Source organism: Scomber japonicus, chromosome 3 (genome assembly GCF_027409825.1).
Source record: "Scomber japonicus isolate fScoJap1 chromosome 3, fScoJap1.pri, whole genome shotgun sequence".
Taxonomy (NCBI): Eukaryota; Metazoa; Chordata; class Actinopteri; order Scombriformes; family Scombridae; genus Scomber; species Scomber japonicus.
The window spans coordinates 36,747,826-36,819,914 of record NC_070580.1 but is presented as its reverse complement, the minus strand read 5'-3'; the positions used below and the strand labels follow the sequence as shown (position 1 = coordinate 36,819,914).

General features: G+C 38.5%; 1 protein-coding gene across 2 annotated transcripts; it reads left to right on the top strand.

Moving 5' to 3' along the window:
- The first annotated feature begins 24,985 nt into the window (after positions 1-24,985).
- Positions 24,986-44,260, top strand: fam83c (family with sequence similarity 83 member C). 2 transcript variants are annotated; one of them, XM_053315839.1, is made up of 6 exons: positions 24,986-25,084; positions 25,205-25,813; positions 30,973-31,140; positions 33,695-33,819; positions 40,476-40,700; positions 41,447-44,260. In XM_053315839.1, the coding sequence occupies exons 2-6, from the start codon at positions 25,304-25,306 to the stop codon at positions 42,267-42,269; spliced, it is 1,851 nt and encodes a 616-aa protein (XP_053171814.1). In that variant the 5' UTR covers positions 24,986-25,084; positions 25,205-25,303; the 3' UTR covers positions 42,270-44,260. The 2 variants fall into 2 exon arrangements, with proteins under 2 accessions (XP_053171814.1, XP_053171813.1); XM_053315838.1 differs by lacking the exon at positions 24,986-25,084 and having other exon boundaries at positions 25,117-25,813.
- Positions 44,261-72,089: the final 27,829 nt, after the last annotated feature.

The window sequence follows — 72,089 nt, the reverse complement described above, 5'->3', positions numbered from 1 at the left end:
ATGAATCAGAGTTTGGAGATGTATAAACTGCAGTCACAATATTTACTTTCTGTATTTGTGATTTTAACATTTTTTATTTTTTGTTAACAAATATGTATTCTTTATATAACCTGTAATAATCAATGTTACTTCATTTAAAAATGTAGCTTGACATGAATTTAAGTGGTAAATGATGAACAGAGCAGATTAGTTTTCAGGTGTAGAAAGTAAGCAGCATGTTTTTACTCAGGCTAAATGCCTCGTAAACCTGAAACTTTCACTTCCTGTATCACTGAAATTCATCATTATTATATCATGTTACAGTTATTGAGCCATTATTCTGCTGTTTGCTGTTTGCTTTTTAAATAAAATACAGTATTTCTGTTACAATAATTGGTGTTTGTGTTTGTGAATTAGAAAAGGTGAGAGATAAGGCTTATATAAAACATGTATTAATAACAGTCTGAAACGTTGATTTTAAACATATTTATGACAGTGTGTTATGTGTAGTTGTCATAATTCTCATTTAAAATTCAAATGTGAAAGATGTGAATAATTAGTATCATGTAAAGCTCTACATCAGTGGTCTCCAACCTTTCTCCTGTAGAGCTGCTGTCCTGCATGTTTTAGTTATCTCTCCACTCTAACACAGCTGATTCTAATAATTAACTCGTTATCAAACCTTTTACAAGCTTCAGCTGCTTGATAAGGAGTTAATCATTGGTGGAGTTGGTGACCACTGCTCTGTGGACACAGACAGCGCTGGACATCATGTGACAAACCATTTGAAAGACGTCTCTTCTCTGGATTGTCTGATTCTTTAACTGGAGTCAGCGTCCTTATTGTCAACCAAGGTAACCTCTGCAGTGAAACCACTTCACCTGAACACTGATTACTTTTACTTTTTAAAGTCTCCTTTATGGCGTCAGAATTGGGACTTTAAGATTTAGATATATCTGAGTAGAAATTAATATGAATATGACCGGATTTATAAATGTATATATAATTAATATAAATATATGACCGGATTTATAAATGTATATATAATTAATATAAATATAAAAATGGGACACACAAATAAATGTATATATGTATATAAATATACATACATTTGTTAATATATTGTCGAGATTTGAGAATAAATATGCTTGACTTTGTGTGTGCAGTCTGGCAGTCTGCATTTGTGTATTCATTGTTCGCATTTGTGGATCTATTTTATGCTCTCGTGTCCATGGCGTCATTTTGACACACTTCTACCGTGCTGCAAGATCCACAAACAAATGCATGCCGATTTGAATGTGAACAAGGGCAAAGCCCTCAATTCACGGAATATCCACCAGATGGCAGTGTGCAGGCCGGGCAATGGCATTCCCTAGCAGTTCAAGACAGAGGCTTTGTCCGAGGGTCCGTAAACACACCTCGAGAAAAGTAGCAACAGCGTATGTGTAGAGTGTAGTTCTCCTCTGTTGAGGGAAAGACGGCAGCGCTTGTGAAGTTGTATATTTTGTTATTTTGGCGTTGGCTACGGCCCACGGTAGCCTGTGTTAGCCTGAAGATTAAAGGACCAGCTAAACCAGCTAACGTCTTGGCGTGTGGTTATTAGAGACGTTACAATATTATTTTTGTTTAATAAAGTGCTGTCCGAAAACGTAGGCTACAGTTACGTCTCAGTGCTATTTCCAAGGCCCTTACACTGGTTATACTGGTTACATGGCCCATATTAACAGCAGCAATGCAAAACAACACAATTTACAAGGAGACATAAAACTAAGACAAGCTAAATGTGACACACATATTGACTTGTAGGCTGCCATGCTTCCACTCATGACATTGACCTCCCTCAATTTGGCTAGATTCAATGCCAACAAACAACAACAAAAAACAACAACCACTTCAACGCCAATTGGGGCATTGCTGCCAAGTGAAGAAATTGCCATTTTTGCTCTGTACACCCCACACCAAAGTGTTTTGTTTTTGCTTCCGACATTTCCGACACAGGCTACCGTGGGCCGTAGCCAACGCCAACTACACTAGATTACACTCTACACATACGCTGTTGCTACTTTTCTCGAGGTGTGTTTACGGACCCTCGGACAAAGCCTCTGTCTTGAACTGCTAGGGAATGCCATTGCCCGGCCTGCACACTGCCATCTGGTGGATATTCCGTGAATTGAGGGCTTTGCCCTTGTTCACATTCAAATCGGCATGCATTTGTTTGTGGATCTTGCAGCACGGTAGAAGTGTGTCAAAATGACGCCATGGACACGAGAGCATAAAATAGATCCACAAATGCGAACAATGAATACACAAATGCAGACTGCCAGACTGCACACACAAAGTCAAGCATATTTATTCTCAAATCTCGACAATATATTAACAAATGTATGTATATTTATATACATATATACATTTATTTGTGTGTCCCATTTTTATATTTATATTAATTATATATACATTTATAAATCCGGTCATATATTTATATTAATTATATATACATTTATAAATCCGGTCATATTCATATTAATTTCTACTCAGATATATCTAAATCTTAAAGTCCCAATTCTGACGCCATATGTCACAGTTTGTTCAGATAGGTTAGTGGAGAAAATGATCAGAAACTAAGAGCAGGAGTGTTTAGTTTGATTCTCTGCGCGAGTAAAACCACAAACCAAGATTAACGGACACAAACACATGTTCTTATATACAGTCTATGGTGGGGACATGACCAGGACCATGTCCCCACCTGCAGATTTTTTGGAGAAATGTCACTACTCTTATCCATCAACATATTGAAAAAAACTGTGTTCTGGATTATCAAAATGTATTGTTTGGTTTTCCATTAACCCCACTACCCCAGGCAGACCAATACTACATAATTAATTTAATATTATTTCTAGCCAAAACTCACATCCATAACAGGAAATTCAATAATCAAATACCATGCATTTACCGTCTTGAAGGGGAAATCAGGCAATACATTAATACAATCAGCCAGTCTGAAAACAAAAAAGCCTTAAGAACTCAACAAGTATTTTGTTTGTTTCCATGTTTTTGAACCAATGTGGCCTATCAGACATGTATTCTGTTTTTTTTTATCCTGCACGCTATGTTTTTGTTGTCTTAAGTAACTTTCCAATCAATTTGATATCTGACTTTTGCATGTAACCCCCCCCCCCACTCTTTGTTTGTCGATATCCATTTTGTGAGATAAATTAAAAAAAAAAAAAAAAAAAATACAGTCTATGGTGTAAAGTGACTCAGACATGAAATGAAACTCCTGCATTAATGATCATATATTATCAACTAAAGTATTAAACTTACTTGTTTTATAGAAAATTGGCCTCTGTGACATAAATAAGATAAAATAATCCTTTATTAGTCTCATGATGGGGACATTTACAGAATTAAAGCAGCAAAAATACAAAGAGCATAAATAAAAAAATAAAGAACCATAAATAAGTTGTAAAAACAAGCAATATGAACAATAAGAAATAAAAATAAGAAACAGAGGCCGTATGTTGAGAGGAATATTGGTGTAATGATAATATAACTGAGTTTCATGGTACAATGTGTACTGTGCTGGACATTTCATGAGTTAAGGTTGTTTCCAGAATTGTGTTTATATTAGTTTCTGTTATTAACTTGCTGATTACAGTTATACTACTTTTTCACCAGTAGATGGCGGTAGCAGCCTTGTTATCTGAATGACTGCCGCTGATATCCTTCTTTAAGGGAAGTCTGCTCAGTCACATCAAAGACAGTCACAGTAGCAGCAGCGTTTTGTTGCAGTATGTCTCAGTATAAATAAAATCATCTTGCACCTGGATCACCAGTTTCTGCATTCAGTGTGTAACACGAGTTTGAGTGTAAAAGTTACAGGTTGTGTTAATTCAGGAAGGAAAAATAAAACATGTAGAACAGTGGTGTCAAACATACGGCCCACTGAATAACTTTGCAAAGTATAAATATTACAGAAAAGTAGTAAAGTAGTAAAATGTACCTCTAATGTTATTCTCACTTATTTTTACAGTCAATAACTTAAGATAACTGACTTGATTCAGATATAAGACTAATTCACCTTGGTGGGTTTGGGCACAGTTTATCAGTATCTGTTACCATGGTAACCCCAGATTAACAGACCTGGCTGCAAAAATGTTTGTGCATGTTTGGGACGACTTATCTTTTGTGAACAAGCTTTTTCTGTGATCAATGAAACTAAACTGTGATCCAGGTTCAAACACAGCTGCTCAGGCTGAGATTGTTGAAATTCACTAATTTTGTCTTGAGACATCTCAGGTTGTTCATCTGTTTTGTAAATAGAAGGTTTCTTATAGTAAAGTGATAATACCTGTTATATATAATTATAGGTTTTTGTGCAATGGTTTTACTGGTTTGGCCCACTTGAGATCAAACTTGGACATGTGACCCTTAAACTAAAATGAGGTAAGATATCTATTGATCCCCCTTCAAAAACTGGCAAACAGTAGACACGTAATGGTGAGAGTGATAAAATAAGATAAAATATACAATAAACAACCTCTGTGTAAAATAATCAGAAATGATATAAATCTGTAATGAACACACATGCCTGATAGTATATACAAGTGTGTAATGTTCCTGGGCTTAAACAGTAAGGACAAGGACAGATGTAGAGTGAGTTAACAGAGTGTAGAAACATTAATAACAACACTGAGTCTGCTCAGTTTAAATGTGACAATCTGTTCTTTGTAACTCATGGAAACATTTTTCCAAAGTCTGGAGCTCAACGTATGAAAATGACGTAAAGAAAAAAATCTCTCTCTCTCTCTCTCTCTGTCTCTGTCTCTGTCTCTGTCTCTGTCTCTGTGTGTGTGACTGTAATTTTCAGTCAGTGGAAAAAAACCTCCGACCTTCATCAGGGTCTCAGGACATCAAAGCTCCTCTCTGAAGAGGAAACGGTCGGACTGAGTCATCTCTTTCGTCACATGTCGAGCTGTCAGAGAGCAGATTCTTTGTTTTCATGTTCAGTAAAACACAAAGTCGACAGTGGATCTGTTCTTTCCCACCCATTTATCCTCACATCGCTCAGCCTCTCTGCTCCTCTTCTTTACTTTTCTCCCACCTCTTTGTTGTCTGTCTTCATGCTTTAAAAGGAACAATGTGTAAGATTTAGTGGCATCTAGCAGTGAGTCATGAAACACCCTGAAAGGCCTTCTGTACATCCAGTTTGGTTTGACTGTTCTAGGCTACTGTAGAAACATGGTGGTGCAACATGAACCTATATAGATTTAAAAGGTTCATTCTAACAGAAACAATCAATCAATCTTTATTTGTATAGCGCCAAATCACAACAAAGTCAGTCAAGTCTTCAGGTTTTACTTTTGAAGAGACCCAACATTCCCACATGAGCAACACTTGGCAACAGTGGCAAGAAAAAACTAAATTTTAACAGGAAGAACCCTCAGAACCAGACTCAGAGTGGGAGAACATCTGCCTGGACCGGTTGGAAACACATCAGATCTTAATTTCAGGTGATTATTTATACTTATGATACTTATGAATATCATGTTCTCTATATATAAGTTCAGTCCAGTAGATGCAGCTAATTCTGTCATATATTAAATCACTGGAACTCAAAATAAACAAGTTTATACTACTTAATGTTTCTGTTGACAGGTGACCCAAACTTTATTTATAAGAGCTGAAAGTAGCAGAAAAGATGAATTAGATATGCTGCAGCCTGTGAGACCGTTGAATGTAACTTCATGTCCTCATTAACCTCCTGAGACCTGAGCTTTTGTTTGCCATGAATCTCTCCTAGATATTTGGAATGAGTCGGACCTGATAAGTACAAAAACTAAGCATGATCTTTGAACAGGAAGTAGTTTTTTAATTTAACAATGTCCTCATGTGTGGACAATGGGTTTATTTTACTGTATAACACAATTAATTCACCAGTGTATAAAACAATGTCCTCAAACAAGTACTTCCTGATCATAGCTTGTTGCTGTTGCTAAAATTAGTCAAACTTGTACAGCATATCAAACTACAAACTTTATTAAGCATAAATAAACCAGCTGTTGATTGACTCGGCCAAGGTGCCTGTCATGTGGTTTTTACACTGATTTTTAGGCCGTAATGTGCTTTTGCTACCACTAGGTGGAACAAAAAAAACATGTATGAATGAGGACAACAGGTCAAAGTTCAGCAAGGTCCAGCAAACCCAAAATGTAATGATGCAGGGTCGCAGGAGGTTGAGTCTGTAATTCTGATGTTTTAGTATCATTGACAGAGTTTCAACCTCACAGAATCTGGTATTCTACGGCGCCACAAACTTGTTTCACTGACTAAAACATTTGAAAGGTTAAAGGACTGTTTTAACCTCACTAGCAGCTCAGCTCGAAGGAAACCATGAGGTCGACATTTTATGAGTTTTAGAGAAATGTTTTGACAGCTGCTGATATTTATTACAAACATTCATCCCTCAGGGTGTGAGTGTAAAAATGTTCTCTCTCTTATCTGTCATCAGGTAGAAGCTCAGTCTGCAAAACAAACAGGATTCCCATTAAGAAGCATCGAAGCAGACATTCCCACAACATAGTTTAACCACTTAACATACGCCCCTATATTTTATGTTGTTAGCCTAAACGACATGCCCAAGTTGTGAGCAGCACAGATCCCACATAGTTTGAGACTCAGAGATGTGTCTGGTATCATTGGAAAGGAAACACTCTCAGGATTCTTGTAAAAGTGTCTGTGTGATTCTGTGACTTACTGACAAAGAGTGGCAGAGGTTACAATAATGGGGTTGTTTACTCGCCCATAGGTTTGCCTTTACAATGACATGTGTACAGACATTCAGGGACCTCTCAGCAGGATATAGACACAATGAGGCCACAGCCACAGGTCTTGGCTTCATGCAGTCCACATTTGGAGTCAAAAGACCAAAAGATGAATTTTTCAGAGTTATTTTTCAACAGGTATGTCCATGCGTTTTCCTCAGGTCCTTTTTGGAGACTCCAAATGGACACTTGGTTACCAAAGCTGTATAACCACAATCAAACACCTATAACTTCACAACCCCTTTGCCTACAATCAAAATCTTGGTCTCTAATGAAAGCTGACGCCATATTATTATTATTATTATTATTATTATTATTATTATTATTATTATTACATATAACCATATTTCTTTTGTTTGGCCATATCTATCTATCTATCTATCTGTTTATTTTGGTATAAGTCATATGTCAAGTCGAAGAAGAACCAACCGTGTACCAAAATGCCGAGTGCGTAATGATATATGGTTCAACTCTTTTACGCACCGGGCGCACGCCGGTTACGCTTGGAGTTTGTTTATGGACAGTCAAACATAATAGCTTAGTGTCATACACCGTTGGAAACCTCTGACTATTGGCTAAAAGGTTATCAACTTCATTTCACCAAATATTTCCATTGGCTAGAACAGCTGTCAATCAAAGCCATGTCGTCATTGTTGTCGGTCACATGTCCTCATTGGCTTTGGAGACATGTACTGCCTAATCCTAAACACCGATTGGCTGGTGAGTGGTGTCGAAGCAGGAGAGGCTCACGGTCGTAAACATCTAGTCACGTGTACTCTGAGATGGACGTGCAGGTCAGGAAATGACGTAAACGGACCGTATGTAGTTTGTTATTTGTGTTATTACGTTACGTGTTGGACTAAATCCATGTTGACATATTGAGGAAAGTATTTCGGTTTTATGGAAACGGATTTCATATTTCACAAGAATGGATACTTGGCGAGCTGTACAGAAAGTCCTGAGTCATAAGATGATCGTTGTGGATAAAGGGAAGACTTTGAAGGTATGTAGCATTATAGCTGTTAGCTTACTTTAGCTGAGTGGCTAGCCGAGCTAATCACTAATACTATTACGGCTGTGAGCAACCATATAAGTCGTGAGTGGTCTTGAATGAATCAGGAGAATCTAAGCTTTCCAACAATGTACGGCATGAATATACATGTTTAAGGGTTGGTGTTTAAAACATCCAGAAGAACGTGTGGCTACCTCCTAACATCCGTCCCGTCCCTTTAACGGAACAGCGTGTTTTAAGAGGTTAACATCGTACTGGTTTCAGGTTCACAGTCATTTTTACTTTTATTGTGTTTCTATTCTGTGTGTTTCGGCTCTAAAGTGGTGAAAGAAGGACAGTTAGTGAGTTAACTGGCCGACTGTTGTATCCATTCATAAAGAAACCAGTTTTTCCAAAGTGTGTCTGTGTGTGTGTGTGTGTGTGTGTGTATGTGTGTATGGATCCTGGTGTGTGACATTAAATATGGGTGTTTTGATCTGATAGGCCTCCCAGTTCTTCCTGCTTTTAACCAAGATCAAGTTTAATACCATCAGAGCACCAACAAATGTTCTTCTACTGAATACACACACACACACACACACACACACACACACACACACACACACACACTCTAACATTAATCATCTAGTTGTTTATACACATGACACGATGATGTCTCTGGCTGACTAACTGGTGTCATACGGAGACAGAGAAGACTGCGAGAGGTTAAATCTTCTGTGTGACCCAGATGTCAGCAGCTGGCTGTCACACTGGGAGCCTCCATAATGAAACCTGGTTAGGGACCCAGTTTAGATCCTGACACATTAACGGAGAAAGCATCTCCTACTGGGACAAAAGCTTTTTAGCTCTGAATGCAAACTTAGTGAAGTCACAGCAGACATGACTTCTCAGCCACAGTAACAGTGTCACAGTGTGGAGGGAAATGATCCAGGCTGAAATATCTCGACATTTGTTGGATGAATAGGGACAAACTTTTATACGGATATTCATGTTCTTCAGAGGATGAATCCTACAGACTGGTGATCTCCCGACTTCTTCTGTCGCCACCATCTGGTCAAAATGTATTTCTATAACAGCTTTCATTCAGGTTCATGTTGCTTCACAGTTGATTGACAAGCTGATAATAAGACAAGTGACAACATGAAGAAAAGGAATAAAAATTATGAGAATAAATTAAAAGACAAAAAATGAGACCAATGCACGCATGATAAATAAGGATAATAAAATATTTAGAAAATTTTAAATAAATTAAATAAGAAAACAAAGATGAATAAATAAATAAAAATAAGAGAGAATAAAAGACAAAGTTTATTAAATGTTAGAGTAAAACATTTTAAAACATCAAAACAATAAAATAGATGCTTTAACTTGTGTGAACCTGAGTTATCTCACACTTCAGCTGTTAATAAATAAGAACATTTCTGCTTCAGTTCACACACTGGTAAGACGCACACACACACACACACACACACACAAAGGTATCACTCTCTCTGAAAACAGAAAGCAGCCGTTGGTGTTCTGCTGAGAAAACTGTTGGCAGACTTTCTGTTTCTGAGCCTGCAGGAACAAACATCCTGCAGGTGACATAATATGTTTCTGTCTCCCTGCACATGATTTCCTCTCCGTCTTTCTGTTTTATCTTCTTTAGTTTTTCAAAACATCCTCTTCTTCTTCGTCTGCCTGAATCTGTTATTACATGCTGCATTCTTCAGTTTTTTTAAGTTTAAGGTTTCATCAAAAAAAGAAAAGTCCAAATTTTCTGATTCTAGCTTCTTAAATGTGAATATAAAGTTCATATCTTAATAAAGACAGTCAAAGCAGTTTTCTAACAGACCAAACAACTGATTGATTGATCGATAAAATTATCAGCAGACATATCTATAAAGACAATAATCGTTAATTGCAGCCCTATTAATGTTCTCTCCTACATGCATCCATTTGTAGCCATTTAATGACAGTGGGTCCATCATAGGTTTCCATCAGCTTTGGTACAGATATGCATGTTCCCTAGCATGACTGCAGTCTTGTTACTACTGGCGTTTGCTCTGCAGCATGTTTAAACCCTGCAGCAGGTGTTCATGTTCATGCCCTCCCTGCAGGCCTTCTCCTCAGCTCAACCTGCCAACCTTCACACCCAGAGTACGTCTTCAGAGACAAACTTCTTTCTGTGTCATTAAGCAGCTCTCTCAAGCATCAGGCTGCTGAAAAACTGATTTATTCTACTTAATACTTTCTTTTTTAAATATTATTTAACGTGTATTCAGATTTAAAGAAAATGCTTATTGTGTGTGCATGCTTACATCACATCATCAGCAGGTGTGCAGGTGTTCTGACATAATTTAGATTTCCACATGAATCACTGCTCAGTGTAGATGTCAAAACCTAAAAAGAAAAAAAAAACTAATTGAAAAAGTTTTTATTGCTCTCAGAGCCCCGACTCACACTGAGATCTGTCCTTACAGGCTCTGAGCTAGTTGGAACATTTTCATCTGCAATCAATCAATTTTTGTCAGCAAGAGAGAATTGAGCTGATTGTGCTGCATTTAACTTTTAAGCAGTGTGGACAAAGACGGGCAGCATGAGGTGCATGAAGACAAGACAAGGTACCAAAAACCAAAACTGTACTGAGATATTGCAAAGATAAAGAAAAAACTGCAAAGATAAAATAGTGCAAAACATAAAAAAACAAAAAACAAAAAGACTGTCCAGAGACAAACTGTCCCAGAACGTCTCTCCTCTCACAGACTCGCTCTACCTGAACTCCTCTGTAAGATAGTCGTCGTAAATTGTTTTGTAACCTTCTTCAATAAAGTTTTATTAACCCTCCTGTTGTCCTTGAGTCAAGGAAGGAAGGAAGGAAGGAAGGGAGGGAGGAAGGAAGAAGGAAGGAAGGAAGGAAGGAAGGAAGGAAGGAAGGAAGGGAGGAAGGAAGGAAGGGAGGAAGGAAGGAAGGAAGGGAGGAAGGAAGGGAGGGAGGGAGGAAGGAAGGGAGGGAGGAAGGAAGGATGGAAGGGAGGAATGAAAGAAGGAAGCAAAGGAGGAAGGAAGGATGGAAAGAAGGGCAGAGGAAAGAAGGAAGCAAAGGAGGAAGGAAGGATGGAAAGAAAGGCAGAGGAAAGAAGGAAGCAAAGGAGGAAGGAAGGATGGAAAGAAGGGCAGAGGAAAGAAGGAAGGGAGGAAGGTAGGGGGGATGAAAGAAAGAGAGAAGGAGTGAGGGAGGAAGGGATGAGGGAAGGAAAGAGGAAGGAAGGAAGGAAGGAAGGAACAGTAAAAACAAACAGGGTCAATTTGACCCGGGAGGACGACACGAGGGTTAATATTCTTTATATTAATATTCTTAATATTATTTCAGGAGGAGTCATGGGTGTTGTTTTCCACACAGCCTCAGTTAGCAGCTCCATTACAGCTCTGTCCATGAAGCTGCTCTGAATCAACCATCTGCTGAATGACATTATAAAATATTATATAACTTTGTCTAAAATACAGTTTTTATATGACATGACAGCTGTGGAGCAGTGTTTCCTCACAGTGTAAAGACTGCTTTAATATTCTAATGATGTTCACACTGACTGGTGCACCGTGTGTTCATAAAGCAGCTCATGACTCAGTCCCTGAACGCAGCATCATTTTTTCCACACAACTCAGTTTTCATGTTTTCTGCTCAGCTGCAGTTTGAGTATTAATGCCGTCCTCTGTTTATTATATTCTCTTCTTCTTGTTTAGTTTTCTTCCTCGCTGATTTTTGTCCACAGTTTAAACTGGGAGTGAGATCCAATAGTTCAGTTTCCTTCCATTAATTCATTTCTTCATCGTCATCATCACACATTATATAACTTTTACAGCTCAGCCTCCATCAGTCGCAGTAAAGTACAGAAATACGCTTCACTGAATGTAAACCAGCTGCTCCACAAACACGTTGTTACATAAAGATGGGTTGTCTATATATTTACCGCTAGATTGAAGAATGAATGATGGAATATGACACTAAAAAAAACATTAAACTTCAAATTACTAAATCGATAACGTCACTAAACTAACGACTAAATGACCAAATAACTTTAACTAGGTTAGCGTAATGAGATATTTCCCTCTACATGAATAAAACACATTAAAGCAGAGTCCACACCTCCATCCACAGAGGATTATTCTAAAGTTAATTTTGTTTATTTATTTATTTTTTAGACTTATGTTTCAGCTTATGAGAGAGATGCAACACTGATTTTTGTCCTCTTGGGTCAATTTTGACTGTTGTAAGTATAAATATTCTCCCAATTCTGTGTTTAGCCTTTTTAGCCAACTTCATTCCAACTTATTACCAGTGTTTATAAAAAAGGTACAAATAATCACCCAATTCAACAGAAGTATTGATGACTATACCTGCAAACAATGTAGTATGAAACCATCCATGTGATTTTCAGGCAGAAAGAAATCTATATTTCTGATATTAAAACATTTTTAAAAGGGTCAAATTTGACCCGAGGACAACAGCAGGGTTCAAACTCAAATATTTCTATTCACTGTCTAACTGAATGTTTGGAGTTGGTTCATCAAGATAAACAGCAGGTGGCGCTAATTTTCCAATCAGTGCCATTAAACCGATGCAGAAGAAGAAACAACACGATGACATCATTAAAAGAGTCAAAGCTCAGATGATGGAAAACAAGATGGAAACATGACGTTGTTAGTTTCATATGTTTGGGAGATGTTTCAGTCACATGATTCGTCTGTTTACATCACTCTTTATTACATTCTCCACCTCAGACATGTGCTAAAACTTATTTTTAATGCTCCATTATGCACAAATGGAAAATAACAAATAATTACAGGTGGATGGAAACATTAATGTGACGCTCATGAATTTAGACACATTTTGCTGAGTCGGTCTCTTTTAAGTTTCTGGATGACTCAACAAAGGATCTTCTGTGAGGCTTTATTATAATTTCAACCTTTAATTTTGGCCTTTGCTTTTGTCTAAGAGAACAAATTGTCTTTTGACAATATTTAGTCTCCCACTCAGCGGTATGAACTGTAACCTTTCATCAGCTGTGGGTGGAGAGAGACTGTGAACGTCTGTCTGTGCTCAAACACAAGAAAAGACTTCAGCTCCAAACTAAAGACATCACAGAGGAGTTCATTTGGAACATCTCAGTTTATATTTATTCATGTGGAAGATGCTTTTGTCCACGAATGAGATTCAATACAAGGTTTAAATGAAACTCATAACCTCGCCCGAACTGTTACGAGTTAATAGCCTCCCCACCGGTCCAGTTCAGTTAAGCTAAACATTAGTATTAGTTAGCCGACCATTAAGTAGATTGAAAAGGTTTTGCAGTATGAATGTGTTTATAAATGAACACATGAAATCTACTGGAGCATTAACCCTCCTGTTGTCCTTGAGTCAAGGGAGGGAGGAAGGAAGGAAAGAAGGGAGGAAGAAGGAAGGAAAGGAGGAAAGAAGGGATAGAGGAAGAAGGAAGGAAGGAAGGACAGAGGAAAGAAGGAAGGAAGGACAGAGGAAAGAAGGAAGGAAAGGAGGAAGGAAGGGAGGAAAGAAGGAAGGAGGGATGGAGGAAGGAAGGCTAGAAGGGAGGAAGGAAAGGAGGAAGATGGAAAGAAAGAGAGAAGGAGGGAGGAAGGAAGGAATGGATAGAGAGAGGAAGGAAGGAAGGAAGGAAGGAAGGAAGGAAGGAAGGACAGAGGAAAGAAGGAAGGAAAGGAGGAAGGAAGGGAGGAAAGAAGGAAGGAGGGATGGAAGAAGGAAGGATAGAAGGGAGGAAGGAAAGGAGGAAGATGGAAAGAAAGAGAGAAGGAGGGAGGAAGGAAGGAATGGATAGAGGAAGGAAGGAAGGAAGGGAGGAAGAAGGAAGGAAGGATGGAAGGAAGGAAGGAAAGAAGGAGGGAGGGAGGAAGGACAGACAGAAGGAAGGAAAGAAGGAACAGTCAAAACAGACGGGGTCAATTTGACCCGGGAGGACGACAGGAAGTTTAAACCAGATAGACAGGATTTAATATATCAGGAAAGGAGTTTGCTGGTTGAATCGAACCATGGAGCGATCCATTCAGTAGATATTCCCCTAGATAAGTCAAATTTTCGACCTCATGGTGGCGCTAGAGGAAAAGTCAGAGGATCACCAAACTCAGCAGGATTCATCCTCTGGGGAACATGAACGTCTGCACCAAATTTCATGTTAATGCATTTAGTATTAGTTGTTGTGGTATTGTACTCTAAAAATGGGAGAACAACTTTATATCTAACTGTAGATTGCTGTCCAGTTTCTTATAAATTACTCTTTACTCTTTACTCTCTTTTTTATAAATCTGTGCTGCCTTCACAGTCTGTAAATGTTTCCTGTTTCCAGCCGACAAAACACAGAGATCAGTGTGTCTCATGTTCACACTTCTCCCAGTCTGAGTCGACTGCCAACACGCAGAGTCGGCTGGTCATTATGTAACAGAGTCTATTGACTTCACAATGACGTCCCAGTGTTTGTTGTTGTGCTAAGGTGTGCACAGATCCTACATACCATAACACACACACACACACACACACACACACTCACACACTCACACACAGACACTCACACACACACACACACACACACACTCACACTCACACACACACACATACACACACAAACACACACTCACACTCACACACACACACACACTCACTCACTCACTCACTCACACACCCCCCCACACACACACACACACAAACACACACATACACACACAAACACAGGTACACACACAAACACAGACACACTCACACACACACACACACACTCACACACACTCACACTCACACACACACACACAGACACACACACACACACAAACACACACACTCTTGTCCGGAACTTGTACACAATGTACTCATTTATCAGCAGAATAGAGTTACACACAGAGAGACTGAACAGGAGGCTGTGTGTGTGTGTGTGTGTGTGTACATGTCTTACTATCTCTGTGGGAACCATGTTTTAAAAACAACGTTGTGAGGACGTTTTGATCTTCACAACTTCGAAGTGCTGTTTAAGGCTTCAGACTTGGTTTTAGGTGAATGTCAAAATTGGCTTTAGGCATGTAGCTGTGATGGTTAAGGTCAGGGTAAGAAGCCAGGGAATGCATTATTTCAACAAGTGTCCTCACAAGGATATAAAGCTGTGTGTGTGTGTGTGTGTGTGTGTGTGTGTGTGTGTGTGTGTGTGTGTGTGTGTGTGTGTGTGTGTGTGTGTGTGTGTGTGTGTGTGTGTGTGTGTGTGTGTGTGTGTGTGTGTGTGTGTGTGTGTGTGTGTAAGACAGGTTTTACCTGATCTGTCAGGTAACACCGGAGGATGATCCTCTGCTGGCAGTTCGTCTCACACACATTTGCATTGCAGCACTTGTAAGAACACAAACTCTCTTGAACCTGTTAAAGTTTGTCCAGTTTGTTTACAAGCACATGCAGCATCCTGGTCTAATATTCAGGATTTGTGAACTGCGTCATCATTTTGAGTCACTTTGACCCAGAAACACATAAACACACTTACACCACCAATAAACTACGTGATGTTTTTACTCTTTGGGTTTCATGTAGATTTAATAAATGAGATACAACATGTCAATTAGTGAGAGTCTATGAGCTTTTCCAGTCTAATGCTAAGCTAAAATAACTGTCTGCTGTCCTGTCCTAAAAGACGTCCACCAATCTGAACCAAAGCCAGAAAAACCATTTAAAACAACACAAGAGAAAAAACAAAAAAACAAAAAAAACAACACAAAACGTACCAAATCATATTATTCCAGTTCACCTCTTTGTTCATCCTTCCTATACCTGTCCAAAATGTTATTTTTAAAGATTAGTTTAAACTTGAATTTACATGAATTCACTTTGTGCTCATCACACAGGGAGCGTCTCTGAGCTGTTTGCCTGCAGCTGCTCCACAGAAACAGAAAACATGCTGATGCAGCAGCTTCTCTACTGAGTTTAAAACAGAGTGACAGAGGCACCCGGTGGAAGAAAAGACTGGAGCTGCTCCAAAATTATCCAAAAAACATCCTTAATATGCTAAATTTATATTAAAACTCTGTGTATATCTATGCACGTGCAGACTGTTATGTGGAGCAGCTGTTTAACTGTTGTTTGGGGATTTAGGTGATTTTTTAGTTATTTAGGAACAATATGAAGTCTGAGAAATGTCAGATTGCAAATACCTGATGAAGCACGTCCGAATGCACCTGACACACCTCATATTCAGTCTTATATAACCTCAGCTGATGTACGAAGCACATTTAACAAAGTTTAAAAACAACTGATGAGTTTATAGTTATAGCTGCTGAAGGTAGAGCTCATTTAAACTGCCAAACTGGTTTTGATGCTATAAATCATGCTCATATGTGCACATCTTAAAGGACTGATCACACATTTTCAAGTCTTAAACCAGCAGTCAGGTGTCAATGTGAACAGTATCTTTACTGTTTTCCTCTCTGTAATCATTCCCCCTTTTCATACTGACTATTAAAAGATCTCCTTCAAATGTGCTTTCAATGTAAAGTGATAGAGGATTAAATCCACGGTGTTTCCACACAGTCATTATAAACTCTCTGATCAGCTTCTATTGAGCTTCATCAGTGTGAGTTACTATAGTTATTATAGTTACTATGGTAACAGTGTGAGTTAGTCATATCAAGTGATATCTGACACATTTACAGTCTGTTTATCATCAGATTCCCTCTTAGTGTTTCCTGTTGAGCTGTGGACTTAGTCCTGGAAGTCCATCCATTTACAATGGAAGTCCATCACTTCCATTGTAAACATGATGAAGGGTCTAATGCTCAGTATGAACAGGAGGAATCACTACAGCAAGAAAAACACACTTCATGTTCATTTGGGCTTCTGACTGTTGGTTTAAGACACACTTGAAAAACTGTGAACTTGTCCTTTAAACTGGAAGCTGACACTCAAATAATCTGTTTCTGGCAGACAGTAACTGTATTTGATAATCTGTATTTTGCTTGAAAAAAATTCAAATGTCATGTTTTTTGGCCAAATCACTCAGCTCTCACTGAGCATTACACGAAAACCTTGCATGGATTTACCTTCTTCAGCGAATCCACTTGAAATTGATTGAATTTGTCATAACTGTCTTTGGTGTTGCATGTGGGTGTGACCAGGCAACATCTGACAGAGGCAAAGCTTATCTTCAAATGATCTTTAAGCACTTATATAAGACTGCTGTGTATTCATGCAACCTTTTTCTGTGCAGCCGAAAGAAGGAGAACAATGCAGTTTGATGCCAGTTCACCTGTCAAACTATGCAGGAATGAAGTGACTCAAACACTTGACTCTGAAAACTCTGAGTTACAGCTGCAGCTCTTACTAAAGCTGCTCCTGGGTTCATTTAAAGAGGGGACGAATAATTAAAGAGCAGAGGCTTCAGATTGAACTGTTTTATCACACTTTTAGGCAGAGCACATCTGTAACATATAGCATTTATTTTATGATAATCAACATCAGCTTATCTGTACTTTTGTGCATAAAAGACTTTAGAGGTAACACAACACGTCTCTTCCTTTGATCTTCATCCAAATCAAGCAACCTCCGAACTGACAGATTTGTTAAGGAAATAAATCCTTCTTATCTTTACTGCTTTTCTTTGCTGTCAGTAACTGAGCTGTTACTGTTATAGCTTCACAGGAAAACCTTATTAAACCTGTACCGACATGGCCGATCTTATGTAATAGTTTTTATTGACTGATCCGATAAATAAGAGGTTTTTCCTCTTTCACAGCGTTATTAAACTTGTTTTATTGACTTTGTGCTCGAGTGATAGATTTATACAACAGGACACATTTAATCTCTGCATGTTTTCTTTGTATTGTTCTGGTCTTTACGTTAATCTGCTGGCTTTTCGATTCAGATTTGTCATCATTTATCCAGACATGAGATTAAGGCTGGGGTCAGCAGTTAGGTTTAGTTTATTCCTGTTAATTCATTTAAGGATAAAATAGATTTATAAGACAAATAAGAAAAAAAACCCTGCTCCTGTCGAGCTACTGTCCTGCATGTTTTAGTAATCTCTCAACTGTAGCACACCTGAGTCTAATAGTTAACTTTTTGGATGACAACGGAGGTATAAGATATGCCACTTTGATACACACACAGTACTTGTTAGTAGATCAGTTCATTGTTGGATATAAACAAATTGTTGATAATAAGAAAAATAAAGAAAATCCTATAAATTAGTACAACAATGAGCTCTGGTCTTTCAGATGACAGGAAACAAAAAGAATACATTGAAAATAAAAATAAAATAACTTTGAAGGCAAACTGTTTTTATGTGCTAATTGAAAATTGGTTATTAAGACCACCAGGACTGAAATGTACATTCATGGTAAAGTTGCAGGGAGGCAGTAAACAATAATCTGCACTGCCGCTGTGCTGCCCTCAGGATAAACCTGCCCTCACCTGTATCATAGTATTCTTAGCATTTCTGCCTCAGGCCTTTCTTTGTAGTCACTCTCTGCTTTCCCAATCCTCCCTCTCTCTTTCTCTCTTTCTTTCTTCCTAACATGTTTGTCCTGTGTGCTCGTTCTTCTGACTGTTGTACACTCATTTATATAAGCCTGGAAGTTGTTTTCCATTATGAGTCTGTGTCACTGTGACTTGATGAAGGGACTTCCCCTCATCATGACAGCTGACTCACCTCGAACATGTGATGTGTGAATATGAGACCTGCAAACAGGACGCTATGCCTCATAAAGTCACTCACAGTTATTTATTTTCTGCCAGATGAATCAGCTGTTTCTAAATCAGCTGCTGATGTTTCTCAAATAGTAGAAATGCAACCAAAATCCATAACACATTATATGTTTTTGACTAGAAGTTGGTGACTGGGAGGAGTTCAGTTGATTCTCCCCATGAAAGAAATGTACCAGTCGTGTTCTGTGTTTGTTTGAATAGAGTTAGTTTGAATGAGCAGAGTAAGTCAACAATGGAAAGAGCTTCACTGACAGAAAGGTTAAAGAAGAAGATGTTAACATACGCAGTGCAGTGCTGACAGATGCGTAAAAGTGTAAAACAAAGGTACTAAACAAAACCTGAAGAACCACTTCCACTCACTGTCTTACAAATATGACACTGAAATATTTTAATGAGTTCAGGGAATTTAACTTTTCAATGACATTGAAGTTTGGAACAAATAATAAAAATGATAATAACTTAATTTGTTTATGTTTATTATATACACCAAGTCTTCACATTAAAAGGACATAAAAGGAGCATAAAGCAATGTGATGCCTTCTGTTGTCCTCGGGTCAATTTTGACCAGCGTTAACTCAACGATGAGGTATAGTTTCATATCAATGAGGCCCATTGAACATAATTTCCCTCCAAAAAAATGTATTAAACTGTGGAAACAAGTTGGCTCAAAAGGTCTTACACAGAATAAGGTGGTAATTTAAACCTTATACTTCATATTATACAACAGTCAAACCAAACCGGGTCAATTTTGACCTGGGAGGACAAGAGTTACACAGTCAACAGGAAGCCAACAGGAGGGTTAGCATCATTTAAAAACACATAGTAAAAGCAGCTTAAAAAATATAATATCTACAATATATAAAATCAAGTAAAATACAACATTTTAAAAGACGTTCAGTAGTGCATCAGTGTGAAGATGATTGATAGAAAAACTAGTTAAAGTCAATAATGAATTAAGTTAATAATGGAGTTAGCCACGTAGCTTGGTCCTAGCCCGTTAAAGGTTGTGTATGTGAGGAGGAAATCTAAAACTGGACTGATGTGTTCTCTCCTCTTGGTTCTGGTTAATAGCTGAGCTGCAGAGTTTTGAATGATCTCAAGTCTCTCAGTAAAAAGTGCATCACAGTAATCGAGTCGGCTTGAGATAAAGGCATGAATCAGTCTTTCTGCTTTAATGCTCGTACTTTTGCACTTTATGTTTCTAAGGTGAAAAATAAAAAGTGTGTCAATCCAGTCACTTTGAATAGATGTTTTATTCATATGAACTCATTCTGTGCCACTTAAATTAAGCTGTGACCTACTATTTCAGTATGCAGACACAATGCCAACTAAAGGTTTGGCAGCAGCTTCACATTACTTTATCATAAGTAGATCACAATTGATTTAGTATAAGTTGTCCATCCAGTGCGACTACTTTCTCTCCTTCCACCTACCTCATGACTTAGATAGACAATATGTGAACCAAATGCTTTTACAATGACTGTCACCCTTTGCTCTGCACACAGCCGATTTAGTTATTCAAACCGATGATGTCAAACAGGACTTGTGGTCTGAGCGTCTACACCTCACCCTGCTGGATAAACATTAAGTCACACATTCACATGAAGCCCTCACGGATGTTTACGACCGTCACGGACATAAAGTGCCTTCCTGTTCCACTTCTTGCTTATTAAGAGTAAAGTAATCTCTTTGTCGAACCTCTTCTTTGTTATCTTTTGCAGGACGTTTGTATTGTTAAGAAATTGTTTTAAGTGTGAGGACTTAATGTGAACACTCCCCATTAACACAGAAAAACCATTTAGGACAGACTAGATCAGATATCTGCTCCATTCAACTGTTAATTTTGTCATGTGGCCCGAGGGAACGGAGCCAGAGATGATGAATCCTTCTCAGTCTCCTTCAAATGCTCTCTGTTTCTGACATTAATACAGGAAATTAACTGCAGATTATACAGCAACACTTTACTTTATAGGTCCCAGGCTTTTCTAATAATTTCCTTGAAAGGAACTGGACCTGTAGCTGCAAATTCAAAGGAAAACACAATTTGGTACTACTGTAAATATAGTGAAACTCGAGGCAGTGCTTGCTAAATTGATCTTAGTTACTGTCGCTACACCTGATTGTGACAGGTTTACCAACCTTTGTAGTAATTTTTTAAACAATAGTGTTACGAAGTGGTTTTAAAGGTAAAAGTGACTCACAGTTTGAGTACTTCTACAGTTTGGATCAACCAAGCAGAAACCTGCAGGGCTGCAAAAATGAAGTCAACATGGAACTTGAGGCTGGCTCCAAAAGCAAGTCAGTCCCTATAGATGTTAAAATGTCTAACTTTAAAGCATAAACATGTTTAAAGCCTGCTACAAAAGTTAGTGTTAGTCTCTAAAGCTAATTTCCCCATCTGTAACTGTCTCGGAGACAGATTTCATCTTTTATTTTGAAAGTTAAGGTCATAGGTCAGTGTTTGGGGAGGTGTGCTGCATTATGGGTGAGAAGAGATGTAAACGGAGAACGACAACGTGGCTACAAAGAAGACATACAGCCAGAAAGTAATTTGCATGGTTCAAGAGGCGCACACGGTAACTGTTTGCTTTGTTTTGTGGTTTCAATTGTCATATTTGTGTGGCATTTGTGGGAATTCTTTATAAAAACATTTAGTGTGCCTTTTATTGCCATGCTTGGGCCTGTGTAATGAGAGAAACTTGAGACTGTGGATGATAGAGAGAGATATTTTTTGACTTGTTGTGTTTTGTGTTATTTTTATAGTTTTCACGGTGTCTTGAGAAGATAAGAGATAAGAATAAAAACAACTGGAGACATCAGTATGAGACGTGGCCTTATTCATTGGACCAGTGCACTTATACCATCCATGACAATTGTTCTGAGGTTAAATCTTTGTAAAACTCACCCGTGTTCAGCAGTTGGTTTTACCATAAGACCCTTTAAGGAGTTGGTTGTATTATTGGTTTTAAGCCTGGTTTTCACTAGCGAACGCATTATCACCAATATGGTCACTTCTGGCTCCAAAAATCCAAGAAGGCAACAGTAAAAATATAAACTAAAGGCTCCAGAATGGGAGTCCACAACACAATGAGTGACATCATGGTGGCTATGTCCATTTTTACACACAATGGGGTCAACGTGAAACTCTTCTGGTTAAATCATCATCAGACTACCTGTTAATATCTGGTTCTTTAGTAAAGGGTTGAAGCTACAAGACTGTGGATGTAATGATTTTGGGGTAGAAGTTAACTACAGCTCAGCAAGAAACAGACAATCATCAACCTTAAAGTTTGGTCCAGTGTGCTGCTAATGGTGAGCAGTACACTACTACTAGCAACAACATTTAGTTTTTGTTTACATTGTGTTAACTTTAACTGGGGCAATCCATTATGCTCATATTGACAGATGTGCATCCAGAATGACCGGCACAAAGAAAGAGCCGGCCCATTTAAATACTTTAAATACTTCTCTTTGCTCAAAACCAGAGTTTAAAGCTCTCAGACACCATGTGTGTGCTGTTTTAAATTAATATAATACCTTATTCAACATATTATACACATTTCCTCCTGGGTAATTTATCAAGCTCACATATCTTGTCTTTCTTTAATCTCTATTAAAACACAATGTCAGTCACACAGTAATGGTGCACTGCCTGAATGAAGCTGTCACAACAGCCTTCATCACCTCCCTTTTATGTTTTACTCTGATGTTATCTGCAGAGAGAAACATTGTGACCTGCATTTGACATCAGTGTTACGTACTCAAGTCAGTTTGTTCTCTTTTTTTGGTTTCCAGAGATCAACTCTTCTGTACATTGTTGGTGTATTCAGTAATAAATGCAAGTGGTACCAACACAATTAAACCTGAGAATGTCCTGGTTCTTAACACTGTGGGTTCAAATCCGTTGGTGACCCCGGTTGCATATTTATCCTCCCGCTCCGACTCTCCTAACTCTCTTGTGCATTGTATTGTACTGTAAAGCTCACATGGGAATTAATCATTTCCAGAAGTGGGGGCCAGGATGTTGGAACAAAAGCTCTGGAAGTCTTTAATGCGCTCCTGCTGAATGGATCAGCTCGCCTCAGACACGCTAGTCACTGTTATGTGATTAGCTGTTAGCTGAGCTAGCGGTGTAGCAGTGTTGGTTCCACTGCTTTGGTTCAGACTGAAATATCTCTAGTATTGGATGGGTCATCTGATTTTGGTGATGCTCACACTTTCCTTTAGTGCCACCATCAGGTCAAACTTTAATCTCATATACCTGAAAAACTAATAACATTCACGTTACATACTTTGTATTTAGGGCTAATTAGCAAATGTTGGCATGCTAGCACACCAAACTAAGGTGGTGAACATGATAAATATTATACCGTTACATATATTATTTGATGGATTCTTGGGTGATTAATCTTGAGTTAAACAAGATCCTAATAAACAAACATACCTGCTAAACTTCAGCATGTTAGCTTTGTCATAGATTAGACGGACAATCATTCACGCACACATTCACACCTACGGGCAATTTAGAGTCACCAATTAACCTAACCTGCATGCTTGTTTTTGGGGTCTGTGGGAGGAAGCTGGAGAACCCAGGAGAACCCACACAGACACGGGGAGAACATGCAAACTCCACACAGAAGGGCCTCAGCTGGCCGGCAGGTTTGGACCCAGAAAGGTTTTTTAATTCAAATTTGGCAGAGTGGTTAACAACACACTTTCCTGTGTATGTCAAACTCAGAACACATATTTATTCTTACTTTACACGGACTTTAATAGAAAAGCAGTCACATACTACAGATACTACAACAATACATAATACATGTGAATATTCTTCCGCTGAATTGCATGTTCAAAATATCAAAATGTTGTTACTTTTGTTGTTTTGTTTTTGTGTTTTGTTTGTTTGAGATCCTTTAGACTCATTTGAAAGGTTATTTAATGACTGAATGAAGGTATGATTTACCTGATAATGCTCATCAGCTGGACTCTGACCACTCTAACATTATTATATGAGATGTTTAGTATGTATGAGGTGGAAGGGAAAGGGGCCAGGACAGCAGTGAGCTTTTAGGTGAATTGTGGTTGTAGTCTACATGTAACTCAGTACTGCAGAGACAGAGGCAGAGAGTCCGTCTCAGGGGACGACAGCGAGGGTTTCCATTTCACAGATCATGTGAGCCGAGAGAGACGGCGACAAAGATGTCAGTATTTCCCATCAGAGGTGTTTGTTTCCCAAAATGTTGCCACCCAGGCCTGAACACTTTAAGGGTCATTAGAAAATGTTTTATTATAATCTATGCAAATAGGTGTTGCAGGAAGGTAGAAATGATTAGTTGACTTTCAACCTTTCATATCAGGTAATAATTATTATAATAAAAATTTCTGCCACTTGAACTTTGAAATATGAGACTAATTATGTATCATATACAGTATATAATGTGTAGTAAAACCCTGATAACAAACCTGTATTCCTCAGTACTGGTTTCTGCTCTGTCTTTATTTTTATTACATTACATTACTTTTAATGTGTACCGAGACTTCTGTGACTTTACACTTTTAATAAACGTACTTATGTCATAAAATGTAGAGAAAGTCCAACCAACAGTCCAAAAAACAAATGTATTTAATTTTGTACCATATATTACGTTCTAACAGCTGAGAGTCTGGAACAAGCAGATATTATATTATGTTATTAAATATCCAAATAGTTGCAGATCAGTAAATGTTTTGATTAGCGAAATAATTTATTGGATAATTGTTGCTCTACTTTGAAACCTGTTGAACCAGTTTTGATTCTTTGTTAAACACAAAGAATAATAATAACTCATTACTAAACTGGGTCAGTGGTTTCTTTTCATTCAAACCTCAAAACTCACTTTCATCACACGGCTGGATTTATTCAGTTTTATGGGTTTTCCTTCTTTTTTAATCCTTCGTGTTTTTCATTTAGCATTTTTATTCTTTTAATGTTGTTATTTTAATGTGATTGTATGTGAAGCACTTTGCGACCTTGTTTTGATCAATTATATAAATAAAGACATTATAAAATGTATTATTAGATAATTAAATGATCAGTTGTAGTAATGCTCCTTTGATATGAATTGTTCAAATGTGGCATTCAAACAGGTTCAAGTTTACATGATAGTAAACTGATCAGTAATCACATTATATTGAAACAAATGAACGATTTTCAAAATGATTAATCAAGAAAATAATCGGCAAGTAATTAATCGATAATGAAAACAATCCAATTAGCTGCATGGAGCTTTAGTTTTAAATCCTTAACCGGAAGCAGCAGACCTGTTGTGAGCTGGTTGGCATGGTAACGGAGATATAAGGTGGGGGTGGGGTAAAGTGGGGGTGGAGCCACGCCACGTTGGAGACCAATGACGGGACAGGTAGCAACAGGTGAGCAGGAAACACACACACACACACAGAGACACACATACACACACACACACACTCAGTGACAGGACGGGAACTGGAGAGCAGAGGACCATTTCACTGTCGCGGAGGAAACTGCTGCTGCTGGTCTGGATTATAAACAATATTCCCAGTAGAAGTACTCCAGTGTGTATTTATTATAGTATATTATAATATATTGTAGTTTATTGTAGTAATCAGTGTGTGTTATTTGCTGTAATGTTTCAGCTGCACCTGTATCGAGGTTTTAAGTTTCATTAAGCCTCGTTAGGGGACAGCTGGACGTGTTTTAGTGGCTCTGACTGTAATCCTGCTGAGCGGAGCACCATGATCAGCTCGGAGGGCCTGAGGCCGTCCACGAACGGTAGGAAGCCGCTGGGGAAGCTCGCCTCCCGGGTGGAGGAGGTGAAGAACCCGTGGCGGCAGGTCTCCACGCTGGAGCTCAGCCACAACGAGGCGGCGCGGCTGGCCACGGACGCGCTGCTGGAGCACGGAGAGAAGGAGTACCGGCGGGTGCTGTCCGAGGAGCGGGAGCTCAACTTCCTCTCCCCGCTGGAGATCCGCTACATCACCCAGCATGCGGCCAAGACCTGCGGCCCCGAGAGTAACGGCACCGGCCTCAACGACCGGGACTTCGGGGACGGGGACGCCGTGTCCGAGCTCACCTCCGGGACTTACTTCCCGATGATGTCCGACGAGGAGCCGCCGATGCTGGAGCTCGGCTGGCCGGACGCCCCGGTGAGATACGGGCCGTCTGAGACTCAGATCTACTTCCAGAGAGACAAGTCTCACAATGTCAAAGACCTGATCAGATCCCTCATCAACAAGGCCAAAAAGGTAAGAAAACACTCATGAACATTACAGCAACCAGTTTGTGCACAAAAAGTAATTAAATGTATTTTAAAGTAGAATAAAGTCGCATAAAATAAATGTTTAATGTTCAGATGCATGCTGAGAGGTTTGACCTGCAGCTACACATCTGTACTAATTGATGAAATAATTATAGTGGTGATTCATTACTTAGGCAGAAGTACCAGTACCTGAATGTAAAAATACTCCATTACAAGCACAAGTCTGCTGAAGTCAGGAGTACAGGAGTAATGTCTCGTTGGTGGAGCTGTTTACGTCTCACTGACATGACAAGGAGACACACACAGACCCACATGTTTACTTTGTGAGAGGTCACAAGACAAAAAAGGTTCAATATTTTACAGTGTGTTGTATTTAATAAGCTCAGTATACATGCAGCTAATCTTGATCTGCAAAGGTATGAGTGACTGTAGCTGCCATATAAGAATGAAATGAAGGAGGACAGTTTAAAGTCACATACATTATCACAGTGAATCAGTGGTAGAATATAGGTCAAGCATCTGGGGTCATAGTAGTGCACGTCTTATCATTCACTATAGGTGTGGCTATATGAGCATTATACATGAGGCTATTTAAACTAAACACACTAAAAGGTTTTAATGTTTTAGTCCAATTTTAAAAGAGTTCAATAGTCTGTCTAGTGTTATTCATCAATCACGATGACAGTACTGGACAGAAATAGTAAGATTCAAGTCTGTTTTTCTTCTCCTTCCTGCAGTTGTTCTCTGTGCAGTGTGTTTTCACATGTTTCTGCTATAGGAGGAAAGTTACTCTGAGCTCACCTCCTGATTCCTCCTGTTCATACTGACCATTAGATCCTTCATAATGTTTACAATGGAAGTGATGGAGGACTAAATCCACAGTCCTCCTTCTGTGGAAACATGGATTTAAAAGTTGATCTGAAGCTAATATGAAGCTTCAGAGTCCGAATGAGTCAAATCTTCATCTTCTATGTTTCAACGTTACAGTGTTTTTAGTATCAAAGTCTTTTTGTTACTATACTTCCACCACAGAGAAACAGGAAACACTAAGAGGAGATATGATGCTAAAAAGACTGTAAATGTGTCAGATATCACTTGATATGACTAACTCACACTGTTACCATAGTAACTATAATAACTATAGTAACTCACACTGATGAAGCTCAATAGAAGCTGATCAGAGACTTTTAAATGACTGTGTGGACTCACTGTGGATCTTTAATAGTCAGTATAAACAGAGTGAATGATTACAGAGAGGAAAACATCTTTACTGTTCATATTGACACCTGACTGCTGCTTTAAGACATGAATACTGAACCTGTCCTTTAAGATGTGGACGTATGAACATGATTTATAGCATCAAAACCAGTCTGGCAGCCAGTCATGGTCCAGTGTGAAACTTCAAACCTCCAGCACACACTCACTGAAAATCAATTCATCAATCAACTTTTATTTCATAGAGGTTGGTGTAAAGATAACGACACAGACATAAGAACAGACTTTTCCTTTGAATCTGAATACATGTTAAATTCAATAAAATTTAGAAAAAGCAGAATGAATCAGTTTCTCAGCAGCCTGATGCATGAGAGAGCTGCTTAATGATATGGAAAGAAGTTTGTCTCTGAAGACATACTGTGGGTGTGAAGGTTGGCAGGTAGAGCTGAGGAGAAGGCCTGCAGGGAGGGCATGAACATGAACTCCTGCTGCAGGGTTTAAACATGCTGCAGAACAAACGCCAGTAGTAACAAGACTGCAGTCATGCTAGTGCTACGATGCTAACATGCTGATATTTAATATGCAATGAGTATTTCCATGTGATGCTACTTTCTACATCTCAGAGGGAACTTAGAGGTACTTTCTACTCCACTACATTTATTTAACAGCTTTAGTTACTTTTCAGATGCAGATTTGACACAATGGAAAATATAACAAGCTTTTAAAATACAACACATTGTTAAAGATGAAACCAGTCAGCAGTGTGTAGTCAGCTCACATTTCAGATGTCTATGAGTTGTTAACAGCTCCACCAAATACTGATTCTTCCCTCTAAACTTCTCACATGCTTTCATTTCAATAAATGTTCAAATGATCCAATATTTCAGCCAAAATCAAAGATTAGAGAAAAAGTCCAAAAGCTGAAAACACATTTGTGTATCAGAACTCATCATACTGCAGTACTTTTCCTGTCATAGAGTGTTTAACATGGACTATTTTACTGTGTTGGTACTTTTACTGCAGTATAGATCTGACATCTGAGTTTTTTTCATCACTGGTCTTCAAACATTTATTGAGTTTATTCTTAATAAACAAAAACATGATCAGACGTGTTTTTGTTTTTCATTGATCTCGTCTGACTGAGTTCATTCCTCTCTCTGCTGGTTTGCTTGCTAACACACGCAGCCAGCCGTCCTGTTTGATCAGCTCTTATCTCCCTCCGAGCCCCGAGGCCGACCGCCCGTCTCTCAGCAGCTGACCTACGATCGGAAAAAGTTTGACTCCAGTTATGGCGGCTGTGACGGCGAGGCAGTAAAATAACAGACAAAACAGAAGAGTGTGTAATCATTAACTGGTTCTGTTTCAATGTATTACTAGTTATCAGAACTGAGCAGTCAAATAAGAAGACTCTGTTGACAGTAACAATAAAAAACAAGCATACAGTAAATTAGAGGAATTTAAACCAGTTTAATCCTTATATTATAACGAGCTTGGATGAGCAGTGTCTCTCAGACATTGACCTCTTTGTGGCTCATTTCTGCACAGTCAGCAGCTCTGAGATCAAATGACTGGAAGCAGGTCGTCAGCTGGTGGTTAGCACAGCCGGACATTTGTTTATTTCACTTCTCTCAAATTCAGATTAGAACAATAAATGAGCTTCAACTCTGTCTGTGTATTATACTGAAAAGTGCTCCTGACATTTCCCCCCCCCCATGTGTTAATTTAGAGAAACTGATCCTTTAGCAGCTTCAAAAACAAATAAAAGCTCTTTAAAGTCAATTCTCAAAGAAACTGGGAGCCGGTGCAGAGAAGAGTGTAGTTATTATCTCTCTCTTCTTTGTGTTTGTTAATAGTTTGGATGATTTGCAGTGAGGATGTTTTAATTGATTGAAGTTCAGTAAAGAAGTCATCATACAAAACATAATCTGAAGAGCTTTCAGTTATTTGAAGAGTGTTACTCATGTTCATGCACACAGTGTATGTGCCTGTGGGAATGAACATGTCTGCCTGTGTGTGTGTGTGTGTTTGTGCACACACTCACGTACACATGAATACACTCTTGCTGTGTGTAACACATATTAGACTTTCATGTCATTGCAGGTAGGCCTGCCATGATTACTACTTTTATTAGCTATATTTTCTCAGAAATAATTGTGATGAACGATATTATTGTCATTTTAAGATCAGTTATTACCACTGATATAATGATGATATGATAGTATAATAATGTAGGGGGGGGTGCCTGTTTTGTCCGACCAACAGCCACACATATTTAATTTACAGATGATGTAAAAAGGGGAAAGAAGCTGAAAACTGAAAAAAGTATTCTCCAAATCATGGCTGATGAATTATCTGCCATCTATTGCTTGGTTGTTTATTTTCAGGTTATCTTTCTCACCAGCTGATTGGCTCCGGTTTGTTTTGTTTGTTTTGTTTGTTTTCCACAGTGAGCCATGAGGGGCAAAGGATGCATTTATGGATCAGTGATAAATAATGATTGACAAGATGAGAGATTCAAACATACTGAAATGACATTTGCAGCATTTTTTACCAAAAGTCAGACTGAATTCTCCTGAAAATGTCAAATGGTGTAACCACAAAAGAATGATATATAATAAGTATTTTATCCATCTACAGTGTGTTTAAGTGGACTTATACTAATAATTACTAAATGTTTCCTGATCTCCATGGTTACCAGATGAAATGTAATATTTAGAACAATAGTATTCCATTAGCTTTATTTAATATAAAAGTTATAATGTAAGATCATGCCAAACTAGCTGATATGGTGTTAGGTAGGTAGGAAGGAAGGAAGGAAGGAAGGAAGGAAGGAAGGATGTAAGATCATGCCAAACTAGTTGATATGGTGTAAGGTAGGAAGGAAGGAAGGAAGGAAGGATGTAAGATCATGCCACACTAGTTGATATGGTGTTCGGTAGGAAGGAAGGAAGGAAGGAAGGAAGGAAGGAAGGATGTAAGATCATGCCAAACTAGTTGATATGGTGTAAGGTAGGAAGGAAGGAAGGAAGGAAGGAAGGATGTAAGATCATGCCAAACTAGTTGATATGGTGTTAGTTAGGAAGGAAGGAAGGAAGGAAGGAAGGAAGGAAGGAAGGAAGGAAGGAAGGATGTAAGATCATGCCAAACTAGTTGATATGGTGTTAGGTAGGAAGGAAGGAAGGAAGGAAGGAAGGAAGGAAGGAAGGTGTTTTATTGACTATTTACTGTTTTTAAGCAAGTTTCAATTATTTGGTACAAAGTTTTTATGGTTACACCACTTAGACATTTTGACCATAATCCTCTAATATATTCTCTCTAAATGGATTAAAAGCAGAAATTTGATGCTGAGTCCACAAAAAAAGAATGTGTGAAGTTATTCATACGTTTATTTTCACTACCATGACAACCACTAAATGATCAGCTGTCCATTACGAGGATGTAGAGTAAAACTCTTTGGTTTTTATTGTAACACTGATACTTACTTACTGATACTAACAACTAAAAAGTGTCAAACAGTCATGTAGGCATCATTTAAGTTTGAAATAAAACATTTTAAGAGAAGTCTGTCAAAATGTTCTCCTGTCATGCTGCAGAAAAAGAGCAAGAGGCAAAATGAATCACACAGGATGGATACTCCTGATGTCAACAGGACAGGCTGTAATTTAACTAGTTAAATACTGACTTTTTGTTTTATTTTGTTATTAAACTGTTTATTTGAAGAAAAAGTAGGTTATACATGTTGCTCTTAATTTAGTTTACATCATCAAGTCTTATCGTCAAACCAGTATTTTCACATTTTAACCATTTTAAATTTGACTAAACCACATGGACACAAACAAACCTCATTGATCCTGATAAGCAGTATGAAGTAGATGAAGCTGTGTATCTGCCAGATGAAGAAGTCCTCTTCATGTCTCCTCGCCGCTGCAGGTGATCGCGCTGGTGATGGACGTGTTTACGGATGTGGACCTGCTGTGTGACCTGATGGAGGCGTCCAGCAAACGCAAAGTGCCCGTCTACATCCTGCTGGACGAGAAGAACCTCAGCTACTTCACAGAGATGTGCTCCATGCTCGATATTCACAACTCGCACCTGAGTGTAAGTCTCACACACGCTCCAGTTTGACCAGTTTAAACATTTAGTGAACCTGAAACCAGACAGTCTCCACCCTCACTGAGTTATTATTACAGCTCAAACACTGAAGACCTGCTGAGTCTCTGCTTTTACAGCTTCAGGCTGAAAGTTGGAGTAAAGTGCAAAAGTTCACAGAAGGAAGATCCTATAAATGACATGATGGTTTCCTTTTTATGAATGCATACAGGCCATCAGTGTCGGTTTGATGGTCACTTTAGTTCAGACTGAGATTCCTGAGATTCCTGAGTGTTTTCAGACAGACGTTCATGTTCTCCAGAGGATCAATCATCCTGACTTTAGTGACTTCATCATCTTTATGTTACATTCTTATGTAACATTCAACCTAATATTGCACCACTTTGTGCAATACTATTTGTTACTTATTTATTTATTTATCTGTTACATAATTTTTACACAAGTGCAATATCATTTCACAAGTTCTTATTTGTGTACTTGTTGTCGTCCATCTCTATTTTTAACTTTATTTTAAGCGTATGTTGAAATGATGAGAATGTTGACGTGTTTTATATGTTATATTTAGTACCTCACAGATCTGTTACTATGAAATCACTCCTTATTTTTCATATAAAATAGCTGTTTTCATTATCAATGAATCTGCCAGTTGTTTTCTCAGTGCGCCTATCGTTTGTTTGTTCCATTTAAATATCAGAAAATTACAGAAAACTTTTCACAAAGTCCAAAACGCAAACTCAGCAGTTAATCGTCTCTACACTTGACTTCCAGAAGTCACACTGGAGCATGAAAGACTCTAGTTTAACACAGCGTGACTTTATATATACAGTGTGTGTGTGTGTGTGTGTGTGTGTGTGTGTGTGTGTGTCTGTGTGTCTGTGTGTCTGTGTGTGTGTCTGTGTGTGTGTGTGTGTGTGTGTGTGTGTGTGTGTTAGGGTGGGACATATAAAGGATCTTCTTGTTTGCTTGTTCTATCATGTGCCTTGGCGAGTGTCATTTTAACCTTTTGCAGACAGCAGAGTAGCAGCATTGTTATGCAGACTGAGTGAATTTATATGGACTTATAGGGCGTTTTACCTAACTGATGAATCTGCTGAGTATTTTCTCTATGAATCGTTTTGTCTATAAACTTGGGGCGTGCATCTCTCCAATATAAGACGGTCTGATACGTATCTAGATACATGGAGTATGATGTGATTCAGGGACGATTCATTTTAACATGGAACGATTCGGTAAGATTTGATGGGATATGATGTAATCTGATACAGTTCCTTGTTTAAAGTAGACACTCATCTTACATTATAAATCAACATAAATCAATCAAGTATCGTTATTACTTTTGACATAAATGAGTTCAGACCCATGTCATTAGTGCCACGGGTGCTTATTATTCTTCCGCCGAATTTCGGTGCGTAACTCATCCCACAGCTTCTAGAAAACCCGACAATATATACATCAAAACGAGCTCGATCAGGAAAGAGGTGCTGTGACTTTAGGTGTTGAAATTCCCCAAAAGCCGGGCATAATTCTCCATTGGAAATGAATGGGAGTCACCTAGCTCTCTCATACCTGCACGTAGAAATGTGATTCAGACTTTAAAACGGAGGAAAACTTGTACTCTCTCCAATTCACCAAACTGTTTTTACATAACATGTAAACTTTTCAAACTATGAGCAGTCAAACGAGGAGTGGAAATCACTTTTTGGTCAAAGTTAGAGTGGAAGCGGCAGTTAGCTGGAGTGTGAGAAGCAGTAAAAAATAACCTTCATTTTTATTTTTAACTCGAGCTCACGGCCAAACCGTAAAAAGGAGACAAATAATTTTTTGTCAAAATGTAGACATAGGTGTTGGGATTCATAAAATGTGACTATGACAGGCAGGGTCTGCACAAAATTTAAACGGGGGGGGGGCCGAGACCAGCAGCAATACCTGCTTCATGCTACATTTAGACTGATCCAAAGGTCTGTGTATCGATGCACTTGTGTCTTTTTCTGTCTGAATCCCGATTCATATCAGTGATTTGTTACACCCCTACTGTAAGCCATCTGACAACTGTGAAAAATTACAATATTTTACAGCACCAGGTGTCATCTTCAAATGTCTTATTGTTTCTGACGCACAGATCAAAACCTAAAAATATTAAATGAACTGTTTTTAAGACCAAGACAAGTCACAACGTCCTGGAGCCATCGTTGATATTATTCTGCTCTGAATGTTGATGTTGAGTTTGGCACAGGCGTCTTTGCTCATTCTGTAATCTGCAAGTTACAATTATTTTCATCATCAATTAAAACATAGTGATCATTCGTAGATATCAGGATGTCCAAGTGTTCTTGAACGCACCTCTCATAGCAACAGGTGACAGTGTGTGTTGTTTTATTATAATTTACAGCTTGTATTCCTTCATGATGTGTCTCACACTTCTTCTAACAGTGAAATGTGTGTGTGTGTGTGTGTGTGTGTGTGTGTGTGTGTGTGTGTGTGTGTGTGTGTGTGTGTGTGTGTGTGTGTGTGTGTGTGTGTGTGTGTGTGTGTGTGTGTTTAGAACATGCGTATTCGCAGCGTATGCGGAGACACATACTGCACCAAGAGCGGCAAGAAGTTCACCGGTCAAGTCCTGGAGAAGTTTATGATCATCGACTGTGAAGAGGTCATCGCCGGGTCGTACAGGTGAGGACACACACACACACACACACACACACACACACACACACACACACACACACACACACACTTAACAATCATTAAGCGTGTAGTTGACCCTCTCATTTGTTCCCCTTACTTTACCTTATTTGTCCTCCAGTCATGCTCAGATAACATTATTTGCAGACGTTTGAAGGATTGACTTTAAAAACATTATGACACATTCTTTAGAGGTTGTTCTGGAGAGATTCTGGAGATCTTGAATAATAGAAATCCTTCATTCAAACTCTTCAAAGTATCAACAACAATCCACAACAGAAACTGAACTACAAACTGTGGATGTAAAGTTTGACAGATGTGGACATATATAGCAATCAGGGAAGGGTTCATGAAAGCTATTTTGGTGCATTCTGGGAAATGTAGGATCCAGTGTTGTTGAACTAAATGTCAGCTGAAAACTTATTTATTTAATCTGGCTTTTAATTATTATCACTTTAACATGTCTTTTACTAAATGTGTTGTTTTACTAATTGTTAGAAATGGTTATTTTATTTTTATATTTGTATATTTGCTGTTTTATTGAATCATATTTTTATTTTTCTCTATATCACTTTGAGTTCCATCCTTTGTATAAAAAGTGCTGTAAAAGTAAATTATCATACGTTCATCTGCTCTGGCCTCTGCTGCATGAATGTCAGTGCTTCTTAAACCTTTAATGTTCTTTAAAATTAACTATTTTAATTTGAATTATCCACCAACGCAGTAAACAGCCTCAGACAGAGCCCTATGTGAAGCATTTAAGGGGAGAATTCCCACTAAATTGCATCATGGGTAATATAGGCACCAGCTATTAACAAGGAAGAGGAAGCTTCAGTTTTGCAGCTCTTCGTCAGCGTCGTGCTCAGAAACAAAAGAAGTTCACAGACTGATGATCTTTAAGAAAGGTTGAGAAAGCACAGAAGTAAAGAGACACAGGAGGAGTCAATGCAACGAGTGTGAACATAGAAATAGGTGCGTGATAGCAACGGTGGATTGCTCACATTTAATAGCCTGACATTTAGTTTGCATCCCGGCTGATAAGCAGCAGTAACAGGACAGGAGGAAAAGCTTTGTAACAATGCCGGCGTTGTGCTGCTGCATCTGAAACTGTTATGAGAATAGCTGAGTAATAGATGTAATTACAGCTACACACACGAGCGAGTATGAGGTAGACGCTCCGAACACCAGGGCTTGTTTAGTGAGTGTGGAGTTCAGTTTACTCTACAAATGTCTCTTCTTTCTGCTTTTCTTGCATTTTGACTTCCAGCTTTTTGCATTACTCATGTTACTTTTAGGGCTCACAGAAATAATTATTCATTTTTTCTCAATTAATTAGTAATAGTTAAAATGATCCCATCATAATGTCCTAGGGCCTAAAGTAAGGTCATCAGGTGTCATTGTTTTGTCCAACCAATGAAAAAAGTATGAATATGATTTACAACAAAGTTACGATGAGGAAAAGCTGAAACTTTCAATAAAACAAAACAAATAACAAAATACGCTTTCATATATAGAGAGCTTATGTTTATTCCATCATTGGAGAAAAGAATTAAAGAAAGCACTTCCTGTTTTCTTGTGTGCATAATTGTGTGTATTTAAACTCTGAGACCGCTCCCCAAAAACCATTTAGAGCTTTAAAAACCAGTACAAGAAGCTTTAAATCTATTGTGAAAGATACTGGGAGCCAATGAAGTGTAGCTAAAACCCATAGTCTGTATAAAAGAAATGGACGTAACATCCGTGACGTCACCCATTGGTTTGTGGACTGCTGCTCGGAAGCCAATAGTATCGAATCTAGGCAGCGCCATCTTGAAAATTTCAGGTGCATGCTGGGAAAAAAAGAACACGGATTCTACTTATATGGGCATGAGGCAGAGTCATGGACGGAAGTATGGGCGGGACTAATGGCGGAGCGGGGAGGCTGCGATTGGTTGCGAGGGCTGGATCTCAATGACATTGGTCAATCACAACGTAGCCACGTAGCCTGCTATATCGTCAAATATAAAATCAGAGAGGCCAAAATGTCCCAAATGAACATCATACTGCATTGAAGAAGACCATAAACACATTTTGAAAACGTTTACTGAGGTTAGAAATCAAGTGAGAAGTTGGTGAATTCTCCATTGACTTGTATAGAGACGGTCGCCCCCTGGTGGCCTTTTGATAGAATGCAGCTCTAAGTTACTTCCGCATTGGCTTCTTTTCAGAGGATAGGTACTCCCCGCCTGCTAAAACCAGAGTAATATGCTCACTCTTCTTTGTCTAGCAGCAAAAAATGTTAATTAACTAGTTAGAAATCTTTAAAATTGCGTTTACTCCTCTCCTGTCTTCTTTACAAATCCAGATGAGTTTTTAAGAACTTTTCTCCTCCTTCACTGTAAAGTCCGTTCTCAGTCCTCAAGTTTAAACATCACACGTGTGTAAGTTGCCTCCCGGACCACGATTGGCTCTAAACTGACTGTGATGTCATAAATCCTGTTCATAGGTACACGTGTTAAACTTTGTTAAACTGACATTCAAGGTGAGCACAGAGTAAACTTTCCTTCTTCAGCAAAGGAATGTGAAAACTAACTCTGCACAGAGAAGAGAGCAACATGCAGCCGAAGGAACAAGAAGAAAAACATGTTTTTGACAGGAGGGAGACTTTAAACAACATAATGTTTAGATTTTGACCTTAAAGAGGACATATTCTGCACATCTCCAGCTCTATATTAATATTGTGAGTCTCTACTGGAATATCTTTACATGATTTCCAGTTAAAAACTCCTTATTTATCTTCTACTGGTCCTTTATGCAGCCGCTCAGTTCAGCCTCTGTCTATTAACAGGCTGTTTTAGTCTATTTGAAAGGTATACTGTACTATGCAGGATTTTCCTACATCCCACTGGGAATGTGTGGTGGTGTATGTATCCAGACTGTGCTCTCCTGCAGGGTTGTGAGGAGGAGTTAGTGTGCTTTACAAAACAACAACACTTTATTCATCTGATTCACGGCTTTGTTCTCCCTCTCTTCATTCACTCTCACACCTCAAGTTCCGGGAATGTGACCGCGTTTAACATTCAACATCAGAACAGGATAGAACAGAAAATCACAAAGGGCAAAGTAAAGTCAATAATCACCAAACAATCCAGTTGATGGACTGATGGTTGCAGGTCTAGTTTCAGTACTTTAACATCGGTGTTATATCTCGCTGTGTTGATCTGAAGAAGAATGCTCGTAGCTTTCTTCTGTTAACTGCGGTTGACTCACTTTCTTTGGATGTTTGCACTTCAGTGTGTACACACACATGATGTATAAATGTGAGTGTAATGCACCAGTGGAGGCAAACAGTGCTGAAGGGAGTGTTGATAATGACAGCTTTATTTTTCCACTTCACACTGCAAACTGCTGTCCAGCCTCATTAATGTGAGACCTTACAAAGCACATTTACTGTTTGACATCTTAATTATGGCTCTCTAATTACCGATGCGTCTCTCGGGCTGTGTTCACACCTGGCATTAAAATGTGTCCAGGGTGATTTGATTACAAGTGGGCAGCACTAAGTAGAGGTGTGAATGTAGCAGTGCAGTGTTTGCACAGTTCAGGCTATTTGTCAATTAATAAATGTCACAACTCCTCCCGTGTTCCTGTGTCTTGGTTCCCACCTGCTGATTAAACTAAGGTTGGTGAGGAACAATGGGTTAGACTAACCAGATGAAGGCTCTTTAAAAGTGGACCAGCTGTTCTCATTTCATTGACAATCTCAGCTGCTCCTGACTGCCGAGTCTCTCCTGAGTTTTGCTCTCCTCAGCATCACATGATTTCTTTGCAAACAGAAATGATACACATAAATGATTTGCAGATCAAAGAGTGAAGTGAGATCCTTGCTGTGTTTCTGCAGTCAAGGCATCATTTCTACTTTAACCTCATTTCCTTTGTGACAGAAAAAGCCTTCAGAAACTGCTGCAGGCTTAAAAGAGACGAACACTTTTAGTGCTGACTGACTGGAATAAAGTCATTAGCCAACGTTAAGGCTACAAACAACCTGTAGTGCAACTCTGTCTCGTCCTTGACTATAAGATGACCCACAAATTTGTCCAGTAAAAAAATCATCTTATAGTCAGGTGGGTATGGTAATGTGCTGCATGTGGCTGCTATTTACCGGCTTAATGTCAGACTTTATTGTTGAGTAATGAGTTTACAATTACAAGATCAACACAATGTCACAATAATCATCGACTTATCGTATTAATTATCAACATCATCATGTCTACTGTATATATGGACTAATCGTATGATACATGGACATGACCTTTGACCTTTGATTAGCTAAGAGGCTATTCATGTCACATTAGCTAAGTGAGTAGTGTCTGTGTTTTTACACAAGAGTAGCACCCACTCTCCAACCCCCCCTCACATTATACTATTATATTATCATTATATCAGTGATATAAAATGGTCCAACATTTTGGTTATATTGACAGGCCTATCAACCAGCATCTTATTTATGACTACATGTAAAACCAATGAGATCATCATACCCAAATATTTAATACCAAATATTTGTGTATTTGTACAATCAGTCATGTGATTGAAGTGAGTCACCAGCTTCCCTCTGGTTTCCTCCCAAAGTCCCTTCATGTCCCCCTCTTCCCTCTGTGCATGAAGGTGGTTTTCTGATTATCATATCTTCTCTTTACCGCTCCGAAGCTTCTTAAAGTGAGTGTTTTTTAGTCGTAGATTAAGGGAGGTTTCAGGTGTGGAGTAACCTGTATGGGTTGGGTCAGGCATGCTCGCTTTGACTGTGGAATGAAGGGTGAGGTCTGGAGAGCTGCCAGATGGCTCAGTAAAGGCAAATGTTGTCTTATCGCCACAACACGCCTCTTTCTCTCTCACCTCTGCTATCCTCAAACTTCCTCTTAACTCTAAAGTTCCTTAGCTGGTTCACACTTTGATACCTGATGATTACGTATTCCAATCGATTTGAAACAGATAAACTTATTTGAAAAGCAAATACCAGTGATTTATTGATAGTAGTACAGTTGGTAGATACACTGTTGATTTAATGTATATCTTCACACATTCAACACAACACTGACTCTATCTGGCTTTTAAGCTGCTAAATGCTCCACTATGTTCGCGGGCTAGTCTAAAGCTAACTGTGTCTGTTTGCCATTTGGTGCTGAGCAGGTTGTGTACAGCAGCTTTTCCTCTGAAAACAACCAAAACAGTAAAGTTGCAGCCTCACAGCTAAAAGCTCTGTAAACCTCTTTTTATAGTAGCTATGTAGTGAGTTTCAGCTCACTGACAGAGAAGACATATTATAGAGATATATGTTATAGATACTTTAAGCTGCAGAGTCACTGATAATTCTCTATAGGTTCATCACTACAAGTCACAAACACATTACACAATACAGGAATTTCACTTTGGGTTAAATCTGTCAAAGCAGTGAGTGATGACAGAGGAGAGCTGTCCTGCAGGTTCCTCAGTCATCCTGCTGCTGTTTAACACTCTCACAGCTCAGCAAGCTGCAAACGGCTTTGGGACTATTTAAATATAATTGTTAAATACATGAATATTAAATATGCCTGCATGTGGTTTAGTCTCTGCAGAGATTATTAAAGGCTCTTCATGATGCTTGAAAACACTGTGAGGGTTAGAGTCATGGTCTTTATGAGGTTTTGCCATGGAAGGAGTTTTTAACAGGAAATCATGCAAATGTATTCCAATAGAGCCCCAGAATATAAATATAGAGATGGAAATGTGCAGAATATGTTTCCTTTCTGTGGATTTGTAAACCCCCTTGTCCTTCCTCTAAATATGAAATATGTGGTTTCTTCCTTTGCTCATTTTGGTTTTGGACAGCCCGTGTCCCAGAGCTGCTGGTAAAGACACCACAGTCAGTACATCTCGTATTTTCCTCTTCCTCTGAGTTCTCTGCCCAGGCATGAATGCATTACCTCTGCTGCTCAGCCAGCCACACGTCTGCAGCGTTGGTGCACCTGTTATCTGGTCGATAAGCTGATGAGTCACCTGGCTGACTCAACACTGTCCAGGAAATTGTTAACACTTCATCCAGGCTGATCTGCACTGTTATCAGCTGCAGGTCATTTACACATCAGTTACACAGTCTAAATCACAATGTTGTGAATATTGTGTTTTTATTACTTTAGTTTTATTTGTTTTTGACCTTTTTTATGAAGAAGAAGCACAACACAAAACATTTAGAAAGTCACATTATCCCTCCCTGTTTACCACTGGGAGTTAACACTATGAAGTTGTCAAGCTTCATTTGAATATGGTGTGATTTGTGAACTGATAGACTGTAAATGTGGCAGATAAGCAGTTAATATGACTAACTCAGATGGCTGAAGCTTCATATTAGCTCCAGATCAACTTTTAAAAACATTTTTTTACACAGAAGGAGGACTGTGGATTTAGTCCTCCCTCACTTCCATTATAAGTGCATGATGAAGGGATCTTATAATAGTCAGTATGAACAGGAGGAATCATTACAGCAAGAAAAACCTGTTTTTTATCATCATTTGAGCTCCTGACTGTTGTTTTAAGACTGACTTGTAAAAATGTGAACTTGTGCTTGAAGGGCCTAAAAATGCTGCTTTTCCAGTTTCATACCCTATTCTGTCTTCTCTCTTCTCTAGTTTCACCTGGCTGTCAGCTCAGGTCCACAGCAACATGGTGATGCATTTCTCAGGTCGCATTGCCGACAGCTTCGACCGGGAGTTCCGCTGTCTGTACGCCGACTCGGAGATCATCGACTGTTTTTACAACCCAGAGGAGGAGGGGATGCCCTACTTCCCGCCGTACCAGGCCGTGATGGGGCCCGGTATGGGCATGGGCATGGGGCTGGATTTAGTCTCTGACAGGTACTGAGAGGGAGAAGTCTTGTTGCTAAGATGTTCAAAGATTACTGCTCTTTCGATTTTTTGTATATTAGCCTTTTTTGTTACATTCAATCTTTAATTTTCTTGAGTTAATGAGCTCACACAATGCTCATTATGTCTATCACTGCCAAATCTGCTAAATCTGTGTCGGGTGTGACAAATCCCTTGCTAACAAGATGAATGTGTGAATGCAGACTTCTGGTTAGCTCTTTGCTAACATGAATGGGGATACAATTATTTATTCATGCAGCTTTTCAAGACATTCCAAATGTTATCAGACTGAATGGATTCAATTCTGATATTGACAATTTATCCACTGTTTTACAGCTGCAGCAGTAGTTACAGAGTAGACTAATGCTAGGACGTAAACGTGTTGACAGTGTTCTTGTTATTACTCTGGCTGCCAGAAGGGGGAGACAAAAGTCACATCGCAGCTTTAAGACACAAAATGTCTGAAACTCAAGTGAAAAAGTAAATACTGTTTCTGTTAAATTCAGTATCATATACAGTGTGCTACTGTTAGCCTGCAGTCAGGCTCCAGAAATAACTGCTGTATATTCCTAGAACGTCTCTTTTATATTTTGGCATTTGCTGTATTGTTTGTAGTGTTAGTAATTATATAAATGACCTCCAGTATTTTCTGTCTTGAGTTTGTCTGAGTGTGTCTGTATCTAAATTCACAATTTCTTAACTGTGTTTGTTGGTCTTTCTCTCTCTCCATCCTGCAGGCAAAGGGAAAAGGTGTGCTCTGAACACTCCAGCAGCTCAAGTGACAGCGTTTCCAGTGTGAAGGCTGCACCAGGAATGACCTCCAACACGGTGTACAAGGTCCAGCAGGGTCACGACATGACCGAGTCCAACGGTAACTCCCACCTCAGCCCTGACAGGAGAGGTGGAGAAAGAGGAGGACAAACCCAGACCCCTCAGGGTCAGGTCACTCCAACACCACGAGTCCCCTCCGGCAAAGGATCCAATCACAGTTCAGGTCCTGAGCGACCATCACAGACCTACGGCCAACCGATGGGCATCGAGTGGAGCAAGCCAAACCCAGGAGACATCATCAGGACCAATATAGGCGGCACCTCCTCCAAGTTCCAGGCGTTGGGGTTGTACGACCACAAACCGAGCAAGTTCAACAGCGCTGGACTCTCCCCCAGCACCCCCAGCCCAAACCCCAAGACCCCGACCCCCTCCCCGGCCAACGACAGCAAACTCACCCCCAGGCAGAGGACTTCCTCCAACCAGTTCCTCAACAAACTCCAGGAGCGCTTCTTGCCCTCCTCCAACAAAGACAAAGATAAAGACACCTTCAACTTCCGGAGGCCACCCTCCCCTCACAGCTCCTCGCCCTGGGGGGGCCCAGACCTCTGTCCCACTGAGCCAGAGAGCCAGCAGAGCCCGCCACCACCGGTCTCCCCGCCTATGCTCATCAACCGACATGACCAGAAGCGAATGACGCTGGGTCACAGCAAGCTGGACCTGGTGAACCAATACAACAAGATGAAATCCAGACAGGTGTACAGCCGCTTTGAGCTGAAGAGCTCTAATTAAGTGACAAGCTCAGATTGATGTCATCTGTAAACTCTCTAAATTTGTCTCTTTTTACATGTTTATAGTAAAAATATGGAGAACCAAGTGTCCTTGGTTGTTTTTATAAAGTCAAATCAACGGGCAGTCCTTCGTCTGTTTTCCTCCGTGATTCTTGATATCGACTCTGTCATCATGTGAGGAGCCATTATAAGTACAGTCAGGTTGTGACTCTTTGTGGAGTCACAGTTTACAAAAAAATTGTACATTTACAAATGTATTAATTGAAACTGATCTGACTTTAGGCACACGCTAGCTTCCACAGTCATCATTCGTAGAAAAGAAAAACAAGGTTGTTACTAAAAGTCTCAAATGTTTTACATAAATCCGTGTCCTAACGCACATCTGTTTTAACATGGCAGTTGAACTGAGTGATGAAGCATGACGACAGATCGCCCTCAGGTTAAAGAAGTAATCATAGAATAATCTTGAAGTTGAATTGAAATTTCACTTTTTGAGTAAGGAAATATAAATGATGATACTGCAGCTACTGTGCAGATCTTATATTATTTTTTAAAAAGGATAAAAATTGTCACTTATGTGAGACACAATGTCAAAAGTGTTGATACCAAGAGGTTTTTCCTTCTTTTTCAAACAGCCAATGTAACGCTGGTTATGTACTATTAGCGATATCTGACGACCGTGCCTTTAAACGTACACAATTAGCGAGAGTCTGTTATGCTGTTACGTGATCCCGCAGCCTAGCTTGCTAACGTTAGTGCTGATTCCCGCTTTGCTTTTAGCAACTGAGTCAGCAGCTGCTCCTCATTCATCACACATGGTACAGAGAGAAGCTAACGGGAAGCTAATCAGTCTTTTGTCAACTTCGTCTCCTCCTGTAGAAATTACGTTTATATACGGCTGAATTGAACAATCCAACAACACAAACAGAAAAAGTCCAGAAGTGAAAGTCTTGAAATGTTTTTAAATCAAATATATGTGTAAAAACATGACCCCAATGTAAAGAACACTTCTTCATCCCCAAGTTTGTTTCTTTCATTTAATACTTTTTTTTTTTTTTTAGATTACAATGTTTCTGTAACACTCCTGTATAATACTGTATATGTGCCTTAATCATCCTGCCTTCAGGTTTACACATTTTAGACCCACAGTAATATCTGCAGTGACTTTAAAATAAGTGTTAATTAAAAGGTACACATGTGCCTATTATAAGCGTCTGATGCTACAGGGAGCACATCTCGCTGTAGACAGTAACAGTGGAAGCAGTGCAATGATTTCCTGGTGCTGTATCTCATTACAATTCTAGGAAATCAGGTGTAAATGTAGAAAGTGAAGGGCTTTTTGAGGCGAGGCAGGTGGGAAATATTCTCAGCAGATTAACTGTTTACACACTGCAGTAGCTTTCATACCCATAGATACGTTTATTATTATTATTAATAATATTAAGTTCCTCATTAGACTTTTTTTTTAAAGATTTTTTTCAAAAACGTAAATTTGTACATAGTGTTAATTAACCTCTATTAGATACTGTTAATAATCTTTGTATTATTGACTGTCTTTGTGATGAATTGTGCTGATGAACAGTAGTTTTTCATCGCTCGGCACTACAGGGCTTTAAAACTAATTCCTCCTCAGCATTGAGAGGAAATGAAAACCTGAGCAATAACGATTGACAGTGATCAATTATTTTGATATATGTGTTTTCATTTTGCGTGCGTTTTTGTTTACTGCTTACTCCAGAACCAGTTTGGTTTGTTAGTATTTTCTTTCTGTCTAAGGACTTTATGTACTATATGTAAATGCAGTATATTGTATAAAGCACATGAACTGACTGTCAGGATTTTGGGTTGTTTTTAAGGAAACATTTGTTTATATAATTTTATTTGTTTTATTTTACAGTGTCTTTATTTACTGGAGAATGTGAACTTCTGTATTTCAGTTGGTCTTAATTTGTAAGATGAACTTGAAAATTTAATAAAAGCAAAAAGCTGAAGTTGAAAGCTGTTACGTGCAGATGTTTTGTCACCTTTTAAAATCATTGAAACGTTTTGAGTCTCACAAGGTTGAAGAGATTAACTTTAATGCACAGAGAATAGTGTGGCAGTAATGCAAATGATTACAATACAGAAAAAGATATGAATGGGATCATATTCATTATCTGCTGAGATACATATAAAAACACATGCAATGTTGTCTTTCCTTCATTGAAGCAAATATAAAAAATGTGACAAAGTAGCATAGATTGAAATTTGGGGAAAGAATCGTTTCAACAGGTTTTCTATAAGAAAAATCAATAAATTACAGAACTCAACTTTACTCACCATGTATTCAATGCTGCTGCTGCTGGTGCACTTCCTATTTCCTGTTGCTCAGTAGATAACATTGGATATTTACTGGTTAAAAGAAAGAAAAAAGGGCTGAATCCAAACATGCAAAACAGCAAACTTGAGGTACTTATGCACACAAGAGCATTTAATGAAACTTCTGTATTAGCTTAATGGTTTGTTCATGACAGATTAAAAAGCAACCAGTTTCTGGGCAGGTCACAGTATCTCAGCTTAACCCTCTTATAGGTTCACTTCCACAACTTCCTAATTGGCTATTTGGGGCAAGAGGTGTGAGACAATGAGTTTCATAAGTCAGGTTTCCATCCAAGTATAGTGAACATTTTAAACAAGTTTCCAGAATATGAGGAAAAGCATGTTTCTGTGAATAAGGAGACAGACATCAGGTGGCGCTAATTCTCCAAACCACTTCAGAGAAAGAGGACAAGAGATTTTTTAAAAGTATGTATTTCTTTAATTTTATTAGCATTACAGTCTCATCCCTCCACACAGATCAGAGGGCTGTTGCACAAAACCTAGATAGCGGATTAAGTCAGTATTTTATCCTGGCTGAATTTAGCCGGGACTCGACCAGGCTAACAGCCAGGCTTAGTTAATCCTGTTGTATTCATTCAGTCAGCTGTCACTCTGATCGGAAATACATGTGTCTCACTGTTATTCTATGGTGTCATGGATTGTTTTATTAGCATGCAGTGAAGAAACCTATTGTCATTAATTCAATGATTTATATATAATTTTTTTAAATATATAAAATATACTTCTATAATACCTATTTCATGTGATAGTTATTATCTGACTATTGTATGAAAACCGCTTTTCACATTGCTGTCAGAAGTTTGATGAATACCCTACATCTATTATTGCAGATTTTGAGATGATTAGAAATGGTTGATGATGATGCAAAGGTGATTTCAATGGAGTCAGTAATGAGAGCTGTGATGCTCCTGTGGGTTCATGTGTGGGAGTGGTTAACTTCTGTTTCCCTTGCAGGAGAAGGTTGATTGCAGTGATTTAAGGCACCTGGGCCTGGAGACTCCTTCTCCATTCAAGGATAGACTGTGCAAGAGCTCAGACCTCCTGGTTAACCTTCTCTGCTCAGGTCCCATCCTTGGTTTGGTTTTTGGTTTTCAGAATTGCAGTTTTGGTTGTAGTTATTTTGATTTTCACACCTTACAACACATACACCCATATTCACTCATCCATCACATACATTACTGATGTTCACACTTCATAATTTAATCTAATTTGGTGCAACTTTAATTTGGTTTATTCTGGATTAAATAAATACCTTTTTGTTAATCTACTGCCATGGCATGTCTCCCTTTTGTTGTGGCCACTTGAGCCAGGTCATAACAGGAAATATATAAAGTCCCATTCACCTGTGTCCATTGTCACAATGGCATGCCCATTTCTGAACGATAGACTCGATGATGAGGCATTCATAGTTAGGGCTTGCCGCCGTGAAAGAGTCTTTTGGGACAGGTCGGACCCCCTAACATTTCCTGATAAGTACTTATATGAGAGATACAGATTTTCCAGTGATGGGATCCGTTATCTCTGCAGACTGCTGGGACCGAAAATAACCCACCACATGGCTCATAGCCACGTTCTCACCGTCCCACAGATGGTTTGTAAGTGGCATGTATTTATATTAAACAGACACTTTGTTCATTATTCGGATTCAACGGAACTTCACAAAGTTCCTCCCGACAGATCTTCTCATCTAATTAAATTTGAACAAGTGATGCAAAGACCATCTTGTGGTTTCTATGAGGTCAGTGGGGACGAGGATGTTTAGAGATCACCTTTCCCCGCTGAGCCTCTGTATGTTTTCCTGTCAGGAAATCCAGCCCAAAGGCTCGGTCACAGGCCATGAGCTATGAACAATGTGACAGAATAAAACTACAAGGACAGAAATATGAACAATGGAGCATTCAAGAAACATCGCACAAATAAAGTCCCAAAACTAGGCTGGAAAATGATATCACCAAATCCTGGAATAAAACATCTATTTATGTGAAAGAAGCAAACACAAAATGAAAGTCTCTGTGGATCATCACCATCTAGGTTATTGTGCATGTTCAATTCTGTTCTTAGGCTCAATTTATGCCATGAATACAAGACATTACTGAAACTCATTTAAAGGGGTTAAAATGTGAAAAAATAAAAAACTTTGTACCAAATAATTCAACTTGCTTAAAAACTCTAAATTCTCAATAAAACACCATATCAACTAGTTTGGCATGATCTTACATGATAATATGATTTTATATTAAATACAGCTAATGGAATACTATTGTTCTAAATATTACATTTAATCTGGAGAATCATGTCAATCAGGAACCATTTACATTTTTAAATGAAGTCATTATTAGTATAAGTCTACTAAAATACACTGTAGCTGATAAAATATTGAATAATTATCATTCTTTTGTGGTTACACCATTTGACATTTTCAGGAGCATTCCGTCTTACTTTTGGTTTAAAAAAAATGGTGAAAACGTCATTTCAAATTTTCAATAAAATCAACAAAAATACAAAATGTACATTTTAACAAACCTGATGCTGCTTTTAAAACTATTTTTTTTTTTAACATATTTTTATTATTTTCATCTTGCCACACACTCATTGACACAAACTAACCACATTGTGGCCTGCTAACCAATCACCAATTACCAATCAACAAAAGTCATCTCATCACTTGTCAAGCTATGAAACTGACAAATAAAACAGTCAATCATGAGACTTATTTTACTGGAAAACAAATTTTATTTAATTGGATTGGTTAACGCTGCTGTCGGGTGGAAATCTATTAACTCCATATTTTGTTTTGGACATATAGGTTAACTAACTATCAACATGAAAAGAATGGGTCGAGTTTTGTGTCATTTTCTGTGGAACCTGACAAAAATAGCATAAATGACCTGATAGGTCATTTGTGTTATTGATCTAAGAAGACGAGGTATGACACAGGTGCCCTGCATCAGCCTCATTAGCTCTGCTCTGCTCCCTGTGTCCTCAGCCAATTGGATCCTTACCTGTTCCCCTTTCCTGTCACCTGTTCACAATCTCCTCATTAACACAACTGGTCCTTGTTCAGTTTTATCTGCTTGTCCTGTATTCTATTGTAATCAGTCAGTTTATGAAGAAGTTTCTTCAGATTTTCTCTGACTCTGTTGATCACTGAAAGGATGTAAAGGAGAAATAAAATCAGCTGTAGCCTGCAGAATATCTTTCGATATCTCGAATATCTCAGGATGACTTTAGGAGTCTGAGGCTGTCCGAAATCTCTCTTTAATTCACTGATTCAGTGCTCGCTGTATAATAAACACTGAATAGTTAATTCAGCAGCAAGTCAAGATTTCTTCTTTCTAACTAATCATCATTTTGTGTCATCACATCAGCTGTAGAGTCATGTGACGGTAGCTTTTCACATCTTTAAAATGTGGAGCATTTCATTGGGGTTTGTTAGCAGAAAGTAGAGTACATATGATGGACTTTACTTTTTTCATTCCGCCGTGTGCATCGGTTGACTGTGTGTTTTTAGGAGTAGTGCTCTGTAAATCATTACCCAGCGCCTCTCTGGGGAGGAATCTTCCAAAACAATAACACTATAAACCAAAGAACTGAATGTGAATACCTATTTAGCCCTTTTTCCCCTCCTTTTTCCCCATGGAGCCTTGGTTACAGGATGCCATGTTGTTTTTGTTGCGTAGTCGTGGTTGCAGCTTTACAGGTTGTCTCTTCTCTTAGTTATTTTATGAGGAAGAGGCGTACCAGGTTTTCTGTCTTTACTGCATCTGTTTCATTGCACTTCAGACAAACTGGGTGTGACAGTCAGTGGATTTAACTGAACTCATTGCTTTAAAAATAGATTTACAGTATCATTGTTCATAAAGTCCTGGCACAGTTAAGGGTTTTATTCCCACAAACAAAATATTGTGATTCACTCATAATCTTCTCCATACTTATTATTCTTCTGCCAAATTTCGGTGTGTAACTCATCCCGCAGCTTCTAGAAAACCCCGACAATATGTACATCAAAACGAGCAGCTCGATCGAGAAAGAGGTGCTATGACTTTTGGTGTTGAAATTCCATTTTTTCCCCAAAGTTATTCCCAAAAAACGGGCAAAATTTTCCACTGAAAATGAATGGTAATTTTTTTTTTTAAAACACAAAATTTCACCTTTTTTCTGAGTCACCTAGCTCTCTCATACCTGCACGTAGAAATGTGATTCAAACTTTAAAACGGCTCTCTCCAAAACACCAAGCTGTTTTTACATAACATGTAAACTTTTCAAACTATGAGCAGTCAAACGAGGAGTGGAAATCACTTTTTCGTCAAAGTTAGAGTGGAAGCGGCAGTTAGATTGAGTGTGAGAAGCAGTTAAAAATAACCTTAATTTTTATTTTTAACTCAAGCTCACGGCCAAACTGTAAAAAGGAGACAAATAATTTTTGGTCAAAATGTAAACATAGGTGTTGGGATTCATAAAATGTGACTTTGACAGGCGGGATCTGCACAAAATTTAAACGGGGGGGGGGGCTGAGACCAGCAGCAATACCTGTCTTGGCCCTAATGTAATCGTCTTTTTTTGTCAAAAGAATCTCACTCTGTGTTCACACTGAGCTTACTCGCTCATTTTAAGGAATATCTGAATAAAATAAACACTGTCAGAATCTGCCGGCTTCTGAGTCTCTCACGGTGTTTTCGGTTTTTGGACAGGAGTTACGGTTTTCTCACAGTTTGCAATTGTTCAGGACCTTGTCAGAAGCCAAATTCTGGGGGCATTTTGAGAATTTTCAAGCAGATTCTCACAAATCGCCGTAGCAACCGCAGGGCCTTAGCTGACCTTAGCAACCTGTCGCTGGGCAGAAACTGAGCTACCTTTTTGTGATTGGCTAATTCCTCCTGTCTGTTTTGCCAGTTAACTGAGCTAGCGGCCGAGCTAGTATTGACTATCTATCTATCTATCTATCTATCCAATATTTATACTGTACTCTTATTGCTCAAATGCAGGCAGGTATGGTGTATGTCTTTGTCTGTGTGTGTGTTTGTACACACTGTGTTGTGTGCTAACAGGGTATGTGTGAAGCGTAAAGTGTTGTAGTGTAGTGGTTAGAGTTAGTGCATGTTGCTACTGCATTGTGCTCTGTGTGCTACTCTCTGCTTACATCTACTGTTACACTTGATACTGACTAGTAAGATGTACTTAATACTGTGACAGTAGAAGTTACTTAGTGGTAGTCAAATTCTCGAAACCAGAATATGATCAGTGTGACTTTTGAACACTGGAAATAAATCGTGTACTCGTCCCGGCAGTAGCCCTGTGGCACTCAAAATTTCCCTGGAATTTTCTAGTGTTGTATTCATGTTTCACTCGTCTGCTTGGAGCTGATGGTCTTAGAGAGTTATTGATCCACTTGAGTTAACCGTGACTCACAAAAACTATAAAGTCTGCTGTCTGGAGGTGGTTTGTAGGGCAGACAAGGTAACAAAAGCTTCCCTGGTCATGTTTCAGACTAGAAAACTGTTGCTGGCTTTTGTGACAGTCGACTATAGAAGGGAACTCTGTGTTGCTCAGACATCCACACAACATCCACACAACCAACCACACTCACCTCTGTGGCAATACTGATGTCTTCAGTATTGCTCTACAATGTAAAAAACAAACAAAAACAAAACCCTTGATTGAGTCAGTCTGTGCAAACATTTGACTGCTGCTGTATACAACGTGTCAAATATTAAATACAGTTAATGGAAATAAATTTAGAGGAAAATCACAAGCCATGTGTGTATGTGGGTATTAGAGGACGTCAGACAGAAGAAGAGGTAAAATATATATACCTAAGCCTATAGGCTAATCTAGTCCTCATTTCATTCCTAAAAGTCAGTGTATTCAGAGAAGTTAGTGAGATAAAGTCAACATTAAGTGTCAACATTACAGGACTTCCTGCTTTGATGCAGCAGCAGCATTTCCTGTGGCCACATGAGGATCTAATTGTTGTGCATCTTGATTTTATCTTCAGGATGCAGCGCTCTTCCTGCTGCTCAGAGCTATTTTCTGCTGACTGAGTGTGTACACACAGTATCAGAGCTGGAGTGTGTTTGTGAGTGCATATACAGTACTGTATGTTAAAGAGTGTGTGTGTGTGTGTTTGTATTTTGAACCCTGTGTGTCCCGTGACTCCTGTTTTGTTTTGTTTTTAACGTACAGCGTGTGCGTGTGTGTGTGTGTGTGTGTGTGTGTGTGTGTGTGTGTGTGTGTGTGGCAGGAAATCCGGTGTATTGTCCTCCAAGCATTCTGGGACACATTTAAACATGTTAAGCATTTTGAAGTGGTCCAACCCTGCTTTTTAGAGGGGACATATTCTGTACATTTTCGTATTTATATTCAGCCCCTCAGTTCAGCCTCAGTCTGAAACAGGCCGCTTTAGCTCCTGTCTTCCTGTCCTGATTGGCTGGTTTCAGGAAGCTTCCAGACATCAGAGTTCACAAAAGGCTTTATACAATCTCTCTCCTTCTGTTTTCAGTCTCTGTGTGTTAGTGTTTTGCGCCAATTTCACAACATTGAGTGAATTTCTTCATACCGAGGGTTTAACGCTGGAATGTCACCTGAGGCAGAAGCAGAGTTTTAGTGACGACGCACACATACAGACACACACAGATCTTCTACTGTCTCCGTTTCCTGCCTGAACTAGATCTTTGACCCTCACTGCTGCCTGACCTTAACCTGTTTTTATTTACAGACTCATGTCTGAAGTCGAACTATTTTAGGCCTTATGAACATTCTTTGGGTCCTCAACAACACGTGAGCAGACACTTGTAAGATAAAACATTACCAAACAAATTAGAAGTTAAAATACCATGCACTCATTATTAGCCTTAACCCTAACCCCCTAACATGCAAACAGTTACAGAGTTGGTGGAGAGCAGCAGTTCCTCCTTGTATGCCCCATAAGTCTGTTAATAGGTTGAACTGATAACATGACTCATCAGAAATGTTTCTAAAGCTTCCAGTGTTCCCAGGAGCACAGTGGCATTAATAATTGTGAAAGGAAAGAAGTTTAGAACCACCAGCCATCGATGGCCAAACTGAGTATCAAAGTGAGTGTCAAATTAGACAATTATAGAGTCATAAACTAAAATATGCACATGATATAGTATAATCTTTTCTCAACAAACTGTCATCACCTTGTGAAGCTTTCACCATGAAGATTGACAGCTTTACAGAACATTATTTCTATCACATTACACTCTGGACATAAGGAAAACACTCACTACAAAGTGTCAGACTTCACTGATGCTGTTGTGGCTGAATCTCTGCAGCCAGGATCCAACATGTCCTGAAATCAGAAGAATGAAGAATGCATGGAGTCTTAGCAGCAGATTATTCAACCTGGTGTCACAATTGAACAATCGCGTAACTTTAGTTTTTCTTCGCATCTGTCAATTTATTCTCTTACGGTCTCTAGCTTATCTTAGGAAAGCACTTTTTGTATTCAATGAATCAAATTAGAAATAAAATGAACAACCTACACTTTCAGATAGTAAAGATGGGCCAAAACAAACCCTGCCTCACAAAATCCGCCCACAGGTTTGTTTTTAAGTATAGACAGAAACAGAAACAAAAGAGCTCAACGTCATACGCAAAATTCCACTTGGGCGTATTCGATTCAGGACGCAGCCGACTGTGGTTCTCCTTTTGTTGCAATGGAACGTATTGCATCTAACTGTGAGGGATCAAAGCCAGACAGTGTCTGTTTGAGGCTTTGGTAACACAACAGGTTTAAAGCAAACAGTGTCAGTCATCAGGATGGAGAAACAGAGACACAGAATGAGGATTGTAAAATATACAAATCAACCCAGTTTTAACACCTATCATACAGTAATGAAGCTCAACGTGCTTTACAACAAAAGAAATTACATACACCAAGTGCCTCACATGAAGTGAATATGAAAGGAATATAAAACAATGTTAAAAAAGAATGGAATATAATATGGTATATAAAAATAGTACTTAGACCTGTCAGTAGACACCAAAGCGTCTGAGAAGCAGTGTGTGGAAGTAAGGAAAAATGACACAAATTAAAGCCAGAATAAATAAATATGTTTTCAGATGTCATTCAAAAATGACAGTACCCTTTATTAAATTGTGTGTGCGGTCCAGCAGGTGCAGACAGCAGTATTTAAATGAGGGTTTTGTGTCTTAATGCTAATATTTGGCAGTTGGTACCAAACAATATTATTTTGTATTAATTAGAACCAAACAATACATTTACATTTACATTACTTGCTGGTAGCGCTACAGGAAAAGTCAAGTGATCATCAAGTCATAAGGATTTGTTCTCTGTGAGGCATGAGCGTCTGCACCTAATTTAATGTCGATCCATCTAATGCATCAATTCATTTCTGCATGTAACAACACTGCAACCTCTTAGCAAAAACTGCAAACTTTGTAAGGATACTAATAAACTAAACTAAATTAAACTAAAATTTAAATTAAACACTTTAAGTCTTTCACTGGTGCTAAAAGTAAGTTTGACTTCTTTTCATATTCATAACACCTCTGGTTCTGTTACTGTCTTTGAGAATTATTGCACCAAATACAAAACGTGAGGCTGAAATACACTCAAGTAACAATGGGACCAGTGAGCTCTGTAAAATGTTCAAAATACTTGAATATCAATTACGAAATATAATTGCAGATCTGTTTTTATCATGATATTGCCTTGCTGTCTTTTGGTGAGGTAAATATTTGATTTTAGCTCTAACATTGGACCTTGGACGCGCTGTATCTAAGGCTGATCACCCTGGACTTTATACATTCTGACTAACATGGTTCAGTCTGTTGGTTGTTCTGAGATTTTAACTTTTATTTGCACCTTGTGAATCTCTCTCCTGCGTTCTCAGAGCCTCACAGACTTTTTAAACATGGGATCTGGATACTCACAAGAAGATTATGAGAGGCTCGCTCTTGACTTTTATGAATCCGCTTCAGGCAGCACATGCATCCTACCTGATGTCGGCATAGATGAGTCCCTGCTGAAATACTCTGGTCTGGACTCCAGTGCTGCACTACAGGCCTACTCTAATGAGCTGGTCAACAGTGTGCCAGGCTTTGTCGAGAGGCTGGGATCTAGTTTGGGAGGTTTAGATTCAATCCCAAATGCCGTTGGGCTTGGAGCATTGGTGATATCGTTGATTATGGAGATCTGCATGAAGAGCTCCACAGAACCACCTGAAGATTCATACAGCATGTTCAAACGTGTATTTGGTGAAGAGAAAGCCTCAAGTGTTCGGAACAGGATGTCAGAGTCTGTGAAGCGCTACCGTGCATTCATGAACAATAACCAGCGTGTGCGGAAAGAACTAGAAAGACTAGAGGTGCAGCTGAGCCAGGATCTCACCAACCTCAAAAACTCCTTGCTGCATGACAATCAGATGAGCTCCAGAGGATTCAAAATCTGGGTCAATGGAGCTGCCTTCCACGTCCAGATGATGATCCATGAGGCATGGCTGAAAGATCAGGCTGGTGAACATTCATCAGACTATGTTGAGTCAATTAAAATCACCATCGATATGTATGTGGATGACCTTGACAACTTGCTAAAGAAATACAAAACTTACCACACCAGTATAACTTCGATCTATGTTGTCAGTTGTTATGATCCTTATTGTGCCATGGTGCGTGAAGATACATGTAATCTTGAAAATACTGAAACAAAATGTACAATATCATTTCGTGAAAAGGGAGGTTGTTCAGATTCTGATGTGCTTCAGGGTTATGTTAAAAATGTTTTCTCAAAACATAAACCAATCACAAGCCTTAGGAATTATTTTTCAAATATCAAGAACAACATAGACTCCCACATCAACCAACACGTGTTCCCTCTGAAGTTAACAACCTAAGATATGTATGAAAAATATTAACTCTGATCAACCAACATGATGTGTTCACTCTGCTATCAACAACCTAAGATCCTTCTCTCCTTTTAGTTTAGTTCTTGATATTTCAGCTCATTGACCTCAGTTTTTCCAGTGTGTCTAAAAACTTTCAGATGTCCATATGAACTATGAAAAAAGATTTCAAAGATATGTTTTCATTGTAAGTGATGGGGGCAAGAATCCACAGTGTGTCCATACAGTCAGTGCAATGAAGGAGGACTGTGGATTTAGTCCTCCATCACTTCCATTGTAAGTGCATGGTGAAGGGATCTAATGGTCAGTATGAACAGGAGGAATCATTACAGCAAGAAGAGCAGGTTTACATGTTGTTTTTGGAACATGATTGCTGTTGTTGTGTCTAAATCACTGTTACTGTGTGTTTAAGGCTGATTAATGAAGAGAAACAATTTTTGTCAGAAACTGATCAATACTTTGTGTGCGATGATTGCTTTGAGTGGAAAATGTACTAATTTTTATAGGGAAAAACAACACATAGTATCTTGTCAGTGATCAATAATGATGATAAAATACTGTATTGCCTGTAAACATTGTAATCCAGTGTCTAGACCTGGGGGGACACAGGCTTCTCATTTGCTGCCCCCACTCTCTGGAAGTCACCCAAATCTCTCTGTGTTTGTATTAACTTCATCAAATTCATATCTCTTCTAAAGACTCTTTTAAATTCACTTTTAATGTTTGATTGTTTTGTTTTCTTTTATTTGTTTTTTCTTCCCTACATTTCTTTTATTCTGTATGGTTTTATTGTTTTTAATTTGTCTTTGATTCTGTAAAGTGTCTTTGCGTTTTGTTAAAAGCGTTCTATAAAATAAATGCATTATTTGTAGTATTGGTTCGTAATGAGAAAACAGCAGGATTTTCAGAGTGCTTAAATTACAAACCAGAATAAACAAATCTGTCCAGTGACTATGCAATAAACTGTGGAAATTATATGCTAACATTACTTTGTTTTCATGCTTATGTATTTTTATATCATATCAATTACAAAATATACTTGCAGATCTGCTTTCTACGTGTTGCAGTGTCTCTGTCGTTTGTTGAGTAAACATTTAATTTTAGCTCTAATAGTGGACCTTGGACACAGTGGGACATCAGGGATGGATCAACAAGTACATCCACCTTCACAGAGGCCTCATTGGTTCCTGGTGTCATCGTTCTGGCTATATATGACTCTGGATTATATCTTTATACACTGTATTACCTGGGGCTCAGTCTGGACGCATTTCATTGTTTTCAGCGTGACAGGTCAAATTTGGTATCATGGGGTCTGGATGCTCACAAAATGCACCAGCATATGAGGATGCGGTTGCCTTAGCGTATCAAAGAGCTTTAGGCACATGTGTCATGCCTGATGTCGGCATAGATGAGTCCCTGCTGAAATTCTCTGGTGTGAACTCCAACGCTGAGCTGCAGACCTACTCTAATGAACTGGTCAACAGTGTGCCAGGCTTCGTTAGCAGACTGGGAGCTGGTTTTGGAACATTGACTTCAGTTCCAAATGCTGTTGGATTTGGAGCGTTGGTCATTTCCCTGATTTTAGAGATCCTCATCAAGAGCTCCACACAAACAAAAGATGATTCATACAGCATGCTCCAACGTGTTTTTGGTGAAGAAAAAGCCTCAGGTGTTCGGGACACAATGTCAGAATCTGTGACACGATATCGCACATTCATAAACGATAACCAGCGTTTGCTTGTGGAAATCCGGAGACTAGAAGCCCTGCTGAGCATCCATCTCACCAAACTCAAAAACTCTTTGCTGGATGACAATCAGATGAGCTCCAGAGGATTCAAAATGTGGGTAAATGGAGCTTCCTTCCACGTCCAGATGAGGATCCATGAGGCACGGCTGAACATTCAGGCTGGAAGAGATGCATCAGACTACATTGATTCAATTCAGATTACCATCAGTTTGTATTTGCAGGACCTTGAACGTTTGCTGGAGAAATACAAGACTTACAAGATTAGTAAAACTGAGTTTCAGACAAGTGGTAGATGCTACTTACCTTCTGGTCCTGGATTTGGTTATTGTGATTCAAATCATTGTTTAATTAAGAATATTGAAAAAAATTGTGAAGTATATGCAACTCCAAAACCCTGTAATGGGTGTGATATGACAAAGGCTTATGTAAATCTTGTCTTCTCAAAATATGAACCAATCACAAGCTTGAGGAATCATTTTTCAAACATCAACAACAACATAAATGCTCTAATTCACCAACAAGATGCATTCCTTGTGCCATCAATAGCTTAAGATCACTCCCCCCACTACTTATAGATTGGAGTAGTCTTTGTGACAAGTTCCCCCATCACTTACACTGTAAATGCATTATGAAGGGATTCTCTAATGGTCAGTATGATCAGGAAGAATGGCAAGAAATAAACAAACAAAGCTATTTCAGTGTTCACTGCCTTTTTAGGACAGAAATAAAAAACGGAACCCCATCATTTACATATCACTACTCAACATAATTTCTTGCCCATCACTGTGTTATATATGTATAAGGAAAATACTGTACAAAGTTCTTCATCTTTTATTATTGTGTTATTGTTGTTGTGTTTGTTAGTGATTTGTTAACTGAGATGATCAAGTGAGACGATTTCTCAAGAATTCATTTTAAAAGAAAAGATTGACTGAAAGTATCATTTAAAAGATGTAAGGAATGATTTCTTAATTTATCTTCATGTTCTCATTCACGGGTATGTTTGATCTAATTTTGAATTGTTTGTATTGAAGATATCAAGCTGTGTAAGTAATGTGATTATGGCTCTTTTTCTTTGCTGTTTGTGATGGTTATTATCTAATGATGTTCTCCTGACTCAGATGCATTTCTTAGTTTTGCTCTTACTGAAAATATTCAAAGATTTTAACAGTAATGCTTTAAACCTCAAATTAAAATTTTTATGAATTTTAGTTTGTGTGAAGTAATATGTTTTCTTCTTTTTGTTCCTGAAACATAACTCAGTCAGTTTCAGGCACTTATTCACAGGCAGCCTGCATGTAAACACTGTCAGAAGCAACTTTTACCTGCAGTGAAATACATCAGAGTGCTGCCACCTTGTGGTTTAAGTGTCCGTCTACATGACACAGCCGAGCGTCTGCAGCACAACTCTTTGGCTGTTATCAATCAATTAAAAGTCTCAAAAGCATCGACTATGAGGAAACACACACTGTGCATTAAACTACTGCCCAAAATCCATTCAACAGCTCCAGCTTATCCAAAATGCAGCCACCATATCTTGACTAGAACCATAAAGTTTGACCATATCACTAACTTCATTGACTACCTGTCCATTATAAAATTAAATGTACCAAAAGAGGGACTTTGGCACTAAATAGACTATAACATGAAAGGCATTTACTTGATTTGACTCATTTGGACATTTGAAGCTTTATATTAGCTTCAGGTCCATTTTAAGGGCATTTTTGCGCAGAAGGAGGACAGAGGATTTAGTCCTCATTCACTTACATTCAAAGATTGTAAGAACATTATGAAGGGATCTTCAATGTGTATTTTGGAATCTTATTGTTTTTGTGTTTTAAACTGCCCAAATAACATACTTTAAGTTATGTTTATAATTTTCAGAAAAAAAACAACAGGTGTACATAGCCTCTTATCAGTGATCTATAGTGTTTAATAAACCTTGTACTGCCTGTACACACAACAGTCCAGTGTACATTATGAGGATCAGCAGGAGTGCTAATGTTATAAACCAGAATAAGTTCATCTGTCTTGTGCAGCGGCCAACATCTTTGTTGTTTTCCTGCTAACATATTTTTAAAATTATTATTATCATGCGAACGTCACATTATCGTTTTCTTGCCAATGTTACTTTTTCTTTATTTTGCTAATGTTATTTGTGTGAGGGGAGGCTTTATGGTTTTAATCCATGATGCTTACCTACTTTTTTTATTACCTAGGGAGCAACCTTGAGCAGGTTTATTTCTTAATACTGAAAACATCTATATATGTTATCATGACATTATGACCACATGTTTTCTGATCCCCTGATTCACACACATTACAAAATATACTTGCAGATCTGGTTTATACATGTTATAGTCTCTCTGTCTTTTGCTGAGGTAAATATTTAATAATAGCTCCAATAGTGGACCTTGAACATCAGGGACCAGTCAGCAAGTACACCCACCTTTACAAAGGCCTCATTGGCTCCTGGTTTCATCGTTCTGGCTACATGTCTCTGGACTTTATACACACTGTATTACCTGGGGCTCAGTCTGTTGGACGCATTTAATTTTTTTCCAGTGCGACAGATCCAAGTTTGGTATCATGGGGTCTGGATGCTCACAATATCCACCAGCATATGAGGATGCAGTTGCACTTGTTGTCTATCAAAGGGCTTTAGGCACATGTGTCATACCTGATGTCGGCATAGATGAGTCCCTGCTGAAATTCTCTGGTGTGAACTCCAACGCTGAGCTGCAGAACTACTCTAATCAATTGCTCAACAGTGTGCCAGGCTTCGTTAGCAGACTGGGAGCTGGTTTTGGAACATTGACTTCAGTCCCAAATGCTGTTGGATTTGGAGCGTTGGTCATTTCCCTGGTTTTAGAGATCTTCATCAAGAGCTCCACACAAACAAAAGATGATTCATACAGCATGCTCCAACGTGTTTTTGGTGAAGAAAAAGCCTCAGGTGTTCGGGACACAATGTCAGAATCTGTGACACGATATCGTACATTCATAAACGATAACCAGCGTTTGCTCGTGGAAATCCGGAGACTAGAAGCCCTGCTGAGCATCCATCTCACCAGCCTTAAAAACTCCTTGCTGCATGACAATCAGATGAGCTCCAGAGGGTTCAAAATGTGGGTAAACGGAGCTTCCTTCCACGTCCAGATGAGGATCCATGAGGCACGGCTGAACATTCAGGCTGGAAGAGATGCATCAGACTACATTGATTCAATAAAAATTACCATCAGTTTGTATTTGCAGGACCTTGAACGTTTGCTGGAGAAATACAAGACTTACAGGATTAGTAAAACTCAGCTTGAGGCAGACAGTGACTGCTCCTGTCCTGGGCTGGGAGCTAGCTGTTATTGTGATCCTAGAAATTGTTTTATTAGGAATACTGAGAAAAACTGTGAAATATATTCAATTCAAAACGCCTGTAATGGATGTGGTATGGTAAAGGCTTATACGAACCATGTTTTCTCTAAATATGAACCAATCTCAAGCTTGAGGAATCATTTTTCAAACATCAACAACAACATTAATGTTCTAATATACCAACAAGATGTGTTCATTCTGCCATCAATAGCTTAAGATCACTTTCCACCCACAGGAATTAATTTTAAAAGAAAAGATTGAAAGTGTAATTTAAGAGATTGTAAGGAAACTTATTTAATTTACTTACATCTGTTTTTGAATTGTTTGTATTGAATATGGTGCTGTAAGTAATGTGATGATGGCTCTGTTTTGCTGTTTGTGATGGTTATTATCTAATGATGTTCTCCTGACTCAGATGTATTTCTTGTTTTTGCTCTTGCAGAAATTATTAAAAGATTCCCAACAGAAATATTTTAAGGCTCAAATTAAAAATTCTATAAAATGTAATTTGTGTTTTTTGTTCACCTGCAGTGAACTGCATCAGAGTGCTGCCACCTTGTGGTTTAAATTTATCTACACAACATTTGCTTTCTTTTAAACATCACATCGAATCCATCACAAACTAAGTTGTAATCTAGCCATACTCTACCGTTCCATTAACTGTTTTACTGTTCAGGTTAGAAAAATAATTGTTACTCAGTTATTACTACCTATTCTGGACAATGCTGACATTGTTTATCAGAACACCTTTGAAACACATCTTCAACCCCTCAATTCTATCTACAGTAGTCTCTGCAGATTTATTTTAGGGTGCCCATATCGAACACATCACTGCTCCATGTATGAATCCTTGAACTGGTTACCACTCAACTCAAGAAGACATCACCATTGGCTTCAATTTATCTTTAAATGCATTCATTTCAACTGTCCCCCTTATTTAAAACAATATTTAATCCCATTCACATCCCCACATCCTCTCAGACACACCCAGCAACCATTTTTCTTTGTTCCTAAAACAAATAAAGAACTCAGTAGACGGGCTTGTAAATTTAAAGCTCCATCAGACTGGAACATTTCACCCAACAATATATGAATTATCAACTCATTTTGCATTTTCAAGAATTCCTCTTCACCCCTATTATTAACATTGTTATTGTATGTATTTATGCATAATGTATGTATAATGACGATCATTATTATTATTATTATTATTATTATTATTATTATTATTACTATTGCTACTATTATTATTGTTATTATTCATAGTACATTATTATTACTGTTACTATACTGTGGATAATAATGGTATGATATAGTGGTGGTGTATTTGTTATATAGTGACATTTTATATTGTATCATGTTGAAAATATTAAGATTGATAACATTACTTAGTATTACTACTGTTATTACTCTAATTATTATTACTATTGTAATTATTATTGATATTAATATCATTATGATTGGCATTACATGATATGCTTTGTGGTATTTAGTTTGTGTGGGTACTGTGGGTTTACAGGAAGGATTTGTGGGTTGGTTGGTAATTGAGAGCCTTATGCATGCCGTATGTGATTGTGATTGTGTTGTTGTGTTGTAATATATGTTTTATGTTGGACCCCCTTGAAAACGAGATGGCTCAAGGGGCTATCCATTAATACATTTAATTCATAGCAGAGCATCTACAGCACAACTCAGCAGTTATCAGTCAGTTTAAAGTCTCAAACATTGGCTGTAAGGAAACACACACTGTGCATTATACTACTGCCCAAAATCCATTCAACAGCTCCAGCTTATCCAAAATACAGCTGCAAGTCTTGACCAGAACCACAAAGTTTGACTATATCACTCACTTCGTTGGCTACCTGTCTATTACTTTTAACATTTGTATACATATATACAGTGTATATACTATACACATGTTATAAAGTGATATACTGTAATATGAAGTGAGATTGATTCAAATTGCCCAGAGTGGGTTCAAAGTCCTTCCTTCCTTTCCTCCTTTCCTTCCCTCCTTCTGTCCTTCCTTCCTTCTTTCCTTCCTTGAATTGTCACATAGTTGTATGCATGCATGCAACATACATGCTTCAGTCATTTATAAACTCTTCATACACACAGAGGCCATGTCATTTAATGTTTTCTAGACCAGAAGTAACATTTTTAACTGAATTTGATCATAGACAGGTAGTCAATGAAGTGAGTGATATGGTAAAACTTTGTGGTACTGGTCAAGACGTGCATTTTGGATAAGCTGGAGCTGTTGAATGGATTTTGGGCAGTAGTATAATGCACAGTGTGTGTTTCCTCACAGTCGATGCTTTTGAGACTTAAACTAAATATTTAAACCACAAGGTGGCAGTATTTCACTGCAGGTAAAAGTTGCTGCTGACAGTGTTTACATGCAGGCTGCCTGTGAATAAGCACCTGAAACTGAATGAGTTATGTTTTAGTTGCTAAAAGAAGAATAACGCTTCCTTATGCACATGTGTAATTATTAGTTATGACTAATTAACCCTCTTTGTGTATTATGTTAAATTAATTGTATTTACTTTATTGGAAAGACACGAGAACCAGAGAAATGCTTCATAGGGGAATATTTTTAATTTGAGCCTTAAAACATTTCTGTAGGAATCTTTGAATAAGACATGCATCAGATTAAGGAGAATGTCATCATTTGATCATCAAAAAACAGAGCCACAATCACATTACTCACTGTCTGATATCTTCAATACAAACAATTCAAAATGGCTCAAACATACGTACATGTAAATGAGAAGATGAAAGTTACACTTTTAGTCAATCCTTCCTTTTAAGATGAGAGAAGTCCTCTCAATCATGAGAGATGATGAAAAAAGTTATCTTTTTTTTTTGTAAGAACAAAACTTGACTTAAACAAGGAAAATGTATCTTAGGCTGCTGGTGGCAGAGAGAACTCACTATGTTGGTTAATTAGGGAGTTAATGTTGTTCTTCAAGTCTGAAAAGTAATTCTGCAAGCTTGTGATTGGTTCATATTTTGAGAAAACATGGTCTATATAAGCCTTAGTCATATCACATCCAGTGCAGCGTTCTTCTGATTCATGATTATGATATACGTAACAGTTTTCTACCCCAGTATTTTCCTCAGTATTTAGAATCCAACAATGTTTCTCATACTCATTCCATAAATAGAGTTTAGTGGTACTCAACTTGTATGTTTTGTACATCTCCAGCAATACTCTAAGTTCCCTCAAATACTGATCAGTTGCAATTTCAATTCTACCAACATCGTTTGATACATCATTTCCAGCCTTAAGCTTCAGCCGTGCCTCATGGATCATCATCTGGATGCGGAAGGCGGCTCCATTGACCCAGATTTTGAACCCTCTGGTGCTCATCTGATTGTCTTTCCGCAGAGAGTTGTGAAGGGTAGTGATGAGGCTGCTCAGGTCTCGTTCTAGTTCCCCGATTTCCATTAGCAAACGCTCGTCATCCTTCATGTTCAGCTCATAGCGCTTCAGAATTTCTGACATCTTGTCCCGAACACCTGAGGCTTTCTCTTCACCAAATACACGGCGCAACATCGTGTAGGTATCTTGGGTTGGTTCGTCAGTGCTCTTGATGAGGACCTCTAAAATCATGGAAATCATCAACGCTCCAAGTCCAACAGCATTTGGGACTGAATTCAGTGCTGCCAAAGAAGCTCCCACCTTTTCTATATAATCTGGTGTTTTTTTGGCTAGCTCTTTAGCGTAGGACTCTAGCTCAGCATTGGAGTTCAAACCAGAGTATTTCAATAAGGACTCATCTATGCCGACATCAGGTAGGACGCATGTGTTCTGCAAAGCTGTTTGATACAAACCAAAGGCGTACGTGTTATCGTACCCTGGTGCATTGTTTGAGCATCCAGTCCCCATGTTGTCAATTTGTTCTGAGATTGAAATAACTGAGATGTGTCCAACTGAAGACTGAATTCCAGGTAAATGTAACGGCAAAGTTTAGTCATATATAGCTGGGACGACAACACCAGGAACCAATGAGGCCTCTGTGAAGGTGGGTGTAATTTTTTATTCGTCCCTGATGTCCCACTCGGTTCAAGGTCCACTATTAAAGATAAACTCAAATGTTTGTCAAGCAAACCATGAATTATGACTGTCAATCAACACCCATCAAAACTACTAAAAGTCTTCAAATCTTGTAAATGGTATCAATTTACAAAATGATCACCAGCACACTTATTAGAGGGCCTGAACTGAAAGATTGAGACCCTAATGACTCACTGAATAAACGGACTTCATATTTCATTAAAGTTGACACTTGTTGAATGGGAGTCTGTCGGAGCATGTAGTGACTGTGGTTACGTATCTAGGTGGTTTACAGGTGTCTAAGCCTTATTAATTTAACTTATTAATTCATGTAAATTAGACTTTTATAATTACAAAAAAAATCTTTTAAATCTGTTCACTTTTTTTTAAAGTATATTTTTTTGGGCTTTTTGCCTTTATTGTACAGGTTAGTAGAGAGAGACAGGAAACAGGAGGCAGAGAGGGGGGAATGACATGCAGTATAGGACCGCTTGGTGCGGGATTCGATTCGGGGTCGCCTGCAGCGAGGACTGTAACCTTTACATATGGGGCGGGTGCTCTACCCACTGAGCTATGAATTTTTTTCTGACATTACTGGAAATAATTATTTTGTAATTGATTTATTTGAATTTGCTGTGTACTCCAGAAAGGGCAGAGAACACCAGGAACCAATGAGGCCTCTGTAAAGGTAGGTGTATTTGTTGATCTGTCCCTGATGTTTAAGGTCCACTATTGGAGCTAAAATTAAATATTAACTCAACAAAAGACAGAGAGGCTACAATATGTATAAACCAGATCTGCAAGTATATTTTGTAATTAACACCATTCTCTTCAGGTTAAGAGAATGAATCTTAAGGTATTTGGTGATCTTCTGACTTCTCCTGTGGAGCCACCAAAGGGTCAATTTTGACTTCCTTCATTATCACACAATAAGTAAAAAATGACACTGAGCTAACATAGAGGATATAGTGTGTATGTGGAGCTGGGGCGTCAGACAACACTCAGCAACAATGTTATGATATGGACATTTTTAGTATTTAGAAATAAATGAACTTGCACCAAATTAGGGGTGAAATTGTAAGGAACAGTCATCTTTGTCAATTCTTAGTGTGTTTCTTTAAAGGAGGCAGTATAAAATCATTACAGTAATTGAGTTGGCAGTTTTTAAGCATATTTTTGATTTATAAATGGTCATACTGTAGTATATTTCTAATAGGGAACAATTGTGTTTTTCAGCACCTTATTAATGTGGTTCTTAAAGCTTAGGTCTGAATATAAAGTAACGTCACAATTTGCGACCTCAGATTTAATTCAGGGAGTTCATTTCCTCAGATTATTAAACAGCAGTTTAAGTGCTGTGGTTTAGAAATGACAGCGTATTGCTGCCATGCCAGGAAAAGAAAAAGGCATCAGTATCACGTTATAATGTCAAAAGAAACTCAGTTTGTCTCAAGCCGAGGTAGACCTCCCATGATGCACTCCTACACTTTCTTTATACCACAGCATCACGAAATGGTCCGCTGCTGGTGTGTGGAGAGGGGCACACATCATGCCCTCTATCTGACATGATTATTTTCCTACATGCTGTCAGTAGATAAAGTGAGGCTTAATCTATGGATAAAACATCTATGGTGTGTGTTAGTGCTTGTGGACTGTGGTTACTCCTCCAATGTCAGATCAATGAATGACGCTTCCTCCAGAGGGTCAGACTTATTCATCCTTCTGTATACAGCTAGATGAATGAGTCTGTTCCTCTGTGTACAACCTCATGCATTTTAAAATCCATCTAGGTGTAAGAATAGTTATCACAATATCATCCACTGTGCTCAATATCAGCAGAATCTCACCATGTCTCAACCCAAGTCCCAAGTACAACTTCATCAAGTGGTGTAAATGAGTCACATTCATATCTGTTCTCTTCATCTATCATGTTATTTTTTTCCTCCTATCCAATACCTTAGCATGTAGCACTCTAAGAACCACAGACGTCATTACTCAGGTGTTCACTGGAGATGAGACAGACCTCATACTGCTTTGTTTATCATACAGTACAAAGCATTATTTAGTTTTTTATTTATTTTTCAATTTTGTTCTTACATTACTGGAATCTGTTTTATCATAAAAATCTAAGTATTTCCTAATTGCAGTGAGGTCAATGAGGCCTCTGTAGAGGGGGGTTGTATTTGTTGATCTGTTCCTGATGTCCAACTATATCCAAGGTCTACTAATATTTACCTCAACAAAACACAGAGAGGTTACAACAGATATAAACCAGATGTGCAAGTATTTTTTGGGATTTATATAATTGTCTTTAGGTTCAGAGAATGAATCCTAATGACTTTTCCTGTAGCACCACCAGAGGGTCAATTTTGACTTCCTTCATTTTAACACAAAAGTTTAAAAAAAAAAAAATCTATTTCGAAAGGACAGATTTCAAGTTTACAAATGAACAACCAAGAATGTGTGTGTTAAGCAGAGGATCAGAAAACACATGATCACAATGTCATGATAGCTAATACATGTATGTTTTTACTATTTAGAAATAAATGAACTTGCTCATAACCCCTAAAATCACTTTTCAAGGCAAATCTATACACAACACTTTTCCTTCTAGTTCAGAAATGTAGACAGTTTGCTCTCCAGGTAGTGATAAATGTACTGAATGGATAACACCATGGATTAATAGCAAAGAAGCCCACCTCACACAATTAACGTTAGTATAAAAATAAAAAAAACAGATAGCAGAAGAGTGCACTGAGGCTTGCGTCTTCCAACTGTGCAAGATAGTACGCGCTGTTTATTTAGTATGAATGTAAGAATGTAACTCCAGTGTGTTAAATACAGGGAGGAGAAAATGCGAATATGTTATTTAGCACACGCACTGTCATTTATCAAACTCAAAGGTAATTTTACTGACGCTAACTGTGTCTATAAATAATACCTTTTGAAGGGCAGGTATTAACCAGCTGTTACCATGGAGACGAGGAGATGGAGGCACAATGACAGAATACACACAGGACGGATTTTTTCCACCTGTGTTAATATTTTTGGTTTTACTAAGAGCATTGAATTTGTCACAAATACTCTCCCATATAGTGTTTATTTCTGGTAATATTTTATTTGGCTGTAACTCAATATATTTATTAAATTCTTCCACTAGAACCTGATCACATTTCATTTTGTGCTTGCATCTTTCTGCTCGTCCAAACTCTCCATTAAGACACAAAACCCTCATTTAACTACTGCTGCGTGTACCCTGTTGCACCTGATTTCATTCTTAGTATTCTTATCACTTGCAAAACGCACGCAAACTAAACACGCAATCTATTGCACTGTGCACGCAATTTAGGAAATTTAGTTTTTTGTTTTTTTTTAATTGGAGGAAGAAAAACATCAGGTGTACAGTCTCTTGTCAGTGATCAAAAATGTTATGAATAAATCCTGTACTGCCTGTAAATACAGCAGTCCAGTGTCTAGTTACTAGTACATTTAGGAAACAGCAGGATTTTCAGAGTGCTAACATTACAAACCAGAGTCCTGTGCAGTAGTTAAACTGCACAGGACACTTTAATGTTTTCATGCCAACGTCTCTTTTACTGTTTTTATGTGAATGTGAGTTTTTTTTTAATGCTACTTTTAATTGTGTAAGGGTGGACTCTGTGCTTTTATTCCATGATGTTACCCATTCAGTTAATTAGCTTATTGTAATATTTTACTTTTGTGTGAAAATGTAGGAAGTTGAAATTGACCCTCTGGTGGTGCTACACGCAGCAGGTCACCAGAGTCATTAGGATTCATTGTCTGAACCTGAAGAGAATGGTTTAATTACAAAATATACTTGCAGATTTAGTTTATACATGTTGTAGCCTCTCTATGTCTTTTGTTGAGTAAATATTTTATATTTGATTTTAGTGGACCAATCAACAGGCCTCATTGGTTCCTGGTGTCCTCTGTCCTTTCTTAAGTACACAGCACGTTGAAATCAATAAATTACAAAATACGCTGATTTTACAGTAAAACAAATTCCAGTAATGTAAGAATAACATTGAAAAATAAAATCATCAAAAATACAATTGACCCTTTGGTGGCACTACAGGAAAATCAGAAGATCATCAGAGAATTATATTAATTTGAAATTATACTTGCAGATCTGGTTTATACATGTTGTAGTCTCTCTGTCTTTTGTTGGGTGAATGTTTAATATTAGCTCTAATGGTGGACCTTGGACACAGTGGGACATCTGGGACAGATAAAGAAAATACACCTACCATCACAGAGGCTTCATTGGTTCCTGGTGTTTTCATCCCGGCTATATATGACTCTGAACTTTATACATCGTGCATTACGTGGGGCTCAGTGTGTTGGACACATCTCAGTTTTTCAACCATACAGACCAATTTTGAGACCAAACATGGGGACTGGATGCTCAACAAACGAGCCAGGATATGACAGTACATACGCCCTTGGTTTGTATGAATCAGCTTTACAAAGGACATGTGTCCTACCTGATATTGGCATAGATGAGACCATGCTGGCATACTCTGGTTTGGATTCCAGCGCTGCACTGCAGACCTACTCTGATGAGTTGGCCAAAACCATACCAGGTTATATAGAAAAGGTTGGAGCTGCTCTGGCGGGATTGAGTGTAGTTCCAAATGGTGTTGGAATTGGAGCATTGGTGATTTCCATGATTCTGGAAATCTACGTCAAGAGCAGCGAAGTACAAACTCCAGACACATATAGCATGTTGCGACGTGTATTTGGTGAAGAGAAAGCCTCAAGTGTTCGAGACACGATGTCAGAATATCTGAATCGTCATCAACTGTACTTGAACAACGACAAGCGTTTGCGAGTGGAAATCCGGAGACTGGAACCATTACTGAGCCTCCGCATCACAGCCCTCAAAAACTCCCTGCTGACTGACAATCGGATGAGCTCCAGAGGGTTCAAAATCTGGGTCAATGGAGCTGCCTTCCGTCTCCAGATGATGATCCATGAGGCACGGCTGGACGTTAAGGCTGGAAAAGATATATCAGACTCTGTTAGTACAATTGGTATTGCCACTGATCAATATTTGCATGAACTTGGCACCTTGCTGGAGAAATACAAAGAATACAAGAAGACTTCTACTCAGTTTGAGCCATCCAAAGAGGTCGTCTGCCAAAACGATGCTTGTGGAGTGTCAGTAACCAATTGTATTGTTACAAATACTGAGATACGCAACTGTGAAGTATATCATCGACATGAGAGTTACAAAACATGTACAGGTTGTGACATGATGAAGCATTATATAGATAATGTGTTTTCTAAATATGAACCCATCTTGAAGTTGAGGACTTACTTTTCAGATTTGAAGAACAACATTGACTCACTGGCTAACCAAGATAGTGCTTTCATTGTTCCATCAGCAGCCTAAGACTAAATATCCTAATTTGGTTAAATTTTTGTTCTGTTAAAAAAATGATAACTTCATCCTCATCAGCTAATTAATGATTTGTGAACTGGCATGATGAGGTGAGAGGATTTCTCGTGAATTCATTTTAAAAGAAAAGATTGACTGAAAGTGTAATTTAAAAGATTGTAAAGAATATTTGTTAATTTACTTTAATCTTCTCATTTACATGTATGTTTGATCTGTGTCTGTATTGAAGATATAGGGCTGTGTAAGTAATGTGATTATGGCTCTGTTTTGCTTTGCTCTTCTCCTGACTCAGATGCATTTCTTGCTTTTCTTGATGCAGCATATATTCAAAGATTTCTACAAAAATGTTTTAAGACTCAAATTAAAGATACTATAATTTCAATTTTGTCTGAAATGTTTTTTCCCCAAAACACAACATTTACAGTGCCTATAAAAGTATTCACCCCCTTGGATGTTTTCCTCTTGAATCATGTTCTATATAATATGGCCTTTAAAAAAACAAATGACAAAAAACACTCTTTGACTCGTACAGTTATAACAAATATTGATTCTAGCTGCTTTAAGGTCAGAGGTGGACTCATGACTAGCACTGAAGTTGGAAACAGGAAATGAGCGATCTCCCAGGTTTAAGGCAGATGTTTTGTTGATCCATCCACACGGACCTCCTCACTACTTGTACTTTGCTGCTCAATAATAATATCATCTTAATTCTCCCTTTTTTTCATAATTCACTTCCGCCTCTAAAGGATGCTGTTACAGGAACACAAACACACTCTTCATTAGGAACACCTGTGCAATCTAATTCAATCCAATACAACAGCTCTGATATAAATTCTATATTTATGAGGTTTTGTTAACATTGTCAGGAAGGAGATAATTCTGCTTTATATTTATTACTGAGGTCGTACTGAGTGGTGGTGGTGCACTGGAGTGAATTATATTGACTGGTGTTCCTAATATTTTGGCCCCCTCATCTATGTTAATGGAGTGGACAAAATATTAGAAACACAATTCAATATAATGCAGATAATGCGTAGCAAGGACATTTTGGTAAGAAAATAAAGCATTATTTTCCTCTAGTGGAAAAGACTGAATAGCCTATCATGTATGTTGTGAGTACAAGCCTAAACAATTACAGCCAGTAGCAGCTGAAGTGTAGAGCTTAGTCACTACAGGTTCGATGTTATGTCACTTGATTGTTATATCACATCCTGACTGTTGGTAAATGTCTTCTGACATTGAAGGCGACAGAGCAAGAGTCCCAAAACTGGACCAGATCAGAGAATGTCAGCTGCTGGAAAGTGGGTCACAACACAGAAATGAGAAGCTGTTATAACTGAACAGGAGGGAGAAGGAGGTGTGAATTGGGTATCTGCCTGTCTGGAGAGAAAGATTGAGACAAAATGAGAGAACCGAAAAAAAGGGATGGAGCACTGGACGACAGAAGTGTGAGAAGAGGCAAAGACAGAGGTTTAAAGGAGTTTAGAAATAAGCTGTAAAACAAGAAAGGTGATGGGGGGGGGGTAACAGCGTGAGAAACGGGCCTATAGACTGAATTACTGAGCCGACAGATGACGCAGAGTAGGGGTGAAGCGAAGGTGAACAGCTGAGGTGAGAGGAGGTGAAGAGGACAGAGAAGGAGTGAAGAGACAGTCACACCACTTATTATGATAGATAATATTGAGATTTGAGAGCAGAGATGGATGTTGGGTTGTTGGCTCCCTTCTCTTCTCAGATGGTGTTTATTCACACGCTGCCTGTGAGTGAGCAGGGAGGATTGTGGGTAAAGACTTCGGTTCAGTGTCTGGTGTGAGGTGAAGCCAATTTGTTGTTTGTATATGAGCAGCATACAGGCTTAAAAACTTCCAGTTTTTACTTTTTTTTCTTGGTGTTCATGTACATGAATATTTAAACCACAAGGTGGCAGCACTCTGATGTAGTTCACTGCAAGTAAAACTTACTGCAGGCTGCCTGGAATAACCACCTGAGACTGACTGAGTTATGTTTTAGGTCCAAAAAGAGGACAAAACATTATTTAATTCTACATGCTATAACGATTAGTTATGACTAATTAGCCCTTTTTAATTTACTCCTATGAAATACGCTATACTGTTTACATAAACAATCAAACAATCAAATAAATGCTTCATAGCACATGGTTGGTAGCTCTCATCTTTGATCAGGATCTGTCCTTTAATTCCCATATAAAACAAATTTCAAGGACTGCTTTCTTTCATCTGCGTAATACTGCAAGAATTAGACATATCCTGTCTCAAAATGATGCTGAAAAACTAGTCCATGCATTTGTTACTTCTAGGCTGGACTACTGCAATTCATTATTATCAGGCTGTCCTAATAAGTCTCTAAAGACTCTCCAGCTGGTCCAGAATGCAGCTGCCCGTGTTCTGACAAAAACTAGAAAGAGAGATCATATTACTCCCATCTTGGCTTCACTGCATTGGCTTCCCGTAAAATTCAGAATAGAATTCAAAATCCTCCTCCTCACCTTCAAAGCTCTCAATGGTCAGGCTCCATCATATCTCAAAGAACTGATAGTACCTTATGTACCTACTAGAAGACTGCGCTCCCAGCATGCAGGTCTACTTGTGGTTCCTAGTATCTCTAAAAGTAGAACAGGAGGTAGAGCCTTCAGCTATCAGGCTCCTCTCCTTTGGAACCATCTTCCAGATTTGGTCCGGGGGGCAGACACCCTCCCTACATTTAAGAGTAGGCTAAAAACTTTCCTTTTTGATAAAGCTTATAGTTAGGGCTCTTTGAGCTCTTAACTTATGCTGCCATAGGCTTAGATTGCCGGGGGACCCCCACCCCCATGATGCACCGGGCCTCTCTCTCTCTCTACCTATCTATATCCATTAACACTCATGTTCTATTAATGCATTCAATAACCTAAACTTCTTCCCCGGAAGTTGTCTTTCTGGTTTCTGGTTTCTGGC

Coding starts and splice junctions, on each gene's coding strand:
- fam83c (XM_053315839.1), top strand. CDS start 25,304: ATGATCAGCTCGGAGGGCCTGAGGCCGTCCACGAACGGTAGGAAGCCG. Junction 31,141..33,694: donor TTCACAACTCGCACCTGAGT/GTAAGTCTCACA, acceptor GTGTGTGTTTAG/AACATGCGTATTCGCAGCGT. Junction 40,701..41,446: donor CTGGATTTAGTCTCTGACAG/GTACTGAGAGGG, acceptor TCCATCCTGCAG/GCAAAGGGAAAAGGTGTGCT.